General features: G+C 40.7%; 3 protein-coding genes across 4 annotated transcripts; 2 read left to right on the top strand and 1 right to left on the bottom strand.

Moving 5' to 3' along the window:
• Window positions 1–4804: 4804 nt before the first annotated feature.
• LOC111864957 lies at window positions 4805–10987 on the bottom strand. The gene is made up of 2 exons (XM_023852607.2): window positions 10288–10987; window positions 4805–6719 (listed from the first exon to the last, which is right to left on the bottom strand). The coding sequence occupies exons 1-2, from the start codon at window positions 10940–10942 to the stop codon at window positions 6331–6333; spliced, it is 1044 nt and encodes a 347-aa protein (XP_023708375.1). The 5' UTR covers window positions 10943–10987; the 3' UTR covers window positions 4805–6330.
• Window positions 10988–17076: 6089 nt separating this feature from the next.
• Window positions 17077–26537, top strand: LOC111865008. Of its 2 annotated transcripts, XR_004513094.1 has the most exons (3): window positions 17077–17746; window positions 22480–22950; window positions 26515–26537. XR_004513094.1 is itself a non-coding variant. In XM_023852696.2 (2 exons), the coding sequence occupies exons 1-2, from the start codon at window positions 17200–17202 to the stop codon at window positions 22854–22856; spliced, it is 924 nt and encodes a 307-aa protein (XP_023708464.2). In that variant the 5' UTR covers window positions 17077–17199; the 3' UTR covers window positions 22857–24446. The 2 variants fall into 2 exon arrangements, 1 of the variants encoding a protein (XP_023708464.2); XM_023852696.2 differs by lacking the exon at window positions 26515–26537 and having other exon boundaries at window positions 22480–24446.
• A 4862-nt stretch (window positions 26538–31399) lies between these two features.
• On the top strand, window positions 31400–36298 carry LOC111865002. The gene is made up of 2 exons (XM_023852683.2): window positions 31400–33017; window positions 35178–36298. The coding sequence occupies exons 1-2, from the start codon at window positions 32309–32311 to the stop codon at window positions 35486–35488; spliced, it is 1020 nt and encodes a 339-aa protein (XP_023708451.1). The 5' UTR covers window positions 31400–32308; the 3' UTR covers window positions 35489–36298.
• The last annotated feature ends 24707 nt before the right edge of the window (window positions 36299–61005 follow it).

The raw sequence follows: 61005 nt of genomic DNA on the forward strand, positions 1-61005 counted from the left end.
AGGAACTCGGTTTGTACACAGTCCACCTAATTATGCTATGTCGTGAAATTCAAAAGGTTACATTTAGCTGGAAATGTAGGCATAGTGAGGGAAATATGGAATTTATACTGAATTTTGGTAGGGAAACATATTGGAAAATCATCACTTGGAAAATACAGAAAGAGTTTTGGTGATAACACAGGTGGACTTCAGAGAATTAGGTCGTACAACTGAGGTAGAGAGGAGTCTCAAGAGTAAGATGCTCAGTAAGGCCGCGCCATAGCTCAAACGGTTAGTAGCTGGCTTCCCATCGCGGCGGCCCGGGTTCGATCCCGGGGTCTGGTCAAGTGGTATTTGTGGTGGACAAATTGGAGCTGGGGCAGGTTATCTCCGAGTACTTCGGGTTCCCCTGCCAATCTTCATTCCACCAATTGCTCCACAATCACCCTCACCTATCGTCTGGGGCTGGTACAATAGGGCAGAAGTGGCCGCAGTACAAGGTACTTAGTCCCACACCACTAGCAATAAAAAAAGGTGTTCAGTACCAGGCTTCGATGTTAACACTGTTGAATCTCAAGGCCCCACTTTCAACCAGCAATTACCGCACAATATTGGAGAATCGTGCCCACAGTGGCTTCGGAGTTGAGCAACTGACTAATTTGTAATTAGTCCCTCTTGTGTTACGAGAACTCGGAATTCATTCTCGAAACTTTCTTAAGAACCAGGGCTACTGAGACACGGCACTGGGGACAGTTTTCGCGCGAAAACACGCGCAGCCCTATACTCAGGCCAGTGTTTCCAAACCGCCGGGCCGCGGCCCCTTACTGGGCCCTGGCATCAATTATACCGGGCCCTCGTCTTATAAAAAAGAATTTACCGGTCGCGGTCTCACAAAAGTTGATAACCATTGCTCTAGGCATCTTCTAGCGAAAATTACAGATGTCGGGTTTCCTTCTTTTTGTAAAACAGGGGTATGCTTGTAAGATTTGAGGTTTTCATGGCGGTGGCCATGAAGAATGCAGTCTTCTTGGATGTTGTGCCGTGTAGATCCCGTGTGAACCGACGTTCCTCCGAAACGTCCGTTCACACAATATCTACAGGGCGCCACATTCGAGAAGACTGCATCCTTCAGGTGCATACAACTACACATTTTTTACCTTCTCCGTTTTCTGACTTACGGTTTAGAATATTTTTGCAAAGGAAATTTTGGACAATGGTAAAGTGAAATGTTCTTGTCTTTTATGTAACAGGATGTTAAACTAGTACATCTCATTACTTTTATCTTGCATTTGCAGTTTTAGCACGTGTTGTTCATGAACATCATTTTGATGTACCTTCAGCTGTGAAGTCAGTAGATTACCCTTATAAACATGGGCATTCTTCTTACTTTTCCTGCCTTTTCGTTTTTTTTATTATTACTCGTATTTTACATCTTTACAATCTACATCATTACAAAGTATTAAATAAATCTGATGCAGGTGGTTAGCTTGCAAGGGAAACATTCAGTGATGTTTCTCCTGCATGTAGTCTATTTCATTGATTGATGATGTCTTGGGGCCATGTTCTGTTCAGTCTTCTTGTCACTGGACCGTTGGTGTATAGCTCTTCTATTAATTCGCTGTCATGGTTTACAGGCTGCTTTTCGTGAAGTACTTTATGGCCTATTCAATATATTGGACTGACTAATTGTATTCCATTTCTTTCCCTCCCACCGACTGTTAGGATGTTGTTTGTTGAAATACTTTGAGGAAAATTACGACTTTTATGAATTCGACAATTTGGCTTTTCTTTCTCCCTCTGCGTGCTCTCGCGGGCGTGTGCGGAGAGAGTAAGCTTAAGGGTAAAGGAGCCAGATTGTGTAGCTGGACATTTACCTGCATCTAGTAGACAGGCCAAGATTATGTGGAACTTATCTCCACTCTATATACACTTCCACGAAGTGGTCATGAGGCATAGATGCGATACTGTCTTTTATTTATGATAAATAATAATAATAACAATAACAACAACAACAGTCTAAGTTGCTGGGCACCACACGTTAATGTATTTTAAAGTGAACCGACATGTGGAAATCTGACCACCATCACAAAACAACACTACCGCTCCTATTATACCAGGGTCATTCCATGTGAAGTTATCCAGAGAGGTCGCTCACCATTTTTAAAAAAATCCAAACTCTGTACACACCTCAAAAATATTTTAAAAAAAATTGTAATCCGCTCGGTTCTCCCGGTACAGCCGTTTTTATAATGCGAGAAAACGCGTTTTCGGCTCAAATGGAGGTTTGCGTTATCGTCTGTATCTCGCTAACTATTGCAGCTAGAGACTCCAATAAGAAACCAATTTGTTCCTCATGATATGGACTATAAATCGTGTTATTACAAGGTTTCACTCAACTACTTCTAGGTCTAATTAAGCTCGAAACTTACATATCGATTTTGGGAGAAACGCTATTTTTACCTTCGAAAAACAATGGGAGGGGGAAAGTATCAGACTTGTCGTTTCCACCCTTTGTTGTTACCTACATGGGGAATATAATCACGTAGGTTGAACCTCGTACCTAGTTTCCAGAATTTTCCAGGAGTTTTCAAACTTTGCTCTGGGCGCCAAATAAGCCATTTTTAACATCTCATATCTCCTGTAGAGAAGCTCCGAAAAATTTGAAATTCATAGAAAATAATGCTCTGTTCTAGAGTAACTTGGAGTTAAAATTACAACTTTGATATTCAACTAAGAGCGAAGTTGTGGGCACTTTGAATTTTACAGATTTTGCAGAAAATTGTTCGTTTCTCTTTCAAGAGGAGATTCAAAGTTTCCACTGGATAAGTCAAGAGGCTACACTTCACCCTTTTGTGTATTACTACAAGGCGGACACTATAACAAAATGCCAAGCTTGTGTATAATCAGTGCTCATGTAAAGCACGATACAGCCATAGTTTGTGCGTTCCAAAAATTTCTTATCGCCGATGTAAAAGGAAATGTGCCTTCAGTCAGGAAAGTTATTTATTTCAGTGATGACGCTGGAAGCCAATATAAAAACAAAAAGAATCTTTACAATTTATGTCATCACTATGAAGACTTCGGACATGAAGCAGAATGGAACTTCTTTGCCACCTCGCACGGGAAGAATGCCTGTGACGGCATTGGCAGCACCACGAAGAGGCAAGCAGTGAAAGTCAGTCTTCAAAGAACTCATTTTAATCAAATCATGTGTCCGCTAGAACTGTAAATATTCTGCAAACAAAATATCCCAGGGATAGTTTACTTTTTGTGCCAAAAGAAGAAGTTGCAAGAAATGACATAATTCGAAAAAGCATGTTCCAAAAGTGCAAAACTGTGCTCCACACAAGAGAAAAACACCGGGTCGTCCATCTGGAGGAAAACACGGTCAGGCGTTATAAAACATCCAAGTCCGATGATTTCGAAGACATCGTGATAGTGGACACTTACTGAACTACGTGTACTCTCAAACAAACTGGAAAATATTCGTCGGAGTACACAAAGAACTAATACCATTGGATGCAGGTAAGCCAGTTGTTGAGGTATTGATTTCTTTTGGTAAAATTCGAAGTGCCAACACCTTCGCTATTAGTTGAATGTAAAAGTTGCAATTTTAACTTAAAGTTACTCTAGAATAGTGCATTATTAGCTATGAATTTCAAATTTTTTCGGAGCTTCTCCACCGGAGATACGAGATGTTAAAAATAGCCGATTTTGGGCCAAGAGCAAAGCTCCTGGAAAATTCTGAAAAATAGGTACGGCGTTCCAAACTTTGTGATTATATTCTTCATGTAGGAGAAAACAAAGGGTAGAAACTACATATCTGATACTTTCCCCTCCCATTGGTGTCTGAAAGTAAAAAATATCGTTTTTCCCAAAATCGATAGGTAAGTTTCAAGCTTAATTACAGCTGGAGGAAGTGAGTTGAGTAAAACCTTGTAATGACATGATTTGTTTCCCATATCATGCGGAACAAATTGGTTTTTCATTGGAGTCTCTAGCTGCAATAGTTATCGAGATACAGAAGATAACGCAAACCTCCATTTGAGCCGAAAACGCGTTTTTTTTTTTGCATTATAAAAACGGTTGTACCGGGGAATCCGAGGGGATTACAATTTTTTAAAAAATATTTTTGAGGTTTGAAAATATGTAGAAATAAATGTACGACATTTGAATTTTTTTTAAAATGGTGAGCGACCTCTGTAGATGAGTTCACATTGAATGGTTCGTCTGCCAGGCGAATCGGCTGGTTAATAGAGAGTAGTTATTCTGTACACCAGGATGTGGTAGCACCAGTCTAGCTTTGGATGCTGGAAGTAGTTCCTCTGACCGTTCGTAGAGTGCACGCTGTTGACGTATGACGTATGGAAAAAGAGCCAAGATACAACTTGAATTATAAATAAATGCATTCGATCCACGACAGCAGATATCTTCAATGGCAGAAGCGGACAATTTTCGAACATTTAGAAAGAGGTCGAATAAGTGTTCAGACTTTGCAATTAAAAACTCAATTCAGTTTTGTGCTCTAAACCAAAGGACACGAGTTCCATTCCTGTTCATCAGTTATGTTTTAATTGCCCATCATGTGTCGAATCTTGTCTGAATTAGCAGCTATCCGTGTGTCGTAGCGTTATTCGGTCTTAATAGGCAATGTCGGAATGCCGACCTAAAATAGGCCTCCATATATCCTTATAGATCTTGATCCAGCAATAATAATGGGAGAGGTAAGAGTGTTCATTCCGCAATAAAGATAATTTTCTTGTATGTTAACACAATCACAAGATATCCAATAATCATATCTTAAAATTCTTTATTAAGTCCGTCACAACATATCCTATATTACAAAAGTACGTGTGCTCGAATGGTCAAGAAAATATCCTTTCCATGAACCCCAAACACCTATTGTTGTATCTGCAACAAAACGACAAATAGATCTCATGATTTAGTTGAATCCAGCTGACCTCTTCATAACTTTTTTCTTTGAGATAAGTTTAATATTATCATTCTATTTACGCTTAGGGCTCCCAAGTGGTCCCTTGCCTTCATTTTACGGGACTAAAATTGTACATGCTCTTATCGTCTCACATAGCACCGTCGTCTCTAATAGGCCTACTCCCTGGCTTGGCCATCCACATAGTTGGTGAAGTTTATAGGGCATGATGCTCATCAGTATGTATTTCCTTCCATCATCCTGCCGCTTCCTCTCTCTCCAGTTTCAGGCGTCTTTTTGAAACTTTGCTCTCCACCGTCCTCAATCTCTCTTCTTTCATTAGAGCGAGAGACCAAGCTTAGTTCCTATATTAATTCGTACAGTAATCTCCGAGGTCTACATAAAAGATTCCAAAAAGACTGGTACAAAGTATTTATCGAAATTAATTTGCCCTTAATTTGTACGAGAATAGAGGGGTAACTGTAAAGTATTTTTTTTTTCAAATACTTGAAAGCTGACATACTCGTGTATATTCCTGAATGTACTGCAAATGCAGTTAATTTATTATATTTCAATCCATCCCAGTTGGTTCGGATAATGTACTGCATACGAGACAGAGATTGTCCAAGTCGGCTGAGGTTTCTGAATCACCGACAAGGTGCACAATGCGTGCCTAACCGAAGGATAATATTCGACGTCCATCAGCAAAATCATTTCAAGTCTTGCATAGTATTTGGCTACGGAATAAATTTTGATCAGATAGGTGAACAAGAAGCAAGGTGTTCACTAATAAATGTTTATTCATTCATCACAGAATCGTTCACAGTTGAACTACTGTTTATGTCACTCAAGCAAAATCAGACGTTAGGAAGCGAGTTAAACAAGTAAACTCCTAAATACAACTGTTTAGATCGTTGCCAATCGACTTCAAAGTTTATTGTTTTGGAAACTGAATCTGTTTTTGCCGTGAAGCGCAGTAGAGGAAGGTTTTGTGCCCAGAGGGATCCGTCAGAAAGAGCCAGCCTCAACAGCTGGCAGCTCTTTCCAGTTCTCTTACAACGGATGATGGAAACAGATGTGGTTTCTGAAACGCTGTGTTAAAAAAGAACTTTAAAAAGATATGCACTGTCCGAAAAACGTCATATCTAGTGTTGCATATTATCATCATAATCATTATCAGAAGCATTTAGACTTGGCGTCTGTAAACCTCATCTGAACATAATCCTGATTATAGCAGTGGGACACATTACGTCGTCTTGTGGCGATCCGGTGTGTCGCAGGGAATAGTCCGTTTAAGCACTACAACGAACTGATAAGATACGAGCAATGAAGCTGTCCAAAACATCTTGGAGGGTTCGGCGTACCTTCAGTAGGCCATTAAATAAAAAAAAAATATTAAACGTCTAAGAGTGATTTGACTTCTACGTCGCTACGTGGCGATGGCGGAGCCCCAAAGATGCTTTAGGCGGATAATAAGGACGAAACTTTGGCGCCCACGAGGCAAACGGCAGTCGCATGGTGACTTCAGAGGCTGGCCCGTGCGGTGAGGGCTGTCTAATTCCGGGGTTATGTGGCAGTGGAGGTTCTGTCGTGTATCCCAGGTTGTCGTAGACAATAACGCCGTTGGGGCGGTTGCCGAACAGGAAGTTTCGGAGCGTCATGAAGACTGCGCCCCACAGGACCATGTTGCTGAAGGTCATAGCTGAGGTGACGAACATCTTGAGTTGCAGTAGTGTGTAGGGGAACATTCCCACCGACAGCGCTGTCGGGACCAGCATCCACGGCTCAATCTTCATCATATTACGACCATCTGCGGGAGAAAGCAAGTGATCTGCCACTTGGAAGAACAAGGAGTGAGCAACAGATATTAAGATGAGCCTTAGCTAAACAGACTGTGAGGATGTGAACTGAACTGGAGCAGAGCTGCGTTCTGTTGTGCGCTCTGATACTAAAATTTGTTTTGCCGGGGTTCCCCTAGCCGAATATTAGGCAAGGATTTAGTAGCGTAATTAATTAGGTATTTAAAATATATTCATTGTTTTGACCCGGGTTCCTCTAGCCGAATATCAGGCAAGGATTTAGTACGGTAATCAATAAGGTATTTAAAATATATTCATAAAAATTATTTCCACAATGTTGCTGCTTGGAACCGTAAAAGAGAAAATATATGGACTTAAGTTGTACAATTTTGAAAACAAAGCTTATTGAAGAAAGCAGTTTTCTGGGATGTGGCGCCGTGCAGATATTGTGTTCATCGACGTTTACGGAGGAACATATCGCCTCCATCTTCAGGGTAGAAGAGCACTCTGTGAGCACCTGCTCGCGCTAGTTCCTCGCTCGCGGAGTTTCTAATCTTTTTTCTTCTACCCTGAAGATAGAGGCAATACGTTCCTCCGAAACGTCGGTCAACACAATTTCTACATTGCGCCACATCCCAGACGACTGCTTTCTTCACAGTCACCGCCGTAAAAAACCTCAAATCTTAGAAAGCTTATTGAACTGAGCTTGAGAAGTCTTCTTAGGATAAAGATAAAGAAACTGAACGTAAACGACTCCGACGGAATGTAAAAGTAAAAAAGTAAGTAAAGCTATTTCTGTACCAGGCCGTGAAGGCCCATAGGGTTGTGAGACGTTGAGGGTCCCACATTACCTAGACAATCGGCTGATAGATGGCGGTAAGGGTCTCAGCCTTACGCGCCGGCCTCGCTTTACCCCCAGGAAGATTCCTGGTTCTCATTTCTGTTAGAGGCTGAGTCGACCCCAGGGCCATAGTGCTGCTGGAAGGATTAGGTCAATTGAAAAAATCCAACGACCTCATCGGGACTTGAACCCGCGACCTTCCGGCTTGTAGCATAGTGCCCCAACAGTTGTGCAGTAACAATACAGATGTGAATGTGACTAATATGAGGACGGATGCAGTCCACTGATTGCTCCACAATCATAATTTTCATCTGGGGCTGGTACAATAGGCCAAACATGGCCGCAGTACCAAGTGGACTCAGTCTCACCCCGTGAGCAAAAGGGGGGGGGGAGGGAAAAAGAAAGAAAAACAAAAAGGACTTGAAGAGAAATGGGTTAACTAGGTCTCATACGTGTAGATGCTATGACCAGTTTTTGTGGCACTGATGAAGGACACTACTTTTACGTATAAAGTGGTCTATAGTTAAGTTGAATAATAATCGTTTACAAAAGGAAGCCTCCATACGCTTACTTAGCAGGTTCATTACGTCGCACCATAGCTCAAGCGGTCTGGTTTCGATCCCGGGTCTGGTCAAGTGGGATTTGTGGTGGACAAAGTGGCGCTGGAGCAGGTTTGCTCCAAGTACTTCGGTTTCCCCTGCCAATCTTCATTCCACCAATTGCTCCACAATCACCCTCACCTATCATCTGGGGCTGGTACAATAGGCCAGAAGTGGCCTCAGTACAAGGGACTTAGTCCCACCCCACTAGCAATAAAATAAAAGTCAGAACTGTACTCACTCTGCAAACAAGTCTATTATTTACTATTGCAGTCTTCCTGTATATTACGTCGTACAGCTTGTCATTACATGGAGTCACATATCTGAATATTCAATGTCGTGTGAAATTCAAATGTTGTTGTACAGTTTCTTACTCTGCTAGTCTCAGAGTAGACAAGTTAGATGTAAGCTGTATGTTAGTAGATCAGTAGGTTAGCCTGTCAGTGGTCAGTAAGTCCAGGCCCACATATACGAGAAGGACCAGCAGGGACATCTGGTCAAGGTCCCTGGTGTAGAGGGCCACAAATATACAGTTATTTAAATGAAAATTTTTTACTAAATAAGAAATAATATGGGGATTCAGTTTTATTAAATTGTGGGCTTGTTGTTGTTGTTGTTGTTATTGTTATTATTATTATTATTATTATTATTATTATTATTATTATTATTATTGGTCTTTCATTTATATTCGTTTGATTTAAATACGATTTTAACAAAATATTTATTAAATATATTCACATATTTATATAGCTTTCGGAGTGGGGTGGGGGCTGCACATTTGTGAATGGCCAGAGTTCCCTCGCACCTCTCTCGGCCCTGAGTAAATGGGTCAGTGAAGAAGAGTCACTCAGTAAATATTTTAATTACTCTATGTAACAATTAGTAAGTTAGTTACTCGACCAGTTAGTACATCTTTACAATTATTATATCAGAAATTAAGTTGGTAATTCATCCCTTGAGAACTTCCTGTATATCGTACGCGATAACATTATTTGTGAACTCAGTTATCTTGAGTAGGAACCAAAAGAAAAATGAATGCATTTACACCTGTAACACTGTGCTGAACGCTATATATTATATTATTTCGCTTATATTTTTGAGAGAAGCTAAAGTTAAATTTAGATTTTTTGCTAAGCAAAAAGTAAAGTTATCTCCATGCTATGTTCATCATGCGATGAAGAAATATGGACTAGTGGAGGCAAACGCGAGACTCAGCGCTTTCCTAACTTCGGCACTAGATGATGAATGATCATCTTCATGCCCGACTCCCAGGAAAAGAGCCCCTGGGTACACATTGGACACAAGAATGCGCGGGTCCCAGATCAAGTCTAGTACACGTATATTTGCTGAGGAGACTCAGAAATCTCTCCCTGCCAGGATTCAAACACTGAATCCTAGGAAGTACAGTCAATCCAATGGTAGCCTAACCCTTATATAGCCCGAGCTACCCCTTAAAATTCATATAAAGTAGGTTAAGTTTATATTATGTTGACGAGGTTAGAATTTAAATTGGTCTGACAGATTTTAATATAGATTACATTTCATGAAATTGCTATAGTTCTCTGGAGATGAAAACCACGGATTCATAGGAAAATTGACGATTGGTCAGAGACCATCTCTCAATTATATGTCCGTCAGAGTCACGTATGAATGGGCTGCATAAAATTACATTACGGGGAACCTATGCAACAAATATTATGAATTATTTCCTTCTTCAGCTAAAAGAATAGACAGTTAGGTAAAGTTCTCCCTATGCTTAACTAATTAAGCACTATGCCTTGAAGGTATATGGGGAGTGGATATATGTAGATGGTATTTTCTTGACATCGGCACTAGTTGGAGGTGAGTGATCAGCTTCACACCCCTGCCGTATTATCCCCGGGGGAAAGAGCCTCCGGTACCTATTGGATAGGAGGTTGGATGGACTCCAGAGCATGTCTGGAAGACTTGGAAAAATGAAAATTCTTGCCCCCACCGGGATTCGAACTCGACCCCTCTGTCATCCAGCCCGCACGAGTAACCAGTCGCTATCCCCGCTCCTAATAACAGACTGTAAAACTAATAACTCTACATAATTTTATATATTATTGATGAAGTCCACATGTAATTTGATAACGGCAAATTTTTTACAAATCTTACCTGCGTGAACATAATTGTTTTTATTCTTTTCTCCACCTTGAATCAGTTTGACAGATATATTAGCAACATTCGGCCTGATGATGCTGATCAGAATATTTACTGTCAAGCCAGGGATGAACGTGAAACTCAAGCTTCTGTTCTGGAATAAGCTTGGAATTCCTGACACAGTAAGTAGCCGTAACTTCTGTCCTTCACTGATACCATCACGCCACTTGTCATACGTGTCCAATTCGCTAATAACATTTCTTCTTGAAGACTCAACGCCACCGGACAATTCGACGGAATTATTGTGTATATCTACTTCTTTAATAAACCTAAGGATTTCGGCAATTTTATGTAAAAAACTAAGCTTTACACAAGCTGTAAAGGTTTTATCAAACTGACAATCTATCAATTCACTTTTCCTTCCATAACTATCACCAGCCTGTCCATTGTTACGTTCTTCATTTTTGGATAACATATCAAATTTATATTCTTCGCGGAAGTTTCCACTTTTTGTTTTTTCACCTGAGATGCTGGTCGTCTGAACTCCTTTTCTATGATTGACACCATTAGCTGCTACACTTTCCAGTTGTTCCGACTTAACAATGGGCACAGCCGTGCACACCGTTAACAATACACAGATGATCCAAGCTCTTGGTGTTAGTAATTCCATATCCACGGTGACCACCACAATGTGAGCTAAACACCGCGAGATCACAGGACGTATGTTGCTTTCCGACGACCTTGTTTTGCGTAATATTCTGTAACTTCAAAGAAACACCAGAGAAAGGTAGGGAGGGGAGGAGAATCAACCGGTTCTGCTTCGTGGATAAGTAGCAGGTCAAACAAATTGCAGAACTGATGCTGAGCCCGTTCCATCCTCGTCCTCTGGTATTTCTGGGGTAGTTGCATTAATCTGTAATTTCAATCAAGAATTTCGGCAATCTGCTTCAAAACGGTGGCGTAATGGCGTACTTAAAATTGGAATCTACGGCACTTCCAAACCTCTTCTGCAAGATTTTGTATCTTCGTTGCTTGATGATGATTATGACGCACCTTGTATAGTTCTGTACTAGGGATCTCCGGTTGCAGAATTTAATGTGGTAAAGTAAAATAGTAAAGGTATACCTGTAACAGGCCGTGAGATGTTGAATTTCCCACATTTTCTAGACAATCGACTCATAGATGGCGGTAAGGTTGTCAGCCTTACGCGCCGGCTGCCCTTTACCCCCAATAACATTCCAAGAAGATTCCTGTTAGTCATTTCTGTTAGAGGCTGAGTCGACTCCACGGCCATAGTGCGGCTGGAAGGATTAGGTAAATTGAACAAAAAATCCAATGACTTCATCTGGACACGATCCCGCGACCTTTCGGCTTGTAGCAGAGTGCCTCAACCAACAATGCTACCTAGAGGCCGCGCCATAGCTCAAGCGGCTAGTCGCTGGATTCCCACCGCTGCAGCCCGGATTCGATCCCGGGTCTGGTCAAGTGGGATTTTTGGTGGACAAAGTGGTGCTGGGGCAGGTTTTCTCAGAGTACTTCGGTTTCCTTTACCAATCTTCATTCCACCAATTGCTCCACAATCACCATCATCTATCATCTGGGGCTGGTACAATAGGCCAGAAGTGGCCGCAGTAAAAGAGATTTAGTCCCACCCCAAGCACAATAGACTACTGTAGGTAGCGGTGCAAGGGGCGAGAAGGTCAACCCCTCATACAGTAGTCCCACCCCACTGGCAAATAAAAAAAACTACGCTACCGCGTGCCCCCAAATTTAATGTGATGGAAATTAAAAAGAAATGTACGAGAAGATAGGCACAGAACATTTCAGATCTGAGTGAACTGTGAGTTATGGAGTAGCTGCTTTACCTTAGTCATTTGCAAGGTGGCAAAACATATTTCCACAAAGCTCAATTGAGATTTGAATTCCTTGAATACAGTAAGTTCTATGTACATATTAACAACATTGCTTTTTTATTCAATAAATTATTAAAACATATTGTTTCGGAGTGTCAAATGTCGTTATTACATCCGTTTGGCATATAATATCAAAACTTTCTGGAATTCTCCTGGTATCAGGAAAAAAATGAGTTTATTTTCTTTAAACTAAAAATAATGTCAAGAGACGTGTCTTCCTAAGCCCTATTACTACTTTAATCAATGAAAAAACTCAGGCACAGAAAAGTCAACATTTCACAAGGGCAGAGCAATCTATGCTCACTTCTGGGGTGTGGAGCGGACGATGTTACATTTCAAGGCCATCGAGAACATCATAATTGACACCTTCCAATACCCTTATGCTACTGAACCGTCTTTAGTATCCCCTTCTCCACAAATGCCAGAACGGCTCTAGGGCCAACCCAGTCTCCTGTGCAATGGGTACAGGGGGCTATTTCCCTGGGGGGTAAAACGGCAGTGGCGTGAAGCTGACCACTCACCTATATCCTGTGCAGAGATTCAGAAAGTTGAAGCTGTAGGTCCATCCCCACCGTAAGTCTTCATGGACTGGTGCTCAATTAATTAATACCAGGGATAACTTTACCTTTTTTTTATTGTTAGTGGGGTGGGACTAAGTCCCTAGTTCTGCGGCCACTTCTGGCCTATTGTACCAGCCCCAGATGATAGGTGAGGGTGATTGTGGAGCAATTGGTGGAATGAAGGTTGGCAGGGGAAACCGAAGTACTCGGAGAAAACCTGCCCCAGCGCCACTTTGTCCACCACAAATTCCACTTGACCAGACCCGGGATCGAACCCGGGCCGCCGCGGTGGGAAGCCAACGACTAACCGCTTGAGCTATGGCGAGGCCTAACTTTACCTTACTCTCGTTAGTGTAAGCGAAAGAAATGTCTCAATTGTTTCTGCCACGAATACAAACACTGGCGGGAGAAACGTTACTTGCGATATTATAACCATGTTTAGTGTAGCGACTACATTCTTTTCATCAAATAAATCGACCAATTTGTTCAAAACATAGATGAAGATAACACACGTACACTTTCATCAAAAAATATGATACGATGTTCATCGAAATCCTCATAAAACCAGGAAAAGTAATTTAAAATTCAATGCAGGAAGTATTGACGCATAAAGATTTACAGTCTGTCTACGGTCCAGAAAACCGAAATTAACGGCCGTGGGGATTCGTTGTGCTGACCCTGTGACACCCTCTATCCTCTAAAGTTGGCACTAACTTCACCGACAAGCGGCGGTCGCTTGTTCCTGAACAAAATTCTTTTTACGGCATGAGGTTCTTAGCCTCATGCCCAACCCGAAGGACCAGGGTATCTCTCTTAGTCTGGTCTGTACCCTTTGACCTTTCCGGCATGGGTGACCCTCCTGGTAGTTAAACTACAACCGGCATAGCTCTCCAGGTCACAGAGTCACGCAAGCCACACCACAACGACAAGTTTGAGACACCTTTGGGGGAAATGGGCACCTAGTGACACTAAATAAATGTCTTGAATATGAGTAGTGATAAGTCCTCCGAACTACATTTAAAGCATATGCTGTTATGACTGAGTCGCTGGGGTCACGTTTATTATAATAAGGCGCACGTCGCAAAGACAGGATTCACATTAAGACAGAAGGATATTTATATACAGGTATTAAAATATATGCCCTTTATACAACGATTATTAACACTGCATATATATTTATCTTCGTTAAATACACCAAATTAATATTTGCTTCAGTTTTAATTTAACGACTTCTGGAACAACTGGTACATAAGTGTCCAAGTAGAACAAAAAATACAACCACAAGTTAATGTGACGGAACGTCGAGAAGCCAAAAAACCCGGCTCGAATCACGGTGACTCACTTTGTTTTGTCACCTGTTCATTTCCATGGTCGACTGCTCATCCTCTTGCAGGTGTCTCGCTATTGGTCACAATCTGGTCACAAGTTCAAACGGGGCTCGATATCAGGAAGAGGTGAGATGTGGGGGCCGGCCGCAATGTTGCCATTGCCAGGGACAGAAAGGCTGAGAGAGTCTGCTGCAGGTGCTACAGAGGTCCACGATAGATCGATGTCAAATATTCCTGGATTCGCCATTAATGCATATGTAACAATAAAAGTGTAGACAACTACTTCCTGCTAAATGATGAAGGAATTCTCCAAGCCTTCTTTTAAGCTCGGCTCAAAATATATAATAATTTTCAAAGCCTATATCGTGCCTCTCATTGAGGAGAGATCGCTCAGGGCGCTTTCGAAGAAGCCATCACGAATACAATTCTAAGATCCCGACGATCTTCCTGAAAATCGAACCCAGGATGTTCACCGAAAGCACAGATCACTTTGTGAATTGCAGGGAATAAGAGTGTGTTGACACAACTTCTTCACGTACCATGCATTTCTGGATGCAACGTGGTCTGAGCGACTGTTGGCGCCGTTAAATAAAGCATAAATAGTAAATTAAAAGGATTTGTGGAGAACTGTTTTAAACAGAATTCAGAATTTCAGTTAAAATATTAAATTGCAGGATATATTCAAAAATATAAATACGACCCTGAAACTTGTTCAAGGAATATCAATGCAGGAGTAGGCAAGGATCTTATTCAAAGGATTTCAGTCAAGGAGAAATAAAGGCTGTTTTTTCAAGGATTATAAATGCAGGAAATAGCATGGATTCTATTCAAGGATTGTCGATGCAAGATTAAGCAATAATCTAATCCGAAGGACATAAACGCTGGAGAAAGCAAGGAGCTTATTGAAGGAATATCAACGCAGATTCAGCAAAAATTTTATTCGAAGGATTTCGGTTCAGGAGGAAACAAGTTCCTTTTTCAAACAAGGCCAACACAAGAAACTTTTGCACTAACTGGAACAAGTGGAGACTATAATTTCAGAGAATGTCACTAGAGGAAGTTATTTTGTTCAGTTTAAAATGGCTGCTGGGCGAACTAGTAATACAAATTATTAGATAAAGGATTTCGTAAAGAAGATTATATGCAGGACAATGATAAAGTGCCATATTACTGTTAATGATTCCCGCGGATACTTGTATTTTTCTTGTACATATTCATCACTACAGTAAACATAATTTCATGACGTTTATATACTTAATAGTCACTGTACATTATACTTCAACTTCCTGTTGTTACACAGTTTGGAAAATGTTAATCCATCTCTTCCATATCTCAGAAGATCAGAGTAATATGAAAATTAATGTTGAAAGCGTACGAAATGTGATACGTTTGAAAATAATTTGGCTATGAACATATCTGGCCCTCTGAAAGATAAAATAAGAGAGAAATTTTGGACATTAAATAAAGAGAAACATCTTGTTTTATAAGGAAACTAGCTACTGTGGGGACATTAAAATGCAGGAGATACGATGCATACAGATCTTTGGTGAGACGTCATGGAAAACATCCACTTGAAAGACCGAGGAGTAAGGAAATAACATTAAGATCATTCTTAGGGAAGATGAAGCGGCCTCCGTAGTCTAGGGGTAACCTTCCCACCTCATGACTCAAGGTACGCTGGTTCAAACCCGGCGGAGGTCGTGGAATTTTTAAGGACGGAAAAATTCAGGGAACAAGTCCTCCGGCAGGGACTTTAAGCCGTGGGTCCCGTGTCGTAGCTTTATGGCACGTAAAAGAGCCTCATGTCTCCAAAGGAAGCCACTGACCTAAATTAAGAACATTTCCCGCCCAACAGTAGTCTCTAACGCTTCTGGTAGATGGGAGAAACATCGAGATACCTCTGAACCAGCCTCGCTGGCTGAGTCGGGACTGATGGTAAGCACCAATACCGGTAGGGTATAGTGACTGGTAGAAGATCATAGGGGGAAGCACAATAGATCAAACTGGTCGCGGTGCATGGGGAAACCCACTTCCTCTAACAATAACAATAGGGAAGATGAGAAGGTGAGGAGGGATGTAATCACCTCAGATTCGTATCCGATGACTGGCTTTTATAGCAGTGGGATTGAACCTTAGGATATTTGCAGTCACAGCTTTTGTTACAAATTATGGGGACACGATGGGCGACTGAAGTGCGGTATGGTGGGGGGGGGGGAAACTGAAACCCGGCACTGCTACAGTGAAGCCTCTCTCCACGTGGTTGCTAGAAATTTAACCCGCTCGTCCAGCCAGCAAACATACCCTTTACCGACTGTACTGCTCAAATTCATTACTTTCTGAACTACTCGTAGAAATGGTGGTAACTACGACCCTGTTTTCAATATATAAATCTTTCAAAGTAAAATCGATAAAACCTCCATGGGAGAGTTTCTCAGAAAACTGCTGAAAAATCGGTGAATGCATTGTCAGTTTGCTGTAACTCGATTCGAATGACCCTCCGAGATCTCAGCACAACTTCGAGATGCGAAGTCGATTGAAATCGGAGAGCATCTGTAGTTAGTTCACATGTTCGGCCGCTAGAAGGTGCCAGGAGGACGATAAAGGGGTGGGGGAACACGTCCGCCGTCGTCTAAATTCCGGTGTATCTCTCTCTCTCTCTCTGCCTACCCATCTCGATCTCTTTCGTTTCCCTTCTCTCCTTGTCAGTATAAACTCAACGTCAAGCCATCACCCAGCTGACTTACTCCGAAGTCAAAGTATCATTTCCATACTAAATTCATATAATCGTTGCAATCAGCAATAGTTCAAATGTAACTCTTAATAATACCCAATAAGTTAGTAAACCGTATTTTTATACAAGATAGAAATTCAGTCGATTATACATACGTCATTTGACTAAGTAGGTCACACAAACTATACATGGATGTCACCTACTCTATGATTCAATTGTTTAGAATCGGAGCGTACTTCATTTCACTGGCAGATGAAGTTAAATACCTGCCATTTCTTCTTGTTCCTCTTTTCGCCCTCAGTTAGAGGTGTCAGCTGTTTTCCTGGGTTGTATAAAAGTCGACTGTGTTTGCGATGTGCATTCAGTTGCCATATGAGCGGTAGAAAGTGACGACAATGAATACTCTGTCTGTTATTTTCACGTGTTGGTGTTTTTTTATTTTTTCTGAGTGTACCGGAGGTGTCTATGGTTACGTAACATCAAGTGTGGAATCTGCAGCAAACAAGTCGGGAGCGAAATATCTTACTTCACACCCAGGTAAATCTAAAGCAACAAAATTAAGAAGTGATTCCCACTACGAGTTATTACAAAATGAAATTCAGTATCACTGTGAAGACGTGCACACGTGTGTTCAGTCAATGTTGGCGAATGTGAATGATATTTCGCGGACAAATGTGTACAGTCTGGCTCAAAATATTGTGCTGGAAAGAGTGGCTGGTGGTGACAAAGAGAATGTTATGTCGAGGGCGGAATTAGAGAAATTAAAAGACGGTGCAAATGGGAGCTTCGGATATGTCACTGCGCTCCTTGTGCAGAGAACACTTGACATATTTAAGACTCACTCTTTAAAATGGAAACTACTGCCTGGAATGGACATCAGGGTATTTCGAAATCTGAATTACGGAGGAAGGATGGACATCGCCTTAGAGGTACAAGACAGAGGTAAGGCCGACGTGTTCACTTCCAGAAGTTCACACATAAAGGCTTTGGCATACATTAAATTTACTTACATTTTTATAATTCGTATATTTAAACATGCCTACTATAAATACTGGTATTTCTTCTGCATGGGATGAAAGCATCAATCAAAGACTATGTAAAGGCCACGTTCAGTCATGTGTGTCGCATTTCTGACAGTACTGAACAGATTTTGAGTGCATCTCATACTGAGGTCCTACACTAAAAGTTACTCATCGAACCGAATTTTGATTACTATCGATGTAATAAAACACATTCACGGGATGCTCAACTTTAACTTAATCGACTTTCTGAAATGAGAGCTTAACGTATAAAATTGATTATAAAATAAAGTACAGGAAACATTAAGCTCCATAAATTGAAAACGTTTTGATTATATGATAACTGACGACTTACTTACTTACTTACTTACTAATGGAGCTGAGTCTTTCTTAAGGAGCGGCAGATTCTGCAGTTACTCAAGATTTTCGCAGCATTTTATGGAACACGAATGTTCATTACCATGTTCACAAGAACCCTCCACTGGTCCCTATCCTGAGCCAGATCAATCCAGTGCATACCATCCCATCCATTTTTACACTGTCCAGCCACCTACACTTTTGTCTTCCCAGTGGTCTCTTTCCTTCTGGCTTTCCACCAATATCCTATATGCATTCATTTTCTCCATTTGTGCTACATGCCCTGCCCACCTCATCCTCCTGATTTGATCATTCTAATTATACTTGGAAAAGAGTATAAGTTATGAAGTTCCTCATTATGTAGTGACGATTAACGACATACGAGAATATTCAACTGAATTAATTGAGCGTTCAAATTAATGTTTCCTTCCAGTTTTCTCAGTTTTTGTTTGTTAATTGAGATAACTGCCTCCTCGAACGGTCTTACCGACTTCCTGAAGGATTAATAGCCCAGGTATTTAGAGCAAGGAAGAGTCTTTTTTTCCTTGGCACTACAGCCCCAATGGGCCTAGGCCTACCTCCACGAACTTCCCTATTCACTTCAGTTTTTCTAGATCTTACACATTTTGTAGGACTCCTTGGGCGGGTGATCAGCTCGTCGCAAGGCCTCTACCTGTACACAAACACAGAAAAACGCACACAAACATCCATGCCCTGAGTGGGATTCGAACCCACGATCCCGGCTTCCGAGCGAGCGAAGACAGTGCATGCCTTAGACCGCTCGGCTACCATGACCGGCTAAGAAGAGTTTATTGATCTTAAAATTATAAGGAGTGTCTTGAAGTTAAAGTTGTTCTTTGTCCTGACCATCGCACGCGGTAGCGTAGTTGGTTGAGGCACTATGCTACAAGCCGGAAGGTCGCGGGATCGAATCCTGATGAGGTCACTGGATTTTTTCAATTGACCTAATCCTTCCAGTCGCACTATGGCCCTGGGGTCAACTCAGCCTTTAACAGAAATTATTACCAGGAATCTTCCTGAGGGTAAAGGGTGGCTGGTGCATAAGCCTGATATCACTACTTTCTGAGAGCCAAGTGTAGAAAATGTAGGAGCCTCAACGTCTCACAACCCTATGGGCCTCCACGGCCTGTTATAGGGATAGTTTTACTTTACTTTACTTGGTCCTGATCATCATGTCATATAGTCATATAGGAGAAGTAGAGGCAACACTCCACGTAGTCTTTACATGGCTCTAGATAGCAACACAGCGATCAGCTTTGCGCTCCAGTCGATTCGCTCCCAGAAAAGGATCCCCGATGGATAAGAGGCTGGAAGGCCTAATAATGATAATAATACGAAGAATATCCGAAAAGTAAAGATACAAATCCAGTAAAAATGCGACGGGTTTTTTTAGAAGCGGCAGTGTTACTGTGTGAGACAGGAACCGTATGACAGGGCACAGTTCACCGGCCACAGTCACGGTAACGTAGTATTCACAGTATGTGTTTAAAATGGCCGTGTCGATTCAAAATCGCGCCAAATGTGAGATTCCTGCAGTAATTCGATTTCTTCACGAGTAAGGAGAAACTTCTGCTGGAATTCATCGCCAACTTGTTCATGTTTACGGCGAAGATGTTATGAACAGGCAAAATGCGGCAAAATGGTGTCGTGAATTTGAAGCGGAAAGAAGTGGTGATCATGATGAAATAAGGAGTGGAATGTCATCAGTTGTCAGTGATGAAATCATCAAAAAACTGATGAAAACATTCGCGCTGACACGTTTAACCATAGACGAACTACATCAAGAATGTCCAGACGTGTCAAGAACTGTTCTCAGTATCTACGAGAGCAGGCGGGGGATTTCTACGACGTTGGAATCAAAATACTCGTTCCCAGGCTCACTAAGTTCATTGCGATCCATGGTGACTATGTTGAAAAGTTAATAAAGGTGTGTTGTAAAAGTGCTACAAGTGAATCCCTTAAAAATGGTTTACAAATATTTTGTGGACTTTGTATCTTTACTTTCCGAATTTACTTACTTACTTACTTACTCATGAGCCCTTCTTGATGAGCCGCCAATTCTGCAGCTACTCAAGAATTTCCCAGCATTTTATGGAACCCGAAGGTTCATCACCGTGTTCACAAGAGCTCTCCACTGGTCACTATCCTGAGCCAGATCTATCCAATCCACATCATCCCATCCTATCTCTCTAAGTTACATTCTAATATTGTCCACCCACCTACGCCTTGGTCTTCCTTGTGGTCTCCTTCCTTCTGGCTTTCCCCCCAATAACCTATACGCATTCCTCGTCTCCCCCATTCGTGCTACATGACCTGCCCACCTCATCCTCCTTGACTTGATCATTCTAATTATACTTGGAGAAGAGTACAAGTTATGAAGCTCCTCATTATGCAGTTTTCTCCAACCTCCTGTCACTTAACCTCTCTTTGGTCCAAATATTCTCCTTACTTTCCGAATATCTTTCGTATTTCATGCTGTTTTCTCAGCCGCCTGTCAGTTCTGTACCCAGTCACTTTGCCGCAATCCGCACTGAACCATCTGGTTTCAATTTTTGGCCAGGATACTCAGAATTTCCTCTTCCTAACAGCTTTTGTCGGCACGAAGCCTCCATCCACCTGGTCTGGGGAGACCGTATACAAGGGTCCTACTGAGTCTACAATATAAAGCTGACCACTCACCATTTAGTTTCAAATTTAAGATAGTGTGATCATTACCCCCAAATCCACAGTGAGATTTCATGTCATGACATGAATCAGATTTAACATTCTCAGCACAACAATAATTCGTTTCTTGATTAACCGTAAGTTTCCTAAATTCTATCTGATGTATCCGGAATTCCCCGGGCCTATTGCAACGCATATAATGTCATGTGATATGTATTGTGATTATAGACAGGTTTTGGATTGATAAGCGAGTTTATTTGACTCTTTGATACAGCGCGTGTTTACACTTTACATTTCATTATTATACACACACACGCACACAAACTATTGTCCACTGTCACTTCTTCACTAGCCGTTGCTCGGTAGCGGCTTCAATAGCGGACATTCCCCTTCCTTTGGATTCTCGGCCGTTGCTTTGTTGTTGCATCCAATTCTTTCCGTTGAAACACGCTCATTTTCGAAGTAACGGCCGTTGTATATTTCCTTATCTCGCAGTTGCTGCCCAGCAACTGGTCTGCATGTATTTTGACAGATTTCATTTCCCCCATATACTATTTTAGAAGAAGACGTAAATTGTCACTAAGTATATCTAATTAATTTCCTTGTATTGGTTACATGTTTGTTAAAACCCCGACATATTTCGGTCACACTCCTCCGAAAATGAACGTGTGAGACCGAAACATGTCGGTGTTTTAACAATACGTAACCACTGCAAGGAAATAAACTGCATATACTTAAATGGTAATTTACACCTTGTTCTAAAATAATCCAACAGTTAACCAAGAGACTAATTTTATCAATGTTTCAGCACGACGTTTACTGATGCCACAATTCAGTGCCCAGAATAGAGCAGAATAGACAATCGGCTCACAGATGGCGGTGAGGTTGTCAGCCTTACGCGCCAACCGTGCTTTATTCCCCAGGAAAATTATTTAATTAATTTCTGGTATTCATTTCTGTTAGAGGCTGAGTCGATCCCAGGGCCATAGTGCTGCTGGAAGGATTAGGTCAATTGAAAAAATCCAGTGCCCTCATCGGGACTTGAACCCGCGACCTTCCTGCTTGTAGCATAGTGCCTCAACCAACTACGCTCCCGCGTGCCCCCATAAATCTTTACATATACACACAGAAATATGTATGAAATATTTTGAAGTAAGTTTTGCATCATGGCGACAATGCGAAAGAGTGAGGCTACTGTCACAGGAATTCCTATGGCTTTACTGGTAGGAACCGGATTCTCATCTTGACCAGGACATTTATCATTATGACTGAGGATTCTCGTGGCTTTCCTTAGGACTATAACCATAAATTAGGTCACGACCAGTTCATCCCATATCCTTTCAAATTCATTATTCACTGCAATCCCACCAAAAGACACCAAAAATAGGATTTACTGACAGGCTCGTTACGTAACTAGAAATACATACAACATTTACGCATTCTAAATGAATTAGTGTCGAAACTGTTCGACCATCCGTCTCGCATTCGTGAGAGATGAGTCTTGACTTAGGCTCAGACCATTCTGACTCAGATACATTGTGGTACCTATTACAGCACATGATTGTCTCATTGCTACAGCACTTTTGGATAACCAATTGCTACGCATGTTCGCAGAACCTCGCACTTTCGGCGGACCGCGCAAGCGCCTCATGCTGTTACTGCCCATCATGTACAAGATGGGTGTCATGACGACCATGATCGGCGGGTTGTTGGTGCTGACGCTCAAGGGGCTCACCATCGGTGTCATCTTACTCATACTAGCTGTGAGCAATCTCTTCAGCAAGCACAAACATTACGGACATCCACACCAAGGACCAACGGATATACACGTCCACATTCACAATGATCCACACGGACAGGCATACTCGGGTTGGCACCAGGAACACGTGGATCAACCACCGTATCACGTAGAGCACTCCGGCCATTACCATAGGAGGTGGTCCCCACCGTCACAGCAGCCTGTCCCCCTGCCGTACTCGGACTTGCTCTGATTCCTGACGGCCACTGACGGCCACACCTACACACATCCGTCCCACGTCGTAGGGAAGAGGACAGATCTCGAGTGCCAACCGGTTATTATTTCATGTACATCGTACATAGTCTTATTTGCAGTATTATTTCTTCCTTATAACAAACCAACTTCATTATGGCCAGTTTCTACAAAATATAGGATCAATATTTCATGCTTATTGTAAAGGTGTTTGATGTTAAACTTATAAGCTACTGTTTACAGTCATGTATGTTCATCTAGGATAAGGGGGCCCATACAAGTACGAGTCTGGCTCAAGAGTCCGACTCGGCTCGGGCTGCAATGAGCCGAACTCGTCCGTGTGTTGGTCCCCACGCTCATACATGTGAGGTGAAATTAATCCGAGCCCGTCTCCTAGCTGAGCCGGACTCGCGAGTCAGACCCGTACGTGTATGGGCCGACTAAAAACAAATGGAAGTGGAGAAATCCACTATACGTGCAGGTTCGAGGATGAATACGTATGAAGTAACTCAGACGAGAAGAATATTTTGAATTATCCTTCTCGAAACCAGGGAACTATATGAAAATACTGACATCAGTAAAATCACGCCAACACGTTCCCTAAATCGCGAATTTCAAAATATGACAGAAAATTGCTAGCCACGAGAGCAGTTACTGTTTCTATGTTATGAAAATCTGCAAGTGCTAAGAGAACTTATGCTTATGCTAAACCAGGGTATGTCTCTTCTCTGACTCACATGTCTGACACGATTATGTTGAACCGTAGCTGTAGACCCAAGTAGTGGAATATCCTTGTCCACGAGGTTGCAGCAAAGTAAGCTTGGGAAGTCTTGAAACTTATTATGGGCTCAGTCCATAATATGACTGTCTGTGGGCCGGGAAGCCGACTACATTTCTCTTCATAGCAACATCCAAACCGTCTGTGGGGCCCACGTAGACCCAGACCCAATGAGCATTATGGCTCTACCTCAGGAAATAAAGCAGCCGTAGCTTGAAACTGACCACTCACTTAAATAGAGTTTCGAGGCATTTAACGCCTGAAGTTTTTTCTTCCAAACCACCATGCGTCCTCAGGGTATATATGGTAATTCAGCATGACAAATTTACCTTTCAACTTTACCGAATTTTCCGGTATTTCCTGTACTTATTTTCTTCCTTCTAATTTTCTTTGCATTTATTCTAGAAGCAGGCTTTATCAGCAGCATCTGCTGCATTTCCTGACTCTTCCGTAGCCCTGACTATTTTGCCTGGCAGGCTCTTCCACTCCTCCTTACATAATCTTGCTTTTAGTAAAGCCCATACAACAAATACGAGTAGTAAATAAATTAACAAAATACGATTTATGTTCATGCCAAACAATTAAGTTTTCCTCTTTTATATTAATTTCGTTATATAAATCATGAAGCCGATCACAGTAGCCGCGTGGTCTAAAGCATGACTTCCTGGGTTCGAATCCCTATATAAGTGGAGGCCTTGCGAGGGCTGATTCCCGTCGAAGAGGTCCTACTGACCGTCCTAGGATTAAGAAACTGAAGTGAAACAAAGCGTTTCACGGATATCCTATGCTCCAAAGTTGTAAAGTTGTAGCAACAAGAAAGAGAGAGAGAGAATGATTTTCTTAATTTTACATCAACTATTTATATTATTTAGTGTTCAATTAAACTGAAACAAATGTACGCCATGTGCATAATTCATGGATTTATTTATTTAAATGGGAGTGTGCTCAGAGTTTATCTGCTCTTATTATTGCATTTAAAAGGATAAATTATAACTGAAATACAGTGAGACACTGAGTATTATTCAAACTTAAGACTCTAGATATGATACTTTACATTCTGAACAACTAAATTTCCATTTAATATAAAGTAAACATTATTTTACCTACGTTTAGAGTTACAAAACTAACCAACTGATAAATTAATTTTAAAATAACTGCAACAAGTGTTACGACATTGTTGCATGCAATTAGGCCTATGTTACTACGATCATTAATAAAACTGCAATATTCAGACAATTAAAATGTTAATAATAATATCAATCATTGATACAGGTAATTATGTGTTGTTTATAATCCTTGCAACATGTTTGTAAATGTTGAATATTTTTTTATTATGCTTATTTACAATCTACATCATTTCAGAGTATTAAGTAAATTTGATGTAGGTGGTTAGCTTGCAAGGGAAATATCCAGTGATGTTTCTCCTGCATGTAGTCTATTTTATTGATTGATGATGTCTAGGGGCCATGTTCTGTTCAGTCTTCTTGTCACTGGACCGTTGGTGTATAGCTCTTCTATTAATTCGTTGTCATGATTTACAGTTTGGTTTTTGTACCTTTCAGCCGTTCATTGTATTTCACATTTGACGAAGGGTATCTTTAGGTCGTTATGGAGTGTAAGGTTGCTCACATACCGTGGCGCGTCTGCAATTGCCCTTAGTGTTTTTGCTTGGAATCTCTGGATGAGATTGCTTGTCGACGGCTTTGCACATCCTCATAGCTGAAGACTATAGGACCAAATAGGTTTCAATACAGCTTACTGTTGAATATGAACGTAATTTATTGAGTACACGCGCACTATTCAGGAGATATTCGTTCACGTTACACATATAATCATTTCCCCACACTCAACTGTTATTTTTGCCGCCTTTGCATTCATCTACTTAACAACGGCGGATTTTGGTTACACCTGTAACATTGTTCGTAGAACAAAAACGTGAAACCAAATATAATATAGGCCTATTAGTTGTTTATTTGTTTGCCACAATATAATGTTAAGAACATTTGTTTTGCAAGTGTAGAAGTCAAATGTACATATTAATCCTACAATGCAGTTTTAAATATTATTTGTATATTTCAGCATTCTGTTGCATTAATATATCACTCATCCGTCTACTTTTTATTTTAAGCGTCACTTATAATTACGTTTAAAATTCATAAAATATTATTCCTTGCTATATGTTTCGGCCTCATAAGGCCATTATCAGGAAACTGTTATTGATCGAAATTGCTACACTGCATGGGCATGTTGTTATTTCATGTCGTCGTACTCGAAAATGTACGCTCGAATTTCCCTCATGCTATTTTCGTGTTGCTGTGTTCACGCAGTTTAATTTTAAATATAATTATAAGTGATTTTATAAATTGTTAATCAACTCCGTCCAGTGTGACTGATAACATGTTTTTTTCTTTCTCTCCTTTTTAATCTTCCATCCTTGACATATTTCGGGCTTAGAGACCGAAACATGTCAAGGATGAAAGGTTAAAAATGAGAGAAAGAACAAAAAAAGTTATATCAATCACACTGGACGGAGCTGATTAACCTTTTATAATATTGCTAGTGTGACGGACCGGCATGATCCAAATCATAAGTGACATTTAAAATAAAAAATAGTAGGCACAAGTGATGCAGTTTTAAAATTTGTTACCGCTCTCTGATATCAACATGTACGTTTATATCTACAGTGCTTCAGAGGCTAACACAGTATTAGTAACTAGTTTTTGTTCTATTCTACATAATGCATTACATCCCTATAGTTACAGAAAGTGTTACCAAAGTTTTAAAGTAACATAGTACGTAGGTTTTTCTACGTGTATATACTGGAGATACATTCTATAAAATAAAATGCTGTCTTTCTGATAAATATGACTGTCTATTACAGTGACAGAAGTGTGTTGCCTGTCCTACATAGACGGACTCTCACAAAGGAACAGAAGGTTCGTGCATTGTGAAGTCGTACAATGTATTAGAAATAATTAGTATTAGGATGTGAAAGTGCTATGTACTCGTTACAAAAACCGCATCTAATTCAGCCAACAGCAGGCGTGCCCTAAATTAAATGTATCAGCATAGAATGAGTGTTTCTGAAGTGCAACTCTCCACACTCTTTCTTCAAGGGCCATGGATGTAGTGCCGAGTAAAGCGGCCGGAACTTGAAGGTGACCACCCTTCTATATCTTGTACGGTGTTAAATGGATCTGTAATTTCACCCCCCATACGTCAAGATATGGCGCTTAATTAAGCACAGGGACAATTTTACCGTTCCACCTTTACCAAAAATATTCAGTTTAAGTGTCCAGGTGTCTTTATTAAGTTTGCTCTGTCAGCAGAAACGCAATTTATCAGCAAGAACAGCTGGCTCTTATGTTCACTATTCACTGTTTCTGTCATTGCCTAACAATAGACCTCATGCAACGTGACAGATGCACTTCAATTGGCTGTCGAAACGAGACCTACTTCACGAACTGTTCCTTAGATGTAAGTAAAACGAACTCATCACTCACAGTAACTTGCTGGTGCAAATGGGGACACTGTGTGTTATTTATCTCATATCAGCACTTGCTACACGTCTCAGAGACAAGTGACGTTTCTTTTGAAAAATGAACAGCGAGTTTTCTCTTTAGAATATGGGAATGACGTGACAAAAATCAAGACCTACTTAGAAATGAGATCAAACTCTGTATATTGCGTGAAGACAACTCTATTGGTATAAAAGGAAAAGTATTTATAACCGTCAGTCTGCAATGACTGCTTTATTTCTTTCCATATATAAATCCTTCCGGCTGTTCTATTGTACTGTTCATCATTTTAAGGTCAGTGTTTCAAGGTATTTTCGCTAATTACCCAGGAAGTTCTGAAATACACTGTATTTCAGAGTTATTTTCTTCTTACAATATACATTGCAGATCAACCTGCATATATCATATGTCCAAGGTACACCATAACAAACCCTGTAAATACAGTTAATTCTTTTTGCATTACTTGCGGGATCATCAGTAAATTAATATTAACACCACGATCATTAAATATGAAGCCAAGAGGAGTAAGTTGAAGTAAACAGGGCAGGAAGCCTTGTATCCTAAACAACCAATCCAACGATATCTCGATATCTATAGCAGCGACTCTTCTCTCTTACTTATCGACTGAAATGGAGTGGAGCGACATTGTGCTGCATCCAAGAGTTTAATATCTCCCGGAAAGGACCTCCTTCCAAAAGAACTAAAGTTCATTCTGTAGGAAATTTAGGTACAAATTTGATTTGAGGTTCTCACTGAGGCACATATGAGGAGTTGTATCTTCTGGGATAAAACAACGTTTAGTTCGGTGAAAATCAACCTACGTTTCGGAGGAACATATTGCCTCCATATTTACGGTTGAAGAATAAGCCACGAACCAGCATGAAGCAAACAGGAAGCAGTTCTCCTTGTTGCATAGCTTACGGCGCGTTTCGTATTGCAGACCACGTGATTTAGGCTGGTAGGGTCGGTGAAGGAGTTTAAGTGTCTGGAAGCAAGCGGCCGCAGCAGATTGAAGGCACTATTCCGACATTCAATTCGAGGCACTGAGGAGAATTGTGAAAACCTCAGTCAGGATCGCCGGTGTTGCGTTCCAGATTCGAAAGGAGACATTTCTGAATACAGGCCTAAAACCTTATCATCACATGAACTTGGTTCCATATGTTACATAACATGCAGGTAGAATTACTGGGTTTTTTGGACTTTTTCCATCGTCCGGAATTCTAGGTAATAGAGGACACTCTGGGTAATAGAGGACACGACGTTTCGGAAAATTGATCTGTTTCCGTCTACAAGTGAGAAAGGAAGACACCTTAGAAAGGGGCCCAACTGAGTAGGTGTCTTCCCTTCTCACCCGAAGATGGAAACAGATCCAGTTTCCGCAACGTCGTGTCCTCTATTATCTGGAATTCCGGACGATGGCAAAAGCCAAAACCCAGTAATTCTGTGTCATCCACCATCGTCAGAAACCTTTAGTATAACATGCACGTGTTTCGTAAAATTAGTAAATGTCTAAATGTGCTGTAATTCGAGTTAAGCGTATAGAACGTTACGAGCCTGCTTCTTCGCACTCCTTATAAAGCATTTTTTTTATAGTTCGAATTACCGTGACGAACACAGATGTTCCTGATCACGCTTTGAATACAGAATATACTTCCTCGGTTTTTGTATGCTCATTGCGGACAGTACTCTGTATGTACGGGTCATGAATTCCTGTGCTTCGTTTGAGGGAAGCGCACCAATGGAAGTGCTTATTTAGATAGGCTTACTGCAAGTTTAATCCTCATGGTTATACCGTAACGCCATCAGTTTTCCACATCGCTGAACCAATACATACTTGTAGCAGTTCTGAGATTATCTTTCTTTGTGAACGCTGATTTCCTGAAATATCGTCAAATATCCTAGGCGAATGCCGGTCACGGTAGCCCAGCGGTCTAAGGCATGCACTGTTTTTGCTCGCTCGGAAGCCGCGGTCGTGGGTTCCAATGCTACTCGGTGGATGGATATTTAGTGTTTGTGTGCATATGTGCACATTTTCTGTGTTTGTATACAGGTAGAGTCCTTGCGACCAGCTGATCACCCGCCCAAGGAGTCCTACCGAATGTATAAGGTCTAGTAAACCAAAGTGAAACGGAGAGTTTCATGGAGGTAGTCGAAGGCCAAAATTGGGGCTGTAGGGCCAAAGGAAAAAAAAAAATTCTAGGCTAATATTTTGTAATTGAAATAAACTAATCAGCTTGAAGGTCATTAAAGGGAAGGACATAAATTCATTACAGCGAAGTAAGGAGTGTGGGATGAAATATATGCGCTCATATTACGACAGGTAGGCTCAGAATTCTTTCTTTATCACTTAGTCAAAGATTCAGAACAGTCGGTAAGCTGACAGAGATTTGAACTCTGCAATTCATATTACGTTAACTGCAGCTGTGTCTATGTATCTCCCAAGCAGATACGGCCAGGACAGCCGATCCTCTTCCAGCTTCGAACCAAGTATACTTAGAAAATACGAGTTTCACCACCACACAATCGTGCCCATGCATGAGCAGAAACTGAAGATCTCTGATTGAGAAAGACGTTCTCTTGTGGGTTGTGTGAAATGTACTCAGGTGCAACAATAACCACACGTGGCTGTAGCGCATAAGTTTTGTAGAGCCTAAGGTCTAGCTTTTGCGCAAGGATTCTTCAAGCCTATATCACGTGATGCCGGTCATGATAGCCGAGCGGTCTAAGGCATGTACTGTCTTCGTTCGCACGGTAGCAGCCATCGTGGGTTCGAATCCCACTCGTGGCATGGGTGTTTGTTGTGTGTGTGTGTGTGTGTGTGTGTGCGCGCGTGCGTTTTTCTGTGTCTGTGTTTTCCTGTGTTAGGTAGAGGCCTTGCGACGAGCTGATCACCCGTCCAAGGAGTCCTACCGTCTGTAAAAAAAATTTATCATGAAACAGAGAAATCAGCCTTATGCTCCAAAGTGTGAGCAAGAGGAGATAAAATCGTGTAATTGTTAAGTTAGCTAATCTCTCTCACACATTAGAATAAACAAACAAGATACTATAAATTACATGAATCAGATACTTTCTTGGGAAGCTGATAGTAGGTGGCTGCTTAAGAAATTCGCGGGTTTATTATATATCCGAATGTTCATTAATATATTTTTATTCACAATAACCCGCCATTCGTCACTATCCTGATCCAGCTTAATCCAGCATATGTCCTGCCATCTTATTTATTTAAGATCTACAATTTCTTTATTAAAACCGTCACAACACAACAATATCAAGGTCGGTGCCTAGTTTGGCTCTGCTACATGTTTCGGCTATTAAAAGCCATCATCATGCAAATACATGGCCAACATATATACAACCACTGAACTGCAGTACTATTAAAATTAGATATAATAATATTAATTACATTAAAATACTTGGCGTAAAAATACAATAAATTAGATTATATAAAACAAAAGTTATAGTATAAAACAAGAATAAAATTCTTCGATTGATGCTTTACATCATCGAGTCAGTCGTTGGTTTTTGTTATATTGTTGCGTTCCCACGGACAAATTGGAATATTCTGTATAATAAACAGTTTTGGGGGCTCCTGATGTAGATATAGTAATATTAGTGATAATTTAGTCGATGCCTCATCTTACAAAGTATGGTCCGTTCTTTAGGGAATGTAAACCACGACTGAACTACATGACTGTGATGTTTTCCCAAATTCCTTTGTTGGCTTCTGCTGTGTCTTTGTTGAAAATATTCTACACCGCTCTTTGTTATAAATGGCACTGAATCTAGTATCCAAAAACAAGCTTCACGCCCTGAAATACAGAATGTGAATTTAAATTTCTTTGTATTTTAATCTTCAGATTTTTGGTTAAGAGACAGAAAAATACAAAATGGTTCTCAGATCGAGACCTACAAAACACTTCTTGATCAAGTAAAACGATATGATTTTGTTTGGGGAAAGGCAAAACATGATCAGACACTTTAGAGCAAGGATATCGACACTATAGGCCACACCGAGTTAGAAGATTGCTTTACTAACGCTGCAACTAATGACAATCAAATAAAACGATGGGCTTGGGGATTCTAGCCTTGTACGTCCTTCATATGAATGCAAAGCTTGATGGAGCAACAGTGTGCGTTTCTGTATCGGCCACAGCTGGAAGCTTCAGGCAACTTGCCGCTTCAACATTCACGGTTCAGCGAGATGCCCAGACTCTGATGCAGTGATGGAACAAACTAGTTCTTGAATGCAACAAAAATATCAAGCAGACTAGGGGGCAGTCAGTCGGTCAGCTGACTTCAGCGCACGCACAAGGCAACAAGAAGCAATTAACGTACTCCATATTCTAATTGACAATCACAACACTGAAATCGCCGTAATTGGGAAATCGTTTTTCATCATGGCGGCAGCTCGAACATGAACCTCAAGACGACTTATTAGTTAATATAATTGACTGCATTAAGCAAACGTCGTTAGATTCTGTGCCGATATCACAACACTGAGTAAAGTTATGTGTAAGTTTTCTTCAGTTCGAAATTAAATCTAGTGTGGTTAATTATCATTGGTGCCATTTGCTGTGAATCGAAGACTAGTGACGCCAGAAAGTTCTCCAGTTTATCCGTAAGGACGGTAAGACGCTGTTATATTTGACAGTACATTTCATTAATTACCGCCCAGAGCGCATATTCTTTGTGGTCTGTGAATCAGTTAAGTGACATGTTATGTTTCATAAGAATTGTTACAAAAATTAAAGAAATCTGTTATTTTGAATAACAAAGTAAATCGTAAACAGGGTTCAAAGGTAAAAAAGACGCTGAGTCATGAACGGTAAATGAATGAAACATCTTACTAACGGTTAGAGAATATTATTTTGTAGTTTATGTCCCAGTATGACGTAGTTACTAAACACGTTTAAGAGGTAAAAAAAAAATAGAAGACACGCGGAAAACGTGGGTGAACATATTTAAAACTGTTTTATAATTTTTTGATTGTACAATGGCAGAAAGTTTATAAAAACGGGATGTCCAAGTGTTCGCTTCGAAATATTCCACAGCAGCTAAGAACATCTCAGTGTAAGTGCATCATTTTGTGTTAGGCAAACTGAGGAACAGGAGCGTTTATTGGGTCTCCACAATTAAAAACAGAACAAGGAGACAAAGATGGCGTGTAAAATCAGATATTCAACTGTGTGTGGATTACAATTGGGAAGCATTTATCTATTAGCAGTTGTAACTGTTTTAGTGATGGGTACTGACACAAATGTTCAAGAGACAGAATTAAAAGCGGATGTAAAATATGACAAAAGTGACGTAAACGAGCCACAAATTTTCAGTAACGGAAGTGACATGAGAAAGTATTCACAGGCGTCCACTGAATCCGCAGTGCAGGAAGCGAACCTGACCACAGTTCTCAATTCACACTCAACAACAGATGTCACTGCCGCCGATAGAGGCAATGAGGGCATCGAAATGGATAGAAAATCGATAGCAAACATGACATTGATCGATTTGTCGGGTACTTTATATAATTCAATAGAAAGCATTTTAAGAAACTGCTACAATGAATATTCTCCAGGAACAATTCCATACAAGACTGAGGAAAGATTTGTGAAGTGTCTGAAACAGACAGCGATTCGAGAGATGAAATCGATATTGAATTATAACGGATCGAGTGGGCCGCTCGAGTCGCAGGAAAATGGCGACTACAGAGTGGGAAAGATGGACCAATTGATGGATATCGATCGTGTGCCACGGAGGTTTAATGTCAGGGTGAATTTGATGTCCGGGATATTCCTCCGGCTATCCCGCCTGGAGGACAGCCTCAGAGTGGGAATGGAGCTGAACGAGGGAGACATCTTACGGCTGGAAGGTGAGTTATCGCGACATTAATATTAACTCAACCAATTAAGTTCCGTTATTAAGGTGTTCATTTAATTAATTAAGTTCCACGCCATAACGATGTACGGAGGAGTGGGGATAAAGCTCCATTTTTCTTAACCTTTAGAATCAGATGGAGATAAGTGGTTAGTTTCATATCTCGGCTATTTTAGCGCTAGGCAGGAGATTGGGTGGCCCCCAGAGCCAATCTGAACGCGATGGAGAAGAGAAAATTCCTTCCTGTGCCTGAAATCGTAATCCGAATCCAGGCCGTAGACTAGTCACTATGCTGGCTGAGCTACCCCGGCTCCTCATTTAGTGTTTGCCAACAATAAACAGCTTATGAAAGGAAAATAATTGTATGGAATAAAATGAAGAAGCCTTATCCAACGTAATACATGAGAATATATGCCGTAAATATGAAGACGAAAACAGAATTTATAACAATAACAGGGAGCAGACTGCAGGTTACACTGTACAAAGATAACGCCTTACATATGTATGTGGGCTTATTCATCTAGTCTGGGCTGTATTCAATCTCCGCGGGTGAATTCTGAAATAAAAGCTTTGAATTCGTCCCTGTGCTTTAATAATCACCATTCACCAATATCGTTCCACTTCATATGATGCTATAAAACCACTGTAGTTTACACGGCAGTTAACTCTTTTTTCGCCGACTCTACAGCCCCCCTTCGGTCCTGGTCTCTGATTTTCATTTTGATCATTTTACAGACGGTAGGACTCCTTGGACGTGGGATCAGCCGTCGCAAGGCCTCTACCTAAACACAGGACAACACAAACACAGAATAAACACATACACATATCAAACATCAATGCCTTGTGTGGGATTCGAACCCACGATCCCGGCTTCCGAGAGAAGGACGACAGTGCATGCCTTAGACCGCATAAACATGATGTTACGACACAAAAACATAGGACTGGGTACTGTGAACATGGTGTAAACGTAAAAGCTAAAAGGTAAAGCTATCCATGTGCTTAATTAATTACGCACTACACCATGAAGACGTATGGGGGAGTGGAGTATCGATCCACGTTTTCTTGACCTGGCACTAAGCTTCACGCCCCAGACGGTTTACCCCCGGGGAAAGAGCCCCAAGTTCCCATTGGAAAGGAGACTGGGTTTGGACGACATGGAGAAGTGAAAATTCTTGACCCTACTGGGGATCAAACTGTTCCCCTACAGTAAGGTGAAGGTAAAAGTGTTCCTGTGTGCAGGCGCTATGCTATGATGGCGTATAGGGAAGTAAGCCACAGGGCCACATTTCCTTCACCTCGAGACTAGACAAGGCTGAACGTTCCCGTTGATTTACGCCGGGTAAGATTTTGATAGGAAACCCTTTGCATGCAGACACGGCCTAGACCTGGCGTGACAAAAATGCATTTCTCTCCCTGGATTCAACTGACTCAGAGTAGGATCATGTGGTACGTCCTTTTAAATACGGTGAAGAAGCCTGGGTTCATAAATGGCAGGGAATATTTCTACCAGCTGACCGACTCTCAGTTCCTCAAGGATATCTAAGCTCCGTAGAGTTAACTGTTCAGTTCTCTAGTTATTAGTTTGCTGTTTTAATATTTCCCATTAGCTTTATTTATTAAATTTAGCTGGAATTTACTACAGTTCAGATATGAACTACCGGAGTGTCGGAACATATATTATATTATATTAAGGTAAAACTAGCCTTGTGACAAGCCGTGGAGGCCCATAGGGTTGTGAGACGTCGAGGTTTCCACATTTTCTAGAAAATCGGCTCACAGATGGCGGTGAGGTTACCAGTTCTACACGCGGGTAAGCCGCACTTTACGCCCAGGAAGATTCCTGGTACTCATTTATCCTGGAGCCTGAGTCGACCCCAGGGTCATAGTGCGGCTGGGAGGATCAGGTCAGTTGAAGAAATCCAGTGACTTCATCAGGAATCGAACTCGCTACCTTCCGGCCCGTAGCATAGTGCCTTAACAAACTACGCTACCGCGTGCCATTTATAATATTTTATATTTACATTATATTGGTTTGAATTTTCTCGAAGTCCTTTTGGGCGGAGAACTGAGCCGTGCCTGAACCTGAGATCTTGCTTCTTCCGCAAGTTGTCCTTGACAAAGTTAAGTTTGATCACTTGTACTCTCGTCGTTACAGGTCGGGGCAACGATCGAAAGAAACTGAAGAGGCTGCAGAAGTTCATGTCACTGATTCTGATTCCCGTAGCACTGCAGTTCTTGCTCCTGCCCATGGTTCTAGGCTCGCTGAAGATGATGGCCACTAAGGCGCTGATTTCGGCGAAACTCGCGCTCCTCCTCATTATTTTCAACGCCGCTTGGGCAGCACTGATGCCACAGAGAGTGGAGCACAACACGAGAGTCGCGAACGAACATTACGGTTACGATGGGGCACTGGAGTACGGAGCATACGTCAACAAGAGGGCGCTCCTATACAAGGGTCAGATGTAGAACACGCAATGAGAACAAGCAGCAGTTTACACACAATACATCAAAGATAACAGAACAATTGCTTTTCTTCCGAACCTGTACACATAAGGTAGCTGTTGAAGTGTGGAAAAATTCTTGCGTCTTAGTCCCTACGGCACTAATTTTGGGATAGTTATGCCCTATCTGAAAATAGACCATGACCTATACACAATTCCAGTTCATCTCACACGGTCATCCTACAATTCAATGCTATATAACAGAATTCCATGGCACAGAGTCCAGTCTGAGAGGCTGAAATTCGCTAAATTATTAACAAACATTGCTCTCTATTTCATAGAACAAAAAGGTCCACTGTCGTGTTCACAAGAGCCCCCCCCCCACTGGCAGAGACAGATTTAGAGATATGGGGCCCCAAGGCAATCAAAATGTCGACACCCCTATAAATAAAAACAAATTTAGGCCCTGACAATTTTTTTCTTAGTTCTTAAGATAATTAAAAATACAAACTAACTTTCCGTGATTTTAGAAAAGCAAACGCCTCGATAAAATCGGTGAACATTTCTTCTGCTTCGTGAAAGCCCCAGGGCGACTACCCCTGTCGCTCCCCCTTAAATCCGGCCCGGGCCACTGAATCCAGTCTTTACCTTACCACAGAATTACTTTAAACCCAATGAAATACTAACAGATTTTAGGTTCAAACAAAAGCCGTTATGAATATCATCTGGATTATGCCGTTAGTCCGAAAGAATTTGAAAGTTTGCTCGCTGCTTGTTTCTTCCTGACAACATGCTTGGCTTACTTTTCGTCCCTGAAGATGGAGGCAGTATGTTCCTCTGAAATGTCGGTGAACTTTACCATTTTTTTTTCATTGGCGCTACAGACCCCATTTGGGCCTAGGCCTACCTCCATGGAACTCTCCGTTCACTTCGGTTTTACTAGATCTTAGACACATTGGGCGGGTGATCAGTTCGTCGCAAGTTACCAAATTATACGACGCTATATTCCAGCATACAGTGTCCGTTATTTTAATATTATTCTCTCATCTACGCCTATATCTTGCAAGTGGTCTCTTCTCTTCACATTTTCCGACTAAAATTATTGCATCTAGGCCCATTGCACATCTCTCTCATGTGCACTGCCTCGTTTCATAACTTAGGTAATGGTCGGTCAGTCATGGAGCTTGTAATCGTCCACAAATGTGGGCAGAGCACTATTAGAAATTCTACACAGCTTTGAATTACGTCAGCCTGCATATATCTCTTGGAACACGGTAAATCTCAGCCTTTAACTGCTCGAACACTGGAATCATGGGTTCAAATTCCACCCAAAACATAGATGAAGATATGAATTCCTTTTACATTGGCCAACTGGTTTGACCACTGCAGGCAGAGGTTTGCGATGGATAGATCTCTCAATTAAAAATGATTTTCAAACTTTTAAAGTTTATTTCATATTCGGAGCATCCGTGAGAACGGAAGAAAGAAATTTTAAAATAAATTAATTTTATATAAATATTACTTCGAAAGAAATAGGACCAGAATTTCTTTGAACAAACGTAAGGGTACGGCTTTTAAGATTTTGCTTTCTTAACTACTTACATCGCCTTATTGTTTGATGATTCTTTTCTTTAGGGTAAATATAGGAAATAAAATTTTAGCTTTTGATACACAAAATTAAATTGCTATAGTTGATCAGAGCAGGCCGAAGCAAAATCAGATTAATTTATTTTGGGTCTATCAGACAAAATTTAATCGAAATACGGTGAGTGCATTGGAAGAAAGTAGGCCTACATGAGACGATGGAATACATGCACACCTTAACTCTTTGGAATGCAGAGAGATAGCAGCAGTTGTCTGCAGTCTGGCAACAGCTGTCGGTACGACTGCCCTGATGCGTCAATGCTGGGTCCAACACAAATAGCTTCCGATGGTTTCCTGCGAGTCGTAAGATGACACTTATTTTATTTAGTTATCTGTATAAGTTTTATATCTTCTTTCAGCACGTCATATCATGTACGTTAATAGATCTTAAAGTATTGATTCCATCTTCTTTTAATTTTGAATATTTATTTATTTATTTATTTATTTATTTATTTATTTATTTATTNGTATATGTGGCGAGAAATCTGAGATCTTCATCCAGTTTTAGAACTAAGAAATAGGTAATTTTTTAATCCGCTTAGTGGGTGGTGGAGTCCAACTGGGTCCACTTGGCACGGCGGCCAATAATTGGCCTATTGTAGCCTGCCCCGGGTGATTACGATGATGGAGAATTTGGTGGAATGAAGATTGGCAGGGAAAACCGAAGTACTCGGAGAAAACGCGCCTCATCGCCACTTTTTCCACCACAAATCCCACTTGGCCAGACCCGGATCGAACCCGGGTCGCCGCGGTGGGAAGCAAGCGACTAACCGCTTTAGCTATGCCGCGGCCAAGAAGTATGTATGTAAGAAGTTAATATATGTTCTGACATTTTTCTATTCATCCTTAAGAATTTGTTTTCTATTATCTGGAGATCTTAGATTTCCAACTTGTATATACAGTTCCTTGCTTCTCAGCCAAAACAACTGATTGGTCGAAAGCATTTCATGTATAATTAGGATTTTATAACGGATGAAATGTCACTGCCATATCTGAGTAGTGGATACAGCACTGAAATTGCAGAAAAGATCAAGGTAAAGCTATCAGTGTAACAGGACGTTAAGGCCCATAGGATTGTGAGACGTCGAGGCTCCCACATTTTCTAGACAATCGGCTCACAGATAGCGGTGAAGTTGTCAGCCTTATGCGCCTGCCGCCCATTACTCCCCAGGAAGATTCCTGCTACTCTTTCCTGTTAGAGGCTGAGTCTACCCGCGACCTTCCGGCTTGTAGCATAGTGCCTCAACCAACTATGCTACCACGTGCCGCCTTAATATACAGTATTAATAATATCTTGTTGGCTTGGCTGTTCATTCTAGAAAAGTTTCCGATTAAATATAATTCCTTGACCGAGGAATGAGTGGTTGAATAATCCTAAATCAGATAGACGCCTTGTCTAGACTAATGGAGATTCTCCATTTTGAAAACCGCTGCTGCAGAAATGATGTGTTTCTCTCAAGCTTCTGTATGGTGAATGGGAGGAGGCAATGTCTGGCCAGGAGTTGCGGTGCCATCGGCAAACAAACTAAGCGCATTGCCTGGTCAATCGGGTACGTCATACATAAAACAACGAAGGGCTTAGAACGAATCAACGAAAGACGACATATAAACTAAGGTGTGTTGATGAATTTTCAGTGTTTTTGATATGTAAACTGTACAATGTTTTTAGATACGAAGCCAGAAGATACCGATCACGGTGGGTGCGGTCTAAGGTATGATTTATGTTCCCAAAAATTTTGAAAACATTCCGTGGCTTGTAGTCCGCAAGCGAACTATACCGACAGAGCTACCACCGCTTGTCGGCGAAGTCAGTGCCAACTCTAGCGTATAGAGAGTGTCACGTGATCAGCGCAACGGATCCCCACGGCCGTTAATCTCGGTTTCCTAGACCGGAGCCGCTATTTTCTTGAAATAGCTCCTCAGTTATCTTTACGAGGCTGAGCGGACCCCGTTCCACACCCACTATTTCTCAGAAAATGTGGTACCGCCGAGAATCGAACCCGGGACCTCTTGATCTTTAGCCAGGAACTCTGGCCATTAGACCACAGAACCATACGAAACACAGAAATAAAGCCAGTAGGATAAATACAGAGTCTCTCTGTAAATGTAAAGCAGGCGGAGCATATAGTAACCATTCTGCTTTAAGGGATCAGAACGCTGATTCCTCGCTCTCGGATTTTCTACCCTGAAGATGTAGGCCATACGTTCCTCCGAAACGTCGGTTCACACAAGATCTACACGGCGTCACATCCCAGAAGACGGCATTCTTCATAGTCACCGCCGTGAAAACCTCAAATCTACACTGTTTATTCCTCTCGCATAAGGAGCCGTGTTAGAGACATGTTTGCAGATGGCGTTGGAGGAAACAACTAACAAGTACATGTACACTTACACAAGTACACGTAGATCGCTGTGTCGGCGGTAGCAACAGAAAACGCTTTTCGACTGTTCTTTTAGAATTGCTGTGCTAATTGTAATTACTATGCATTACAGTATTTAAAGTGCAACGTTAATTTGGTTCCTTCCGTATAGCTAAATGACATGAATTTTGAAGGTTAAACGGTACATCCGAAGGTGGTCAACGACACAGTTTCCTTGAGTGCAGTTTGTCGTATTTCAACATGAATGGTTATTGCTGAGGAAATCCATACAGTTCTTACTTCATGAATATGTGAAAAATTCATTCTCTTAAATATGTTATGCTGGGAATTTCAAAGATTTAAACCAACTCCAGCGAGGTGAATCTTGAAAGAGGCAAGTCAACATTTACGTTAGAATTTCCTTATTCATTCTTTTTTTCGAAAGGAATGGTTTCATATCTTAGTTTTCCTTCTTTCTTGTTTCACTTTCCTTAATTTTTTTTTTCATTTTCTACTTTCTTTCCTTTCCTTTATTTCTTCAAGCTATATATATCCACACATAAAATCCTCTGCGGGTGAAGCCCAAACATCGAGAAAATGATTTCGACCTATAACGCGCTGTATCAACCGAACTTACACAGAGTCATCTTCGGTCTACAAGACGTAACCTGTAGCACAAGTATGTGACACAGATCTAGGATCCGGTTCCTGTCAAGGTAGTGCCGTGTTTTCCCAAGACCAGTCAAATATAACGGTATTAATCTACGTCGGCTTGCGTAAAAAAGGAACATCAAAGTACCACAACGTACGGCTTGTTTTCACTTAGTTGTAATTCAGCACGAGAGATGGCGTACCCGTAGCCAGACAGGAATGCCGTCGTAACGGTACGCGCGGCAGCAAAAAGCGCGCGCTGGAATTCGGATCATTATGGGTTCAGTCTGTCAACAATGGCAACGCTACGATATTCACGTACTCCAGCGATTATCAGTGGTAACCGTGTTTTCTTGACCTTCAAATCCAATAAACATTCCCCACCGCGTATGACGTGTATGCCAACAGGTGATTACTAATATATTGTCACGCACGAGGGGCTTGCGTGACTAATAATAACGGGTTCTGGATTCGATGATTGGATTTATTGACACTTCCATTACAAACATAACCAATGACAACAGTTCACAATCAATCTTCTTCCTTCACCGCCGAGGTCTCTCTTCATTTTGCTTCTTATTCTACGACTGACTGCAAACGACCTTCGTTGTCCCCTAGGCATGGACCACGCACAGAAAACACATTGAGAACACCGTAACCACGGAAAAAAGTGTTTGCGTCGCCAAGCAACGGATATCCTCTATTGTTGACCAGGCGTGTTCACTGATACATTGCCTGGCAACGGACGCCCTCTTGTTGTAACGCGATTAAGCTAGGTGTTTACCGGGTCGTTGCCTAGCAATGGATATAAGTCACAATATCATTAGGATTGGTTTTATAACAGTATACAGTGGCGCACCCAGAATATTCCAGTGGTTAGGGGTCCCGAATTAACGAAAGCCGAATCCAGAATATTCCCATCCCAGGGGTTCTACCGACTGTTTACGAGATTGAGAACACGAAGGGAAGCAAAGCGTTCCACAGAGAGGAACAGGAAATGTGAACGAAAGAATGAACTAGAATAACAGAATACATGTTTTTGACACACGAAAAGCATACGCTATAAGTGGCTACTGCAGCTGCTGGTGTAGAAACAAACGCAGAACATCTTTAAGTCGCATAATCAAATTACAAGTGGAAAATACAAATACCGTACCTTACAAAACCTCGAAAATAAGTCACCACTACAAGAGATGAACTGATATTCAATAAGAAATTCTCAAAAGATTAACTGTCTCCATAGAGCTGAGCTCTTCTTGAAAAACTGCCAATCCGTCAGCCGCTCAAAAAATTTCCAACATTTTATGGAACCCAAACATTTATTACCGTGTTCTGAAGAGCCCTCTATTGATCCCTGTCCCGAGTCAGATTAACACAGTCTATAACACTCCATCTTATCTCTCTAAGGTCCATTTTAATAATGTCAAATGTGTCAGTGACTAGTAGACGGGGTTTGGATACGTGAGTTGATTTATTGTATATTCACTAGTCGTAACTACAATTAATTACAACACTCTAAGGATCACTGTAATTAGAACACATAAATAAAAATCTTCTATATCTGCTTGCACTAGTCGTTGCTAGGCAACAGATTTCAAATATGGCTAATCCTTGACAATGTTTTCACTATCAGTTTCCTGCCAACGGATTTTACACCGGAACTATAAAAGTCTCAATCACACACTCCCAATATCACTGTACTACAGCACACATGAAGTCTTCAAATCGCCTGTTAATTCTTCACGGGCCGACTTCTAAGTCTCCTTCCACTATGAACTTCCCGTGGTTGACTTCAACTCTCTAGTCTAATTCTGTTAACTGTACTGCACTGCAACGCACCGCACTGTGCGCACGCACACACACATACACACAAATATAAGCTACAACAGATGCTCGTTATACAGGCTCCGCACGGACCACACAGAAATATAAGTCACGTGATTGCTATCTCGCCAGTCACTTGGTGAGCTCACTGCTGCCTAGCAACGAGCTATAACATCCGTCCTATTGTTGCGTGCGCGCATCGCGGGGTGTTTACCAAGCCGTCGCCTGGCAATGATTTGATCAAACGTGTTACAATATTATTCTCCCATCTACGTCTAGGTCTTCATAGTGGGCTCTTTCCTTCTGGCTTTCGCACTTGGCGAAGAGTACAAGTTACGAAGGTCCACATTATGCATTTTTCTCCAAACTCTCACCACTTCATCCCTCTTCGACCCAAATATTTTCCTCAGCACCCTGTTCTCCAAAGCCCTCAGTCTCTGTTCCTCCCTTATTGTCAGAGACCAAGTTTCACACCCACAGCTCTGAATATTTTGAATCCCTAGAATGTTTACTGCTATTAAATTCAAATTCTTGCAATGACACCATGCAGTCCCAACTACTGACAGTGTCATTAGATAAATAATAAACAAAAATATTATAATTTCATCTCATGGGTGGGGTCTGACAATAAGATGCTGATGAAGATACTTAGGTCTAAGGGAGACAAAGTGACAAATAGCTTCAATGTTATCAGCTTAAATGTAATAACTGTAATGACATTTCAATTGGATTAATTTTACGGCCAATACCTGTAGTACACGCGGGGAAATAAAAAATGTATCCCAAATTTTAGTAGGAAAACATGAAGTGGAGAACCAAAGTTGGTGATCAAGCGTAGATGGGGACTGGGTCATGAAAGCATTGAAAGATACAACTGGTTCAGGACAGAATTTAATGGCGTGCTTTTGTTAACGCCTCTATGAACTTCTCGGTTTCTGAAACACAGAAGCTTTGAGCAGCTATGTAACTGTTGAAGAAGAACAATTACTATGAAAACTGTTAGGTAGTTTGTAATTATTTGATACCATAATTTGACTAAAGCAACTTTAAACCAGTAATAATCAACTATTGTTTATTGTATATTCGAGTAAAAACCTAGAGACGGACAACACGTCTGAAACTCGTTATCAGCAAACATCGGAATGTTTATCGATTTAAATAGGGTTATGCGTGCGGTGTGAATAAATAGGCTTCATACACCAAGGAATTATACTTAATATGTTCTAGGCCTAGGGCAGTGTCTATTATAGTTCAAACTTGTTTTCATAGAAGTCGAGCGCTTGTCACCGTCGATAAAACATTGACAGTTTACCACATTCTGACTTCCTGCTGACACCATTTTTAGATTATAAGTTTTCCGTCTATATCGCAACAAGTCAACCTTTTATAAAATATTTTAAATATAGTTAATACACTTAAAGTGTTTGTTAAATAATTTAAAATGTCATTAACTATATATATTTATTCCTGTGTCATCAGGCAACTTTTATTATTGGGGAGACCACTACACTGCACACTTTATCTTCTGTGCCCTTATGAACATCGCTGTTTTTGTTTTTGATTTCTTTTCGAAGGATATTTCCATCGTACCTTCCTGCCGGCTATTTTAGTCTCTTTTCAAGTCGTGTACATTTGTTGTGTATACTGTAGTGTTGTCTGCCCTTGTATTGATGGCACGTAACCATTCACATAATTCTGTACAGTGCTGACATTCAGTAACTTCCAAACCGAGAACTATACGTTAACCTTCTGTCTGCAGGTACGAAACACAGATGGCGACAGTGGCTGTTTCCGCATGACTGCTCATTTGACACTATCTCTTCATACTTCGTTTCGATCTGCGCGTAGATTTAAAGTTAAAATCAGTAATTAAATTGAAACGTGTACAATATCAGGCTCTCACGGCGGTGACTATGAAGAATACTATCTTCTGGGATGTGACGCCGTCTAATCTGGTTGACGTTTACCGGCGTTTGGGAGGAACATACTGCCTCCATCTTCAAGGTCGATATACTGTATATGCAGGCAAGCACATCAGGGAGCAGAAAGTCGAAGTGTTTCTTACTTGTTTACTTACTCCTTGACCCTGAAGATTGAGGCAATACGTTTCTCCGAAACTTCGTTAAACTACCATACTATGAGGCGTCTTCAAATTAAAAAGAAGTGAACCCAAATAAATTAGTTTTACAATGTTACAATCTTTTAACTGTTCCTCAAAATAAAGAAACTAAATCCTCTTTACTGTATCAATGAAGACAGGAACGTCAAATTTGATTAGGCGAGCAAAACATGTTAATCTTATGTCCTACTCTTCTTTTTTACATGTCATACGTAGTTATGTATGTAAATAAAAGGACACCATTTATTTGTAGGTCTACATATGTTAAAGTGAAAACTCCTACTTAACGTAATATATATATATTTCAGATCTTCTACGATGAATTGCTTGTCAATGTTTATTCGGCATCTACATGTGAACACTCCATTTGGTTCCTTGTTCACTGGTCGAGATTTCGTGCTATTTTAACACTTGGCACTGACAACACTGATCAGCATTGGCCTCCTGTCTACACGCTTGATTAAATTTCCTGCAAGTTCCAAAAATAATTGTTGATTACAACAAAATTTAATACTATTACTTTCATGTCATTTTCAGATTAACTTTAATATTACTACATCTACATCACGAGCCTCCAATAAGAGTTTTTATACACAAAATATAAAATACTCCAATTTGTCCATGGGAACGAAACAAAATCACGAAACCAACGACCGCCTCGATGTATTCATTAATTGAAAAATTTTATTCTTGTTTTATACTATAACTTTTGTTTTATATAATACAATTAATTGTATTTTTACGTCAAGTACTTTAATATAATTAATATTATTGTATCCAATTTTATTAATACTGCAGTTCAGTGGTGTATATATGTTAGCCATATATTTGCCTGATGATGGCCATTAATAGTCGAAACATGTAACAGAACCAAAACTAGGCACTGACCTTGATACAGTTGTGTTGTGACGGTCTTAATAAAGAAGTTAAATATTTATTAGACCTACATATTGTCTATCACAGGTTATTTAATTTTCATTCAGGCCGCGCCATAGCTCAAGCGGTTAGTCGCTAGCTTCCCACTGCGGCGGCCCGGGTTCGATCCCGGGTCTAGTCAACTGGAATTTGTGGTGGACAAAGTAGTGCTGAGGCAGGTTTTCTCCGAGTACCTCGGTTTCCCTTGCCAATCTTAATTCCACCAATTACTCCAAAATCACCCTCACCTATCATCTGGGGCTGGTACAATAGGCCAGAAGTGGTCACAGTACAAGGGACTTAGTCCCACCCCACTAGCAATAAAAAAAAAAAAAAAAATGCTTGCCATCCAACTGACTTCCCCATTAGACTACTGCGCACCGAGTACGCCTGTATCTAGACAACAAGCACGTCATAAAAGAATGAAACGCACCCATTACACTGCCAACCACAAATGTATATCATCATCAGTAATCTGTCAGACGACAGGTCCACAGTCTCTTCCAAAACAATTCCTCCACTTATTGCGATCTAGAGCTTTCTCCTTCAAATGACAATAGAGCTATACCAGCGGTAGCGTAGCTACTGGCAGGGCCTCCCTTGCTGGACAGGTCAAAGGGTAGGCATCAGACGAAGAGAGACACCAAAAACCAAAAACTGATGCCGGAAGCAGCGTCATCAGCAGCAACTTGAAGCACAGAGCAAATGATGCTCAAGATGGTTCAAGTTCGTATAGCAACAGGCGTGACCAGAGTGGTTTGAACGGCTGTTGTACTGCGATGTGGAAAGCAAATGGAAAAACTACCACATTCCACTTTTCCTGGATAGTCTCTTTCCAAAAACAAATGTATATATGAGACTGTTTTTACCTTACGCCAGTGAAACTACTAGTTATGTCCACGGAGTTCTTACGAAGCTGATAGTCGCTTAGCTATTCACAAAGTTTTTTTTTTTGTCATTTATGGAACCCGAAGGTTCTATTCTATACAGTGACTGAGGCTACATCATTCTGATAGGTTCAGCTGTGAACATATGATAACGGGATCATATCCTGTTTCGGAAACGTTGTGTTCCAAAAGTCACGACAATTGAAAATGTCCAAAATAACAGTCATGGTTATTATTATGCAGCACTTTCGCATATCTTTAGACTTATCCCAGATGATTCCAGTTCATACCCCTACAAATTATAACAAATAAAAAGGTAAGGCTAACCCTGCAACAGACCGTGGAGGCCCACAGAGTTGTGAGACGTCGAGGCTTACACATTTACTAGAAAATCGGCTCACAGATGAGAGTGAGGTTGTCAGCCTTATGCGCCAGCCTCCCTTACCCTCCGGAAGGTACCTGGTACTCTTTTCTGTTAGAGGCTGAGTCGTCCTCGGGGCCATATTGTGGCTGGAAGTATTAGGTCAATTGAAATATCCAAGGACCTCATCAGGAATCGAGCCAGCGACCTTCCGGCTTGTAGCATAGTGCCTTAACGACGTGCCCCTCGATTCATTTAATTTATTATTATTATTATTATTATTATTATTATAATTATTAAATTTTGTATTTGTTTTTTAATTATTTTATATAATTCTATGTACTCATTCTAACCTTTTAATTGGCCTCTGTGCTGTTAAGTTGTACATAATTAATAATGAATTGAATTTATTTAAATTAGGATGTTGAGCTGCCACACGAATTAATAAGAATTAATTGGGTTATTATTATTATTAACTTCTATGTGTGTATGTATGTGTATTGTCCTTTTTCATCACATAATGGAATAACCTTTCGAAATGTACTTATTTTATTTTTCTCGCCTGTTAAGGCTAATTTTCTTTTCTTTTCTTTTCTTGGAATTGTTACTAATTTATTGATATTGTATAGACTGTCATATTTTTTATTTTGCTCTTTAATTTTTGTGTATTTCTATGTACTCGTGCTAACTTTGTAATTGGCCACTGTGCTGTTAAGTTTGCACATAAATAAACATGAATTGAATTGAATTGAATTATTATTATTTCCCCATCTGAGCTTAGATCTCCGACGTGCTCAAAGAATCCATTCATATCCGAGGTGCTCTGTTCTTAAAACGGTAGTTTTCACGACAAGGGACTGTTACCCAAACCTGAATAGTCATCCTTTGTCGATTGCCATCGCCTGCTTATTAATACAATCGGAGTTATCCCCCATATTCTCTTGAACATAAGCTATGAAATAATGACAAGGGATGCACTTAATATGGGTCATTATGATATGGATGTAAAATAGAAAATTATCAAATAAATGTTTAGTAAGTGAGTAAGATAATGTGTGGACCGATTTTAGGCATTTGCTACCCTCGTTAAGGATTTTCTTTATCAACCGGCCGAATGATCACGCCTGCTTCATCCTTTAAACTATTATGCACATTCATACCTGAACCTACGTAGCAGGATTCTTTTACAGAAGCTTAAATACGGTATTCGAGCAAGTCAAGAAATTCCCCGCCCTTTACCTGGAAACTGACATACGTAATAGTACACTCTGTGGGAACATTATAGAGTTCTAGTGTGTTAAAGCAGCTGATGCAGAGAGAACCACTGGACCTTGAAGGGTTAATAGCATTCCTTTCGTAATACAAGACTTGCATCTTAATGTTTCGGAAGTGTGAACTGTGTTCTGTAACTCCCAGCGCTTCCATTTCCTCTTTGTCACATACTGACTCACGCTAAAGTATACGCTCTATTAGGGAGGTAGCCCAATTCTGACCTACGTGAGTTACCGTATATTCTGTCAGATTTATCGTACATTTCTCAGTCTGTCACAGAAACATCCGGGGTATAAGCTTCAACTGAGCCACAACCATTTCTTTCAAAATTCTTATTCTCCTTTCAACTTCACGTTACATTCGATAACGTATACAGAAGAAACAGCATCGGTAAATACTATTACCAAATTCAATACATAAATACCGGTTTAGGCTTTATAGTAAAAATCACAAAATAAAATTTCATTTTATTCATTTATATTACACGAGACTTAAACCAAAATTTGTAAAAAAAATATAAATAAAAACTCACCGATCAAACAGAACAGGTAAAGTAAAATAATCAGATTTAATTAAGATATGTAACAATGCTTAACTCTCACGAAATACCACAAATAACAATAACGTGTTCCAGCCTTCCTGATTATCTGTGTGAGCAATAAATAGCACCGCCAAATATAAATACCCCTCTAGAGAAACGACACCAAGATCATGAACAGAGGCGTAGAGACAAAAAATGTCGTGTAAGATTTGAGGTTTTTACGGCGATGACTATGAAGAAAGCAGTCTTCTGGGATGCGGCGCTGTGTAGATATTGTGTTAACAGACTAATTAGTCTGTTAGCACCTGCTCACGCTGGTTCCTTGCTTGCGGATTTTCTTCTTTTTTTCTACCCTGCAGATGGAGGCGATACGTTCTTCCGAAACGTCGGTTAACACAATATCGTCATGGCACCACATCCCAGAAGACTGCTTTCTTCACAAAAATTGTCATTCTTCAATATTACGAAATTCAGAGTGGAATGGACCAGATACGAGGTCCGTATCCCAATGGACCTCGCAGGGTGCCAAGTGGCGAGGGGCCTCTGTAGGTCACTGGCCCAATCGCAATTCCTTCTGCTGCTCCACTCGGGTGACGCGTGACCCTGCACGGAGTGCCACCGCCCGCCTTATTCATGGGTTTCCTTGTAGATGAACACCTACGAGAAAGTATCAGGGGCCCAGAACTCGAAGCAATGGGGCCCGTTCATGATAGTTTCAAGAGCCATGTCCACACTTAGCTTAGACGACCAAATATTGGTGCTTTTTTATGGAACCCGAAGTCTCATTACCGTGTACACAACAACCGACTATTGGGGTCAAATAAATCCTTTCCAACCACTGTTTCTGTAAGATCCACTTCAATGTTACCATCTAACACGCTTACGTAACTAAGTGATTTCAAGTTCAAGATCTTTTGTATTCCTGCTACGCGTCTCACTAATTTCATTCACTTCTCATTTGAACGCCGTAATAGTATATAATAATAGTGAATTACTCAGAGTGTGTAGCTTCTTGCTATGGAACCTTCTTCTTTCTGCGGGTACTTCCCTTCCCTCACGTCCCTACAGTCACAGCATTCTGCTCTCAGACAGTTTGTGCTGCCCCTCCCCACAGCAGTGTTCCGCAACCGGTGTGCTGCGGCACACAGGTCTGAAACGAAGGGTTCGCAAATGTGACGCGAGTGTTTAGGGGAAGTTCGAAAAAAGCGATAAAAAACTGAAGAATAAAAAATAGTCGAAATCCATTATCAACACTATTTTTAAAAATAATATAATGATAAGAATTGTAGCTATTGAACTTTTAAACACGAACTTATTACTCGTTTGTTTAATGATAAAATTTCTCCTTAAAACAACTGATGTGTCTTGACAGTTCTAGAGCCTTGTTCGGTGTGCTGTGGCTTGAAATAGGTTGAAAAACTCTTCATTAGAGGCAAGAGATCAAGATCTTCCTCACAACAATTAATTGATTTCTTTAATATTTAAATTCACTTTATTCACAAAGTGCAGAGATAGTATTACAGCAGCAGAAAGACATATTCTATTGGAGTACCCTCACTCTTCTCATTAATCCTCTCTCTCGCAGTCATCACATTAATTCTCATCATCATCATCATCATCATCATCATCATAACTTCTTTTATATACACTATTCTCTCTCTTTGCCCCTTTTGCGATGTTATTTCTACATGGTCAAAACTCGTTTTCCTCTGAACCAACGTACACCCCCTCCTTACATTATTCGTCCACTTCCTTACGTCATAATCGTTATGGGCAGCAGGACCACTCAAATGAAAGTACGTGTGTCTGGTATACTAAATTTGTCTCCTATTTCAAATTGGAGACATACTCGTGTATGCAAGTCATTTCAGTCTCAACTAATTCTTGCTCTGTTCTTCTATCAGCTATCCTCGGTGCTCTGTTGGTGCCTCACATCTCACGAAATCTGTACGAGTTGAACAACTTAGTGCAGATTACTCTCCAAATATGGCCTATGCCCGACATATTTACTTAGTTAGTTAGTAAGTATGTTTATTCTTCATACACGATTACACAGAGTGACACACAATAGGAAGATAATGTCACAAAGTCTGTAAGATATGAACGAATTTAATTTTTATAATTGTCGCTTAATGTGATCAAAAGATAGGTAACAGATGTTTTGGAAATGTGGCACAGTTCAGATTTTTGGGAACGACTATAACAAAGCAAAACCTAATTGAGAAGGAAATTGAACTCTGATAATTCTTGTTACCATTCAGTCCAGAACCTTTTGTCTTCTCGTCTGCTGTCTAAAAACATGAAGATTAAACTATGCAAAACTATAATTTTGCCTATGGTTCTATATGGGTGTGAAACTTGGTCTCTGACATTAAGGGAGGTACATAGACTGAGGGTGTCTGAGAACAGGGTGCTGCGAATATTTGAAGCTAAGAGAGAGGAAGTGATGGGAGGTTGGAGAAAACTTCATAATTAGGAGCTTCATAACTTGTACTTTTCACCAAGTATAATTAGAATGATCAAGTGAAGGAAGACGAGATGGGCAGAGCATGTAGCACGAAGAGGAACGCATATAGAATATTGGTGGGAAGGCGAGAAGGAAAGAGACCACTAGGAACAACAAGACTTATGTGGGTGGACAATATTAAAATGGATCTTAGAGATATAGGATTGGATTGGATTGATTGGACTGATCTGGCTCAGGATAGGGACCAGTGGAGGGCTCTAGTGAAAAAGGTTAATGAATCTTCGGGTTCCATAAAATCTGCGAATTTCTTGAGTAGCTGCATAATTGGTGGCTTCTTAAGAAGGGCTCAGCTCCATGAATGAGTGAGTGAGTATGACCAAAATTCTGTACGACGCTAAAATAGGACTTCACCAAATTTGTACAAATTTATTGTTACTTAAAAATATATTTCGCGACAGAATAAGTAGGTCAAATATAGGCCAATTTTATATGGATCTAAATATGTTCGTCCTCCTAATAATTCTTGATTAATTTGTAGCGTATATGGAAATTTGTTAAGAATATCACCACTTCAGGTTCTCCTTAGGCCCCGTACTTCCGACTTTGTCAACATTTACCTTAGAAATTTTCAAGTTCTGGCTGTGTCCGAAGAGATGTCGTCTATTAGAGTATTACCATGGAAAAGGTTATTTGTATGTGATGACGGATTCCCCCTAATACATTACCAGAAGATGTAAAAGTTTAAAATTTACAATTGACGACTTCCACCTGATGCTGGATTCTGGGACTAACGGTTGGTCCGTGAGCATCTGGAGCTTTTAAATTTCTTCAGTTGCTGGATGAAATTTTAAAACACGACACCCATGTGACAGCGTGCAACTACTTGGTTGGCAGAACGGATCTGCTCCCAAGAATGTAAGGTTCATAACGGAATATGTCTCGTGCTTCACGAGATATTCTTCAGAGTCGGAGAGAATGTTAAACACACTCCGTAACGCGCCTGAAGTGACCATCTTCAGCGAAGTCCTTTACTTAAAAATCTTGACATAATGACTGTAAAAGGACTCTGGGGATAAGTCATGTAACACATTTTGAACACTTTTAATATATTAAACATGCTCAAATTTCAAACTACATAAATATAGAGTATCCTTTTAACATACAGCAAGTTGGTGTAGCGGTAAAGCTCTAGTCTTATGTCAGAAGTAGGTATTCTCATTTCAGAGCTAGTGGGGATATCGACAGTACTGACTAAAGTCCTTTCAAGACTTTCCTCAGCCTCTTAATCCGGGAGATTTCTACGAAAAAGGCCAGCATCACGTAATCCTAAGCATCATTCGATATTACTGGCTGTAACATACTTGTACAAACAAAAAACTCCGCGGCCTGTAGTCCGCAAGCGAACAATACTGACCGAGCAACCGCCGCTTGTCGGCGAAGTTAGTGCCAACTTTTGCAGAGAGAGGGTGTCGCACTGTCAGCGCAAAGGATCCCCACGGCCGTTAATTTCGGTTTTCTAGACCGGAGCCGCTATTTCCTTGAAATAGAATCTCAATTGTCCTCATGAGGTTGAGTGGGTCCCGGTCCAGACCCACTACTTCTCAGAAAATCTGGTAGTGCCGGGAATGTAACCCGGGACCTCTGGATCTGTAGGCAGGAACTCTCATCACTAGACCACAGAGGCGGTCCTGGCTGTAATATAAAGTGTCAAAAGATCGTCGTTAAATAGATGAAATCTCACAATCACATATTCTTTCCAGTTGTATGGATTTAGTTATTATGATCATAGCCTTGTCTCTTGGGTACCTGTACACACACTAGTTTCAGTTTACACACGTTAGAATCCTAACACCTACCGCTATACGTACACGAGGCTTTTAGAACCGCGTGTGTTTGTGTTGTACCAACATCCTGCCCTCCACTCAGCTAGACCTACTGAACTTGCATGTCCCCTTTGAGATGTTGTTCTTTTCCCAATGTTACAATTCGCTTAATTCTAGAATCATGATACACGTCTTTTATTTGAAACAAATAACAGAGCCCGTAACCTTGTTGCATACACAATGTAGGCCTAATTACCCCTAAAGGGTCCGACTTATTTTCTTACCAGCGAGGTCAGTAAAATACAAATATAGAACTGCAAATAAGTTAAGCGGTTGATTCTTAGTATAAATAATTGTAGTCGATAAATGTTCACTAATTTATACTAATTTATGTTTATGTAGAATAGATCTAAACTTCTAAGCTACCATCAGTTCTTGCCTTAGGGAAGAGTCAAGAATTGTAGATGGTAATAAATTATAATACTTTAATATATGGACCGTTTATATAAAAATAGAGCAATGTCATTGCTAGGCAACGACTACCTGAACATTCTCGCAGTAGCAAGTACGGATAGCAATTGAGAATACATATTATAAATCGTTGCTAGGCAATTGCGCTGTAATACAAGAATAGAAGATATCGTCTATGTGGTCCATGATGAGGAATTATAAGTTGTTCCAGAATAACCGAGGAGCCAGTCATAGTTAATCGTACCTGAGAAGCCATGAACCAAGGACACGAAGCCGTCACGGAAAGGAGTAGTACAGAGTTGAGTTCAGAGTTCAGTTCTATACAGGCGGCTGCGATGAAGTGCTAGTTTCTGTGTTGAGATCCGTTGCCAGGAGACGAGTAGTGAAGACGGGGAATCCCAGTGCGTGTCCAATAGTGAACTGAAAGTTAGTGCAGCATAGCAACAGCGCTATAATTGAGTGTGATTAAGCGCACTTGTAACCGAAGTGCCAATAAATCCAATCATCCCATCCATAACCCCTTATTTTCGTCACGCGTAACCCCCTCCCCATACGTGACAACTTATAGAGTAAACCAAAGTCCAACGCGGCGAATGTGTCCCTCGAAAGCGGCCCGTTACGTAAATACTCATTGGACGAGCTTAATGGGATGCCAATTGAGTAGGTTTACATTGTTACATATACTGAATATAACAAGACAATTTGGTTATATAAATACACACAGAAAAGCTAAACAGTCTTTAACTTCTCAAGCACTTGTATCTTTCGTGCGCTATTAGAGCGTGCTTAACTAAATGCGTACACACGGTTATTCTGCGTCAGACAAATTATAGCATATCGTTGACTTTGAGGTTCAATAACTCAGATGGAAGTCAATCGACGTATCGGAGGAAGTTTTAGCCTACAACTTTAGGGTGGAAGATTAAGCTAAGTAAGGAGCCAGTATGAGGAAGGGGAGAAGCTAGACAGGCTGTTCCATGCTGGTTTCTTGCTTGAGTAGTGAACACAGAGGCTCGACATGTTCCTCCGAAGCGTCGGTTGGTTATCCCAGAATATGGGAGTGTGCATATTGTAGTTAAAGTACGCGAAGTAAATCCTAACATGCGATGCGATCATTTTCTCATTCACTGCGAGGCCATTGTTGCTGTCTTTGCCATCTTCTCTGGAAGTTGTGCTGGGCGAAGTAGTAAAAGTCGTGAACCTCATCAAATCGCGGCCCCTAAATTCGCGGTTTTTTTCCGTTTTGTGTCAGGAAATGGAATCAGAACACACTACACTCCTACTACATACAGAAGTACGGTGGTTATCACGGGGAAAAGTGTTAACGCGAATATTTGAACTTAATGAGGTACGTGCATATTTGACTGTTGAGGGGCATGAGTACGCGGATTTATTTGCAGATGATGAATGGGTATGTAAGTTGGCGTATCTTCCCGATATTTTCGTACACTTGAATGAGCTGAACAGAAAGATGCAAGGTAGGAATGAAAATATTCTAACTAATATGGATAAGATACAAGGATTTGTAAATAAGCTGAATTTGTGGTTACAGAGAATTACAGATGGGTCGTTTGAGATGTTCCCGACTGTATGACCACTTGCTGACGGCAGTAAAATAGTGATGGACACAATTAAAGAACATTTAGAAATGCTGCAGCAGAAATTCAATAAGTATTTTGGAGAAAATGTACAAGATTTCGACTGGGTTCGTGATCCATTTGTTGTGAATTCAGAACATCTTCCGATTAATATACAAGAGGAACTCGCAGATTTAAAAGCAGACAGAACATTGAAACTACAACTTCTCGAAGTGCCTTTTGATACGTTTTGGTTGGCAGTAAGGAGTGGATACCCGCCTATCTCCGAGATGGCAGTTAATGTGTTATTGCCATTTTCAACTACATAGTTGTGTAAACTGGGCTTCTCGACGTTAACTGAAATTAAGACATCAAAGAGGGAGCGGCTCAAATCCATCGATGAAGAAATGAGACTTGCGTTGTCAACGATTCCACCACGGATCAGTCGCCTGTGTGCAGCTACGCAGGCGCAAGTATCACATTGAGGGTATGAGTCGAATTACTGTATTTACTTTAATAGTAATAGAAGTGTATGTTCTACACTCTACAGTGAATTGAAGTTCATTAATTGTTAATCCTCAAACTGAAATTACACTTAGTTCCGTAGTTAGAGCCTACGTGAAACCGGGTTCCTCGTACTAGAACAGGGACGCATAATCCGAATAACTCATTCTAACAGTGAACTTATCCACCCAACAGGATAAGTTGCTATTATACCTTAAACCCTACACACCAAACTGACACACAGAACAATTTTCTTTCCTTTGGGATAAGATACAAATTACGTGAATTTAAACCTCTGTAAACACTTAATTCAACATAATCGAACACCATTTCTTCACAAAACAATCAAAGCTCATAAAATATCAACAAAAGACAACGACGTATATGTATAGCCAACAGTACGTGGCATATAATGAAGCTATTGTACAAGTATTACTAAGAATGACAGCAAGAAATTGACACCGCTTACCCTCCATCACTTCACCAGCACCGGAGCCACCTGCAACGACAAAAAAGAACGCATAATTAATCAAGTGCTATCGGCACAACAAAGGATCCTTATGCCGAAAGGGCACCAGATAAATTAGGTTTCCAGGTCTTCTTATGAGTTCAAAGGAATGCTTCATGTTGAGTGATTCCAGTATGGGTTTGCACCTTGGAACCGTTGGAGGAAGTAAATGTGGTTTATCCGTGTCAGACTGTCGCCCTGGCGCTGTGTGCCTCCACACAAGCCTACTTCTAGCGCTTTTGCCTCCTCAAGAGAGGATACACAGATACTGCAAGACCCCGTTCGTCAGAGAATCGTAAAGGAAAAACACAACTACACAAAGAAGGCTTTCGGAACCATATTCATTGTAACTTTAACAGAAAGAATACACAAGGAAGAAACAAATAATTTGCAAACTACAAAAACAGATGACTATATATATATATATATTGTCACTTAAATTTTAAATGAATATATAAGGCTTATATATAATGCAACACGATACAATACCGATAGTATACATGAATACCATGAATATCTATCTATCTATCTATCTATCTATCTATCTATCTATCTATCTATCTATCTATCTAAAAAATCTGTCTAAAAATCTGTCTATCTACACGTATCTGTATATCTAGCTACCTGCCTGCCTGCCTATTCCTGTTGCTCCCGCTTTGAGCATAGGGCATCCGTTAAACGCTTCGTTTCACTTCAGTTTCTTAATCTTAAGACAGCTGGCAGGACTCCTTGGATGGGGGATCAGCCCGTCGCAAGGTCGCTACCTACACAGGACAACGCAAACACGGAAGAAAAAAGACAGACGTCCATGTCTTGAGTGGGATTTGAACTCACGATCCTAGCGTTCAAGCGGGCGAAGACATTTGAGGCCTTATACCTCGCGCCCACTGTGATCGGAACTATAATTAACGCGGATGGTATAATTTCTCGGTTTAGACATGTCCATGTCAACATCGTTTTCAGATTACATTGACACAAGTCTCTGTCAGTTCTTCTCTGACACCTGTGATGATAGAAGATGGACAAAGGTGTTGAAGGAAAGCACGTTGTCGTCAACATTATTAGTGCTACTCCAGTCTTATGTATGAGTACGTCAATAAACGAACTCTATCCGTGGTTTCTCTTTTCTTGTATCAAGATTTACTGTACGCTCCAGTTGCATAATTTGCCACTTCTTTCACTCCTAATCTCTAAATCCCGAAATATGTAACAGATATATACAGTAAGATTTGAGGTTTTCACGGCGGTGACTATGAAGAAAGCAGTCTTCTGGGATATGGCACCGTGTAGATGTGGTGTTAACCGACGTTTCGGAGGAACACATCGCCTCCATCTTCAGGGTAGAAGGAAAAATAAGAAATCAGCAAGCGAAGAGACCGTGAGAACCGGTACAAGCAGCTCATAGGTGGGCTACTTCATCTGGAGCTTCTGTCTCATCTTCATATGAAAACGATTCCTATTTTATTTGCAAAAATATTTATTTCATAATCAGCCTCCTTAACCACGTGCCACAGGGTACAAAATTTAAGCTGTCGAAATTTTACCGGCTTTACTTAAAATGCAGTAGGCTAATGCTTTGAAGGAGACACTAAAAGGTTCTGAAGATGGTGCATAACACTCAGGATTACTAAGTTTTTGGACTTTGTCCATCGTCCGGTATTCTAGTAACTAGAAAACTCAACGTTTCGGAAACTAGATCTGTTTCCGTCCTCAGGTGAGGGGAGGGAAGACACCTACTCTGTTGGGTCCATTAGAAAGGGATAAACTCAAATACTGGACAGATCCATTTTTTCACAACGTTGTTTTGTCTAGTTTCTAGAGCACCGGACGATGGACAAAGTCCAAAAACCCAGTAATTCTGAGTAATGCTTTCAAGATTCAAACAACATACACACGGAGAAGTTTGGCTTCATGGTATAGGGGTGGAAAATCATAATGCGCATATTAAATTTATCACTCTTTGAGGAGAAACAGACTACACTTGTTTTACAATTTCTGCAATCACTCTCGTTTCTCACGAACGTAAACTGTCCCTCTGTGGTAAACCTCAGCTTTCGTCAGATCTAGATGCTAATCTCCTCCTCTGTACTGCGCCCCTATTTGGCGACTAGAGCCACAAGAAGACGTTATTTTCGTAACATGCTGGAAATTGCGCTCTCGGCTTTCTTTAGAATCGTATAACTGTCGTTAGGAGCCGGGATAGCGCACTCGGTATAGCGCCTGGCTACTGGCTGGACGACCGAGGGGCCGGAGTTCGAGCCCCATTAGGGCCAAGAATTTTCTCTTCTCCGCGACGTCCAGACCGGCTCTGGGGTCCACCCAACCTCCTATAGAATGGGTACCGGGGGCTATTTCCCCGGTGGTAAAGCGGCAGGGGCGTGAAACTAACCACTCACCTCCAGCTAGTACTGAGTTCAAGAAAACGTGGCTCTATATATCCACTCCCACAAACGTCTTCATGGCATAGTGCTTACTTAGTTAAGCACAGGAACAACTTTACCTTTACTTTTTATAACTGTCGTTAAACAAGTTAAGAATTTTCCGATATAAAACGATCCAGCATTTCTTAAGTAGCGGACCACCTTGTAGGAATTTGTGAAACAGATTTATTAATCAAAATATGTGTAAAATCCTCTACTTGAGTAAACCGAACTTATTACAACAAGGACGAGCTCAACATTATCGTTCCTTTTGTTTCACTGCATTCGCTCTTCCAAATGCCGCACTAGATCCTTTCGAGCCAAAATATGCTCTGTGTATCAAACAGAAGATTAAACCTCTAAGATGGGTTACGTAATATATGATTTTCATTGCTTTTCCATCAACAATAATCGACACACGACTGAAATGGCAGGATATTCTGAGACGTCTTTTATTAACTCTTCCCGAACATCACATGTAGCCGTTACTTAACACAGAACTGCATTTGCAACATTGTTTGCATTACACAAAATACAGAAGTGAATGCATGTGTTTAAACATAAGTAACGGATCCCATAACTTCCATTGTTAAGAACACAACCAGAATTAATAAAACCACATCTACAAGTTACAGAACGAAACATGGCAGCCGCGAACAAGCGGCGCTATTGTCTACGTGTCAGGGTGGGGACTTTTCCTGGTTTACATGTTGCCGTTATAATAAGTTATTTTATATGCGTTCCAGTTCAAGTAACAATAGAAAGTCACATTCGAAACACAAACTTTTTTTTCCACCTGCAGTTGAATTTTACCACAACATCGAATGGATATGACGAAACTACCGAGTTAAGTCCCATTCGTTTTCGAAGATAACCTAGAAATAACCAGAATGGCCTCCAATGAATGCTCTGCAAAATAAGTCCCTCGAAAATCTATTAACTAATATTAATTTGCGCCGGTCACGGTAGCCGAGCGGTCTACGGCATGAACTGTCTTCGCTCGCGCGGAAGCCGGGATGGTGGGTTCGAATCCCACACAAAGCATGGATGTTTGGTGTGTGTATGCGTTTATTCTGTGTTTGTGTTGTCCCGTGTTTACGTAGAGGCTTTGCGACGAGCTGGTCACTCGTCCAAGGAGTCCCACCGTCTGTAAAATGATCATGAAACTGAGAAGCAAGAGGAGTAAAAGTAAAAGCAAAGCTATTCCTGTACCAGGCCGTGAAGGCCCATAGGTTTGTGAGACATTATCTAGACAATCGGCTCAAAGATGGTGATAAGGTTATAATTAGGGCCCGAATTTCTATGACATGTCATATTTTTTTCCTAGGGTTTATTCCTATTTTTAAATGTAATTATGCATGTTTCCAGTCATTCTTATTGAAATTATGTCGTTTTTATTGTGCATATAAATGCATATTTTAGAGTTTTATTGGTTTTACAGCATATTTTGGCATAATTTTGAAATAAGGTCATATTTTTGTCATTTTAGAAACAATTCTTTGATATAATGTACAATTTCGGCTCCATAATGTTTAGTATTACAAAATAAATTTCAGGCTGGACTGTTGCTTCAATGTGGAATAGAGTTCAAGTACATGAAGTTCGTATTAAAAACCATATTTTTGACTGGACTGTACTTGCAGTTACAAAGGCGAAAATTTGTGAAATGCAGCATTTATGACCTGGCAAGCCGGCCTTTCCCAGTCGAGGCAGGAGGGAGGCAAGTGTAACGGGTATTCTCCTATTGTACTCCGTCTTACTATAAGGTATATACATCCCATTCTTTCTTGGAGGGCTTAGAAGTATTCTATTTATATATGTGGAGGGCGTTATAAGACTTCAGTTTGACTTTACAATGCCTAAAGTGAGTACATGTAGTTCAAGGAGCGCAAAGTTGCGTAGTTTTGTACAGGAGTTTGGTGAAAAAGTGTTTAGTACCGATGGCAAGATATTTTATTGTAAGTTGTGTGGCGTGAAAGTTACGGCAGAAAAGCGATTTACTGTGCAGCAGCATTGTAAAACTTTTAAACATGGTAAATGTTTAAGCAGATTATCTACAAAGGATAGCAGACAAAGTTTGTTGTTTAAAAACAGTTCCACTAATTCTTCTTCTTCTTCTCCTTCACCTTCTTCAACGAACAATGGGTCGGAATTTTCGAAGGATTTGTGTCAGTGGATGGTATCTTCGAATATTCCATTAGAGAAATTGCATAATCAGCACTTCAGACAATTTTTGGAGACATACACTAGTCATCCTATCCCAAGTGAATCGACGTTAAGAAAGAATTATCTCTCTACATGTTATGAAGATATGTTAAATAAGATTCGAACATCTGTTGCTGACAACAAGATATGGGTTTCCTTGGACGAGACTTCTGACGTAGATGGGCGGTATATTGCGAATGTTATAGTTGGGACCCTGAAACAAGATCAACCTGGAGAGAGATTTCTTCTTGACTGTGAAGTTCTCGAAAGAGCCAATCATTCGACTATAGCTGTCCTATTTGATAATTCCACCATGAAGTTGTTGTGGCCAAATGGAATACAGCGAAATAATGTCCTTCTCCTAGTAACAGATGCCGCTCCATACATGAGGAAGGCTGCCAAAGGACTTCGAATCCTCTTCCCGAAAATGGTCCATATTACTTGCCTCGCTCATGCATTGCATAGAGTGGCTGAAGAAGTTCGAGGACATTTGCCTGAAGTAGATAGGCTAGTTTCAAACGGAAAGAAAATATTCATCAAGGCCCCTCTTCGAGTGCAGAAATTTAAACAAGAAGCTCCTCTACTGCCACTTCCTCCACAGCCTGTCGTCACACGGTGGGGTACATGGTTGGATGCTGTGGCATATTATTGTGAAAATTACACAGCCATTGAGAAAATGTTTAATGGCTTTGACAGCAGTGAGTCAACATCAATTAAAGCTGTCAAGGACTTATTCTCTACCACTCTAGCACAAAATCTAGCATACATAAAGTCAAACTTCTGTTCAATTTCAGGTGCAATAACTCGCCTGGAATTTGTAGGGACTGAACTCTGTGACGCGTTGGACACTGTAAAGAGCATTGAGAATGAACTGAACCGAACTCGTGGTGAATTAAGTGACAGGATTAAAACCAAAATAGAAAGTGTTCTTCATCGGAATGCTGGTTATTCAACATTATGCAAGATTGCAGATATACTTTCCGGTAAACTAGC

The sequence above is a fragment of the Cryptotermes secundus genome, unplaced genomic scaffold (assembly GCF_002891405.2).
Source record: "Cryptotermes secundus unplaced genomic scaffold, Csec_1.0 scaffold579, whole genome shotgun sequence".
Taxonomy (NCBI): Eukaryota; Metazoa; Arthropoda; class Insecta; order Blattodea; family Kalotermitidae; genus Cryptotermes; species Cryptotermes secundus.

Excerpts from the sequence above, each read along its gene's own strand:
- LOC111864957 (XM_023852607.2), bottom strand. The coding sequence starts at position 10,942 with ATGGAATTACTAACACCAAGAGCTTGGATCATCTGTGTATTGTTAACG. Across the intron at positions 6,720-10,287 it reads AAACAATTATGTTCACGCAG|ATGGTCGTAATATGATGAAG; the intron begins GTAAGATTTGTA and ends TTTCTCCCGCAG.
- LOC111865008 (XM_023852696.2), top strand. The coding sequence starts at position 17,200 with ATGAATACTCTGTCTGTTATTTTCACGTGTTGGTGTTTTTTTATTTTT. Across the intron at positions 17,747-22,479 it reads CTTAGAGGTACAAGACAGAG|AACCTCGCACTTTCGGCGGA; the intron begins GTAAGGCCGACG and ends GCATGTTCGCAG.
- LOC111865002 (XM_023852683.2), top strand. The coding sequence starts at position 32,309 with ATGGCGTGTAAAATCAGATATTCAACTGTGTGTGGATTACAATTGGGA. Across the intron at positions 33,018-35,177 it reads AGACATCTTACGGCTGGAAG|GTCGGGGCAACGATCGAAAG; the intron begins GTGAGTTATCGC and ends TCGTCGTTACAG.